Source organism: Citrus sinensis, chromosome 5, assembly GCF_022201045.2.
Source record: "Citrus sinensis cultivar Valencia sweet orange chromosome 5, DVS_A1.0, whole genome shotgun sequence".
Taxonomy (NCBI): Eukaryota; Viridiplantae; Streptophyta; class Magnoliopsida; order Sapindales; family Rutaceae; genus Citrus; species Citrus sinensis.
The window spans coordinates 6988240-7050878 of record NC_068560.1 but is presented as its reverse complement, the minus strand read 5'-3'; the positions used below and the strand labels follow the sequence as shown (position 1 = coordinate 7050878).

The 62639-nt window shown below is 31.4% G+C and overlaps 2 protein-coding genes across 33 annotated transcripts; both read left to right on the top strand.

Annotated features, from left to right (window-relative positions):
* The first annotated feature begins 17422 nt into the window (after nucleotides 1–17422).
* On the top strand, nucleotides 17423–18824 carry LOC127902591 (ubiquitin C-terminal hydrolase 12-like). The gene is made up of 3 exons (XM_052442120.1): nucleotides 17423–17586; nucleotides 17694–17823; nucleotides 18106–18824. The coding sequence occupies exons 1-3, from the start codon at nucleotides 17571–17573 to the stop codon at nucleotides 18596–18598; spliced, it is 639 nt and encodes a 212-aa protein (XP_052298080.1). The 5' UTR covers nucleotides 17423–17570; the 3' UTR covers nucleotides 18599–18824.
* A 4340-nt stretch (nucleotides 18825–23164) lies between these two features.
* On the top strand, nucleotides 23165–35470 carry LOC107174909 (uncharacterized). Of its 32 annotated transcripts, none has more exons than XM_052442786.1 (21): nucleotides 23168–23379; nucleotides 23516–23636; nucleotides 23829–23898; nucleotides 24759–24811; nucleotides 25003–25072; nucleotides 25591–25658; nucleotides 25793–25864; nucleotides 25945–26043; nucleotides 26176–26308; nucleotides 26711–26751; nucleotides 27151–27220; nucleotides 27682–27749; nucleotides 27874–27960; nucleotides 28067–28135; nucleotides 28886–28951; nucleotides 30388–30471; nucleotides 30573–30632; nucleotides 32560–32622; nucleotides 32767–32814; nucleotides 33993–34435; nucleotides 34918–35470. In XM_052442786.1, exons 2-21 carry the CDS (start codon nucleotides 23568–23570, stop codon nucleotides 35318–35320), a joined length of 2136 nt encoding a protein of 711 aa, XP_052298746.1. In that variant the 5' UTR covers nucleotides 23168–23379; nucleotides 23516–23567; the 3' UTR covers nucleotides 35321–35470. The 32 variants fall into 32 exon arrangements, with proteins under 32 accessions (XP_052298767.1, XP_052298766.1, XP_052298765.1 ...); XM_052442783.1 differs by having other exon boundaries at nucleotides 23172–23379; nucleotides 23516–23630; nucleotides 26711–26778; XM_052442793.1 differs by having other exon boundaries at nucleotides 23172–23379; nucleotides 26260–26308.
* Nucleotides 35471–62639: the final 27169 nt, after the last annotated feature.

The following is a 62639-nucleotide window of genomic DNA, read 5'->3' as shown; positions in this document are numbered from 1 at the left end:
TCCACGATGATGTATACTTTTCTTGATGGTGGATGATAGCATCGGTATCCCTTTTGACGTAAGGCATACCCTACAAACACACAACGTAGTGCTCGAGGAGATAATTTGTCTTGTTGTGGCAAATGAACGGAGGTAACACAACCAAACACATGTGGGGGTAGATTTGGAACATTTGGTGACATAATTGCATCATTCAGAACTTGGAAAGGAGTCTGGAATACAAGGGAGCTTGAAGGTGTTCGATTGATCAAGTATGTTGCGGATGTCAGTGCTTCTCCCCAATAAGATAGTGGCATGTGGGCTTGGATTAGTGATGCTCGAACAACTTCCAGTAAATGTCTATTTTTTCGTTCCACAACGCCATTTTGTTGGGGTGTCCCCACACAAGTGGTTTGATGGACAGATCCTTGTGATTTCAGAAACTGTTGAATTGTTGTGCTCATATACTCGTCTCCATTATCAGTATGTAGAACTCAAATTTGTGTATGACATTGAGTCGTCACCATCTTATGAAATCTTTGAAATAAAGAGTTTACCTCGTCTTTTGATTTCATCAGAAAAATCTATGTCATTCTGCTACAATCATCAATAAATGTAACAAACCAACGAGCACCTTCAATTGTAGAAACTTTAGATGGCCCCCATACATCAGAATGTACTACCATGAAAGGAACTGGATTTTTATTTAAGGACAATGGAAAAGTAGTTCGATGGCTTTTTGAAAGTTCACAAACATCACATTTAAAGTTACAAACATCAAATTTCAGAAACAAACTTGGAAATAATTTTTTTAAGTAACCAAATGACACATGTCCTAAACGTCTATGCCATAACCAAATTTCTGATTTCCCTTTTTTTATGGAACTATCTACGACTAGTGCGGGGCTTAGCTTTCCAGTGTTTGTTCATGACATCTCCAAGTAGTACAAGTTGCCTTGTCTAATACCATAACCAATCGTTTGCTTCATTTGGATATCCTTAAACACACAATGATCATGCCAAAAAATTACAACACATGATAAGTAAGTGGTTAATTGAGACGTAGATAAAAGATTATAATCTAAAGATGGAACAATTAACACAGAGTCTAAGTTTAATTCATTTGTGAGTCGTAAAGATCCTTCCCCAATAACTGAGGTTGTGGTTCCATTTGCAGTGGAAATATGTTTTTGTGAAGATGGTTTCAATTGAGATACTTGTCGAGAATCAAAAGTCATATGATCAGTTGCCCCAGAATCAATTATCCATGTACTATTAATAACAGGTGTAAGAGTTTTAAGGGTTTTACCTGGACTGACAGAGGTTGTGATTTGCACTGAAGATTCTTTTTTAAGATCTGTAGTGGATATGGATTCAGCTACTCCAGTTTTTTATCCATGATTGGTGTTCTTCTTTCGAGTATCCCACCAGTCAGGATATCCAATGATTTCAAAACATTGTTCTTTTGTATGACCATTCTGTCTACAATGAGTGCAATAGAGTGATGACTGGTCAACAAGCTTCCTTTGAGGCTGCTGTCGTGCTATCATAGTAGATGTTTCTAGTCGACCTTCTTGTTTAGTTTGCTTTACCGTACATCTTCTCTTCGGATCAGAGAATAACATTCTTCTAAGTCTGGGATAATATCTTTTCATAGAATTTCTCCACGAACTTGGTCAAATTCTTCATCTAGCCCAGCAAGAAAAATGTGCACTCTCAATCTTTCAACAGATCTTCTGTATATTACAACATCTTCTGGATCCTTCATGACCACTTTATCTCGGTGATCAAGTTCTCGAAATATTTCGATCAATTCTCCGTAGAATTTAGAGAGTGGTTGTCCATTTTGCTTGGTAGAGAATACCTTCTGGTTTAGAGTGAAAACTTGTAATTCATCGCTTCCATCATAGAAGGCTTTTGATAATGCATCCTAAATCTCGTAGGCTATAGGAATTCGTAAATATCGTTTCATGATCTCCGGACACATGGATATGAGTAACCATATTTTTACTTTTTGGTTCTCACTATACCGTTTCTCATATTCCTTTGAAGATTCCTCAGATGGTTTTGTGCTGCTACGAATATATTAGAGTTTTTCTCTTTCTGCAAGATGCATCTCCATTATTTGAGACCAAACATCGTAGTTTGTCTCAGTGAGGATAATTCCAGCATTAAATACTCCATCAGATTGAACAGATTGAATGACAGCAGGAGAAGATTCAGTTGAAGTTTTCTCCATTTTTTTTGTTTTTTTGTTTTTTTCTCTTTTTTTGTTTTTTGTTTTTTTTTCCGTCTAGATTGAAAGAAGAAAAAAAATAACCTCTTTAAATCACAAAATGACAAGTCATTTGGCCTCTGCTTAACGAAACGATATGTCGGTTCTGATGGAATATGAACGACATGTCGTTTTAAGCCTTCTGCACTTCTGGAGACTAAACGTCACGTCGTTTTATCTCTAATTTACAAACTGCATGTTGGTTGTAATGTAAAAAAAAAAATGACACGTCGTTTTAATACTGCTGCACTCTGGAGATAAAAACGACATGTCAGTTGACGTCTTCTTCAACCTCTGGAGCAAGTGAGAGCGCGTGAATGATGACAAAGGCGCGTGGTTGACTGGCCGTGGCTTCGGGTGATAAAAACGACATGTCAGTTGACGTCTTCTTCAACCTCTGGAGCAAGTGAGAGCATGTGAATGATGACAAAGGCGCGTGGTTGACTGGCCGTGGCTTCGGGTGGCGGGTGTGAGCGCGTGTAGATGTGTTTAAATTCGAAATTTTTACAGTTTCCTCACTGGAAACTGAGAAATTTGATGGTATTCTTGGTTTTTGAGGAACACACTCTTGGAAAATTGATGGGATTGTTGATAAATTTGTAAACTCAAGTTTTTTAACATATAGGTGGCTTGTTTCTTAATCGGCATGGATATCTGTAATGGTAGGAATGGGTTTAAGCAAGAAAATGGTGGGAAAAATGATTGTGGGAGGAATTTGGTTTCCTCTGTTTTTGTTACAAACAGAGCAGCGAAACTTGAAGAAACTTGAGCGTATTCATGGCTCTGATACCATGAAGAAACGTGTTTTCATTTCTAGAATAAAACATTATACACTGAGAGTTATTTATAGATTCAGAGGCTACATTTCTTCAAAGATTACATATGTGAATACGGAAGGAAATGTGTCAATCCGTTCGGCGCAGATCTTGTCTTTGACAAGTGCAGATTATCCCTTTGACAAGTTCGGATTATGTCTTTGAAAACTTCATTCAATGCCGTTTTATTTGATTCTCAACATCAAAAACATAAAATTAATTAAAATATTTAGAAATTAATTTGACAAAAATAATCTATGTAGTTTAGGTTAGACCTTCAGGCATCATCAAGAGAAAAGAAAGAAAATTTATGCTTTAAATACATCCCTTAAAATAAGGAAAATTTGTCCATTTCCCATATTAAAATTAATATATACTATTTACTCCATACTATTTTCATAATACCCAATAGCCCTCCTAGAACCATAATTTTATATTGTTATCCTTAGTTTCATATATACTTTTGTTCATATTTATTATAATTAAATAAATTATGTAAATTTAAATTAAAATAAAAAATTTGATTACTAAAAACAAGAAATATAAATTTCAGTGTAAATACTTTTTATTATTTTTAAATATTTTTTCTTTATATTTTACAATCCCAAGATTGAATATCAAGCAAATGACTCATTCATCCCCTTTTTTTGAATTTTTGTGCCAGGGGATTATTGGATTTTGTAGTAGGAGTAAGTAGTATATATTAATTTCAGTAGAACGAAAACTGACAATTTTCCCTTAAAACAAATGTGTAAACTGTGTAAATGTATAAATATATAATCTGGTTTTTTCTCCCACAAGAGAATAAACTTGAATAATTGTAAAAAGGAGGATGATACTTTCTTCCTATAATCCGTTATTTTTACCATGTATAATTAGGTTTTGATAACTTTTAATACCTTACGTAATCTCTAATGTTAAAATAATAACAGAAAAAAAAGCATTAGTAACCTTTTAACAAATAAAAGTAGAATAAAAGTAGAAAATCTTACTATAGTCAATAAGCATAAATTTCTTAAAAATAGTCTATCTGACAAATTCTAAAAATTAACGGATCTTCTTGATATTTTCCCAAATAATAGGTATCTGATTGTCCTTTCCTTGATTTTATTTATTTTCTTTTGGTGGGGGATAATCCCACTTCCAACTTTTTATAAAATAACACCCTATTTATAAATGCACCCCATTAAAACTTTAATTTTTCTTTTTTTGATAAATGTACCCCAATCAAATATCAAACATGACCCTATCCTTGTAATATATGCAGTATTTTATTTTTTCTATTAATCTCTATCTATTTGGAACATGAATAAAAATTCCCTTCTAATTTTAATTTTTGATCTATCACTAATTTATAGTATATATATGATTTTTAAAAATAACATCAACGGAATGAGGGGAACTTTATTAAAGTATAAAAATGAAGTACAACTAATTAGGGAGACATTGTGACTATTACCCGTCCTCAAAATCATAAAGGTATAAGATGCAGGGGAAAACCGTGGTGCAACTGTAGTACTGTGCCACAGTTGCACCTAGCCATTGGATCTCAATAAATCCCACCCATCCAAGTGAATCCAACGGCTGGATCCAACTGTGGCACGGTACCACAGTTGCACCGTAACCGGACCCTAAGATGCAATCATGGCATATACTAGCAAAAGCGAAAGTTTAGAAAACCATTTGCATCCCCAAGAAAGAAAAGCGTTGATCTCTGAAGGAGAGGCATTCCACGAAGTGAAATGATTATACTGAAGAGTGAAGACCCAAGTTTGCTAAAACATTAGCAACCGCATTATTTCCCCTAAAAGTATGAATGACCCGAAAGTTCATTTGCGAAAGCAGTGACTGTTCAACACCTATTTACAGTACATACTAAGTATTATAATCAACAATCAACACAGATTATCTTTGAAAGAAATATTATTATCATTTTCATAATAATGACAATACATTAGGAAATTTTTTAAAATATCGTAGACCAAAAGATAATAATTTAAACATTAGAAAGATGTCCCACATTTTTGTAAATGTTTTTAAAAAAATTAATTTAATTTTTTCAGTCAAATGTAAAATACTGTAGATTAAAATATGTTGATAGATTATAAATTATAAATTAGATATATTTATCTAGTTTATGAATTATTTATTGAACAATTAAATTTAATGATAAAATTGTAATTTTGAAAAAATCAACTAAATGGCGGCGATATTTATGATAGGGTAACAGAACAATATATAAATAGCCGCTCCACATAGTCCTCATATTCAGATTCTAGTAAACTCATAACCAGCAAGAAATTTGAGCTTTAAAGTTAGAAAATATATGAGACGATATATATATATAGTAGTTATTTACTTATTATGTATTTATGAATTTTGATTGCCAGCTGGTTGATTAACACAGTTTATTAATTGAAGGTTTCTTTTTTTTAATTAGATTAACATAGATTAAATCCTTTGGACAGCCATTGCGTTTACGGAGATTCTATTCTGAGAGAGAATCGAGAAGGAGAAAGGAAAGAGGACTGCTGTTTGAAATAATTTCTTATGCTATCCCAAATAGTAAATTTCTTTATTATTTTTCTAATAATAAAATTTGAATTAAAATTGGGTGCAAATTATAAGTTGAGGTAGCCATTAGATCTAATTTAATTTGTCCACACTCGTGGAATGGAACGCAATTTGCACAATTCTGGCCTGGACATTAATTTCTCGGAAATTGTTCCCATTGATTTAATCGTACTAGCATGTTTCACGAAATTAAAAGTAAAATTTAGACTATGTATTGGAAAATGACTGCGATTAGATTTGAAATAATTTTTTATCTTATCATTAACAGTAAATTTATTTGGTATTACTTTCGTAATAAAATTTGAATCATAATTGTGTGCAAATTATGAGTTGGGTGAGCCATTAGTTATAATTTATTTTGTCCATACTCGTGGATGTAACGCAACTTGCACAATTCTGCGCCGCACATTAATTTCTCGGAAATTGTTCCCATTGATTTCTTGACTTTACCCGTATTTGTAGGGGGATGAATATTTTACAAAATTTTAGTTTCTTTTCTCTTTCCATTTTTTTTTTTTTTTCTTAAAGATAGGAAAGTCGCATTCGTTCATTCATTCGTTCATTGAAAGTAACATTTGGAGCACCTTCCTAAATGATACCCTATAAATAATGGGATTAAGGTGGACCAAGACAAGACGCAAGACTAGATAGGTGTGAATTTGAGAATTCACGTCTGTTTAATTGCACTGTCATTTTCTTTCTTTTCGCAAGAAAAGAAAATCACATTTATTGAAAGTGAAGCCCTAATTAATGGTAGGCGTAAATTTGAGGTTGTTTAATTGCGCTGGCATGTTTCACGAAATTATAAATAACATTTAGATTTTGTACCTGAAAATGATGGCCATTGGATCCAATCTCAGCTTGTTCTCATTAATCAGTCGTTTGGACGATCTAGAATGGATTCACGAAATGTTCACTAGTCCAGCCTGGACGTTTGTCGAAAACTCGTTCTCATTGATCTCTTGACATTATCCATCGTTGAAAGGACATGGATATATTTTAAAATTGAGAGGTTGAATTTTCTTTCTTCCTTTTTTCTTTTTAGAAAAAAAGAAGTCAAATTCATTGAAAGTGAATTTAGTAAGTGAAGCCCTAATTAGTTTGGTTTTAAGTTCTTAGTGCGTGTGAATTTGAGAAAAAAATACACCTGTTTTTTAATTGTACGAGCATGTTTCACGAAACTGAAAGTGACATCTAAATTATGTACTGGAAAATGATTGCCATTAGATTTAGGGTAAAAGTTCGTTTAGTATTTATATTTTGAAGTTAGTGTCCGTTTAGTCTTTATATTTTTAAAAATACCTCAAACCATCTCTACCATTAAATTATTGACACTTTTGCCATTATTTTTTATTCCTTTTAACTTATTTTTATAACATTGCCCTATTATAATAATTTTTTTAGACATTATTAAAAAGAAAAAAATAAATTACCAGTTTAACACCAAAAAATAAAATAAAATAAAATATATATTAATTTTTGTGGAACACACTCTTGAGTTAAAATATTAATTTTTCTAAAAAAATTGATAATGTAATTTTTTACGATATTAATTTTTTAGACATACGTGAGCTTCCACAAAAATTAATATATACCTTTTTTGTTTTTATTTTATTTTTGAGTTTAATTTGATAATTTAATTTTTTATTAATATCCAAAAAAGAAACATTATTGTAAAAGTGTAATATTGTAAAAGCAAGTTAAAAATAATAAAAAATAATGGTATGAGTGTCAATATTTAGTAGCAGGGACGTTTTGAGGTGTTTTTAAAAATACAGGGACTAAATGGACACTAACCTCATAATATAGGGACTAAATAAGCTTTTACACTTAGATTTATGATTTAATTTCAATATGTCCATTCTAAGTAGTCGTTTGGACGATCTAGAATGGATTTTCAATGCAGTTTGGAGTACTTCGACCAGAGCGTTCCTCTGAAGAATTGTTCCTATTTGACTTTACTCCTGCGGTAAATACTTGAGAAATGCATGTTTGAAAAATTAATAATCTTGATTAAATTATAAAATTTCTGATCTTGACTTAAACCAATGTGCTAAATTAATAATCTTGCTAAATGGAATTCATTAGGGCCCAATGAAAAAATAAATTAGTAATTACCCAAATTATATAAAACTACGTATAAATTCAAAATATTAAGGATTCTTTTTCTTGACAACCTCAATTCTCTGAATACAAACAATTTTCTTTTCTTAATTGAACTCATTGTGCGTTTACTAACCATTTTGCTCCTGCAAAAATTGAAAATGCCCATTTTATCCTTAGTTAAAAAATTATTTTCAATGATTATTATAATTAATTAATATAATTATTCTAATCAATTAATATATTTTGAAATATTGTCATTATTAATGATAAAATAAAAATAATTATTTAATGTAATAATGTTAATTATTATTATTATTTATAAAAAAAATTTATAGAATATTAATATATTGTCAACAATAATTACGAATAATAATAATTTTTAAATAAATAATCACAATAATTAAAATACAAAATAATAATTACGACAACAATTCATTAAATACGTTCTAGTAACTTGATACAATCTAACTCATTTTGATTCCGATTCCAAGACAAAGTAAACTCATTAATGGCAATCCAACTTATTCTGATTTTGATTACTACAGTTCAAATAATCAACTTATTTTTATTTCAATTCTTCATTCCCATTTCAAGCCATTCTCATTTTTATTCATTCCGATTGCAGCACATTCCGATTTCAATTTAGCAAATGCACCATCAATTTCATCCTTAATTTTTTACAAGAGTTGGACTATTGACACACCTCTAACATTCTTTTTAAACCCTTTTTGTCTACATACTTTTCTTAATTCCTAAAATAACCCTCATTTTTTTGTACTTTCTTAATAAACCCCTGCATCGATACTTTAAAAAAAAAAATTTCTAGGCGCTCTCTTTCGCCCTTCTCTCATTCCAAACCACTTTCAATCTCTTCTTGATTTTAGACATTCATGAATTTAAGATTTTTATCTCTATCTGTCATTATTTTTCCTAGTAGATAATAAGCTTGGTATATACATAAAGACATATGTGCGAATCTTTTTTTCTGAAAAAAATTGGCCTAAGTAAACAAACTTCACAAAATTATCTTTCCTACAAAATCTTTGTTTATATTTAGTTCAAATTCTTATTCTATTACAATTCATTGTTTTTTCAAATTTTATAGATTTAATGGGTTTATAATGAAGAAAAAATAAGAAAACATAGGTGGGTTGAATTAGATAAGTTTTATTTTTATATAATTTAAATATAAAGAGTAAATTTACAAATAAAGAACAAGAGGGATTTCATGAGAGATATAGAGGGGTGCTAATAGCGTCACTCTTTTGACAAAACGCATCAAATTTGGTATTTGTTTTCTTTTTCGTAGAAAGTAATTATTTAAGATTATCATGTACAATGTGCTTGCCTTAATTTTTTGACTTCTGCATCCATGTACGTAACACTATTTATATATTTCTTTTTTGAAATTCATACGTGAATTTAGGTAAAAAATATTACGTGTACCAGATCATGCAATTAATTAAAATATAATACTCTTTTTAAATTATTAAGTATTAGCTTACTGATAAATGAATAGTTTATTCATCTCGATGCATAAATAATATCACAAAAATAATTTTTTTTCTTAGTCGTAATAGTATAATTTTATAGCGGTTTTTCTTGTATTTGAAAGAAGATGGATATTTTAAAAAATCCAAGCTTGAATTTTATTTTTTCTTTTTCTTTTCTGAAAGAAAGGAAAGTAACATTCATTGAAAGTAACACAACACATTCATTGAATGTAGCATACCGCATCTGCCCCAATTAATGATATTAAGTCCCAAGTGTGAAATTGAGGGGGGGGGGGGGGGGGAATACTTCCGTTATTTAATCGTACTAGCATGTTTCACGAAATTGAAAGTACAATTTAGACTATATATTGGAAAATGATTGCCATTAGGTTTGCTAATTAACTTTTTTATATTATCCTTAAGAGTAAACTTCTTTATTATTATTTTAGCAATAGAATTTGAATTAAAATTGAGTGCAAATTATGAGTTGGGTGAACATATTAGATCTAATTTAATTTGTCCACACTCGTGGAATCGAACGCAATTTGCACAATTCTGGCCTGGACATTAATTTCTCTGAAATTGTTCCCATTGATTTAATCGTACTAGCATGTTTTACGAAATTGAAAGAAAAATTTAGACTATGTATTGGAAAATGACTGCGATTAGATTTGAGATAATTTTTTTATCTTCTCATTAACAGTAAATTTATTTGGTATTACTTTCGTAATAAAATTTGAATCATAATTGTGAGCAAATTATGAGTTGGGTGAGCCAATAGTTATAATTTATTTTGTCCATACTCGTGGATGTAACGCAATTTGCACAATTCTGCCCCGCACATTAATTTCTCGGAAATTGTTCCCATTGATTTCTTGACTTTACCCGTATTTGTAAGGGTATGAATATTTTCTAAAATTTTAGATTTTTTTCTCTTTTTTTTTTTTTTTTCAAGATAGGAAATTCGCATTCGTTCATTCATTCGTTCATTGAAAGTAACATTTGGAGCACCTTCATAAATGAGACCCTATAATTAATGGGATTAAGGTGGACCAAGACAAGACGCAAGACTAGATAGGTGTGAATTTGAGAATTCACGTCTGTTTAATTGCACTGTCATTTTCTTTCTTTTCACTGTCATTTTCTTTCTTTTCGAAAGAATAGAAAATCACATTTATTGAAAGTGAAGCCCTAATTAATGGTAAGTGTAAATTTGAGGTTGTTTAATTGCGCTGGCATGTTTCACGAAATTATAAATAACATTTAGATTTTGTACCTGAAAATGATGGCCATTAGATCCAATCTCAGCTTGTTCTCATTAATCAGTCGTTTGGACGATCTAGAATGGATTCACGAAATGTTCACTAGTCCAGCCTGGACGTTTGTCGAAAACTTGTTCTCATTGATCTCTTGACATTATCCATCGTTGAAAGGACATGGATATATTTTAAAATTGAGAGGTTGAATTTTCTTTCTTCCTTTTTTCTTTTTAGAAAAAAAGAAGTCAAATTCATTGAAAGTGAATTTAGTAAGTGAAGCCCTAATTAATTTGGGGACCTGCCTATGGTACAGATTCTGTACCTAACATCTCGCGTCATCCCACCGTTCCATTTTTTATTGTTTAATTTCTCACTCCACATCCAACCACATCCAACGGCTGATGCTGCAGTCTGTAGCTTACAGATTCTGTAAGCTAGTCGAGTCCATTAATTTGGTATTAAGTTCTTAGTGCGAGTGAATTTGATAAAAGAAATACCTGTTTTTTAATTGCACGAGCATGTTTCACGAAATTGAAAGCGACATCTAGATTATGTACTGGAAAATGATTGCCATTACATTTATGATTTAATTTCAATATGTCCATTCTAATTAGTCGTTTGGACGATCTAGAATGGATTTTCAGTGCAGTTTGGAGTCCTTCGACCAGAGCGTTTCTCTGAAGAATTGTTCCTATTTGACTTTACTCCTGCGGTAAATACTTGAGAAATGCATGTTTGAAAAATTAATAATCTTGATTCAATGATAAAATTTCTGGTCTTGACTTAAACCAATGTGCTAAATTAATAATCTTGCTAAATGGATAAGATAATAATTTTTAAATAATTCATTAGGGCCCAATGAAAAAATAAATTAGTAATTACCCAAATTATAAAAAACTACATATAAATTCAAAATATTAAGGACTCTTTTTCTTGACAACCTCAATTCTCTGAATACAAACAATTTTCTTTTCTTAATTGAACTCATTGTGTGTTTACTAACCATTTTGCTCCTGCAAAAATTGAAAATGCCCATTTTATCCTCAGTTAAAAAATTATTTTCATTGATTATTATAATTAATTAATATAATTATTCTAATCGATTAATATATTTTGAAATATTGTTATTATTAATGATAAAAATAATAATAATTAATTAATGTAATAATGTTAATTTTTATTATTATTATTATTTATAAAAAATTTTATAGAATATTCATATATTGTCAACAATAATTACGAGTAATGATAATTTTTAAATAAATAATCACAATAATAAAAAGACAAAATAATAATTATGACAATAGTTCATTAAATACTTTCTAATAACTTGATACCATCTAACTCATTCTGATTTCGATTCCAAGACAAAGCAAACCCATTAATGGCAATCCAACTTATTCTGATTTTGATTACTACATTTCAAATAATCAACTTATTTTGATTTCAATTCTTTATTCTCATTTCAACACATTCTCATTTTTATTCATTCCGATTTCAATTTAGCAAATGTACCATCAATTTCATCCCTAATCTTTTACAAGAGTTGGAGTATTGGCACACCTCTAACATTCTTTTTAAACCCCTTTTGTCTACATACTTTTCTTAACTCCTAAAATAACCCTCATTTGTTGTACTTTCTTAATAAACCCCTGCATCGATACTTTAAAAAAAAAAAATTCTAGGCGCTCTCTTTCGCCCTTCTCTCATTCCAAACCACTTTCAATCTCTTCTTGATTTTAGACATTCATGAATTTAAGATTTTTATCTCTATCTGTCATTATTTTTCCTAGTAGATAATAAGCTTGGTATATACATAAAGACATATGTGCGAATCTTTTTTTTTGAAAAAAATTGGCCTAAGTAAACAAACTTCACAAAATTATCTTTCCTACAAAATCTTTGTTTATATTTAGTTCAAACTCTTATTCTATTACAATTCATTGTTTTTTCAAATTTTATAGATTTAATGGGTTTATAATGAAGAAAAAATAAGAAAACATAGGTGGGTTGAATTAGATAAGTTTTATTTTTATATAATTTAAATATAAAGAGTAAATTTATAAATAAAGAACAAGAGGGATTTCATGAGAGATATAGAGGGGTGCTAATAGCGTCACTCTTTTGACAAAATGCATCAAATTTGGTATTTGTTTTCTTTTTCGTAGAAAGTAGTTATTTAAGATTATCATGTACAATGTGCTTGCATTAATTTTTTGACTTCTGCATCCATGTACGTAACACTATTTATATATTTCTTTTTTGAAATTCATACGTGAATTTAGGTAAAAAATATTACATGTACCAGATCATGCAATTAATTAAAATATAAAACTCTTTTTATATTATTAAATATTAGCTTGCTGATAAATGAATAGTTTATTCATCTCGATGAATAAATAATATCACAAAAATAATTTTTTTCTTAGTCGTAATAGTATTATTTTATAGAGGTTTTTCTTGTATTTGAAAGAAGATGGATATTTTAAAAAATCCAAGCTTGAATTTTCTTTTTTCTCTTTCTTTTCTGAAAGAAAAGAAAGTAACATTCATTGAAAGTAACACAACACATTCATTGAATGTAGCATACCGCATCTGCCCTAATTAATGATATTAAGTCCCAAGTGTGAAATTGAGGGGAAAAAAAATACAGCCGTTATTTAATCGTACTAGCATGTTTAACGAAATTGAAAGTAAAATTTAGACTATATATTGGAAAATGATTGCCATTAGGCTTGCTAATTAACTTTTTTACATTATCCTTAAGAGTAAATTTCATTATTATTATTTTAGCAATAGAATTTGAATTAAAATTGAGTGCAAATTATGAGTTGGGTGAACATATTAGATCTAATTTAATTTGTCCACAATCGTGGAATCGAACGCAATTTGCACAATTCTGGCCTGGACATTAATTTCTCTAAAATTGTTCCCATTGATTTAATCGTACTAGCATGTTTCACGAAATTGAAAGTAAAATTTAGACTATGTATTGGAAAATGACTGCGATTAGATTTGAAATAATTTTTTATCTTATCATTAACAGTAAATTTATTTGGTATTACTTTCGTAATAAAATTTGAATCATAATTGTGTGCAAATTATGAGTTGGGTGAGCCATTAGTTATAATTTATTTTCTCCATACTCGTAGATGTAAAGCAATTTGCACAATTCTGCCCCGCACATTAATTTCTATGAAATTGTTCCCATTGATTTCTTGACTTTACCCGTATTTGTAAGGGGATGAATATTTTCTAAAATTTTAGTTTTTTTTTTCTCTTTCCTTTTTTTTTTTTCAAGATAGGAAAGTCGCATTCGTTCATTCATTCATTCATTGAAACTACCATTTGGAGCACCTTCATAAATGAGACCCTATAATTAATGGGATTAAGGTGGACCAAGACAAGATGCAAGACTAGATAGGTGTGAATTTGAGAATTCACGTCTGTTTAATTGCACTGTCATTTTCTTTCTTTTCACTGTCATTTTCTTTCTTTTCGGAAGAAAAGAAAATCACATTTATTGAAAGTGAAGCCCCAATTAATGGTAAGTGTAAATTTGAGGTTATTTAATTGCGCTGGCATGTTTCACGAAATTATATATAACATTTAGATTTTGTACCTGAAAATGATGGCCATTAGATCCAATCTCAGCTTGTTCTCATTAATCAGTCGTTTGGACGATCTAGAATGAATTCACGAAGTGTTCACTAGTCAAGCCTGGACGTTTGTGGAAAACTTGTTCTCATTGATCTCTTGACATTATCCATCGTTGAAAGAACATGGATATATTTTAAAATTCAGAGGTTGAATTTTCTTTCTTCCTTTTTTCTTTTTAGAAAAAAAGAAGTCAAATTCATTGAAAGTGAATTTAGTAAGTGAAGCCCTAATTAATTGGGTATTAAGCTCTTAGTGGGTGTGAATTTGAGAAAAAAATACACCTGTTTTTTAATTGCACGAGCATGTTTCACGAAATTGAAAGCGACATCTAGATTATGTACTGGAAAATGATTGCCATTAGATGTATGATTTAATTTCAATATGTCCATTCTAATTAGTCGTTTGGACGATCTAGAATGGATTTTCAATGCAGTTTGGAGTACTTCGACCAGAGCGTTTCTCTGAAGAATTGTTCCTATTTGACTTTACTCCTGCGGTAAATACTTGAGAAATGCATGTTTGACAAACTAATAATCTTGATTAAATAATAAATTTTATGATCTTGACTTAAACCAATGTACTAAATTAATAATCTTGCTAAATGGATAAGATAATAATTTTTTAAAAATTCATTAGGGCCCATTGAAAAAATAAATTAGTAATTACCCAAATTATAAAAAAATATGTATAAATTCAAAATATTAAGGACTCTTTTTCTTGACAACCTCAATTCTCTGAATAAAAACAATTTTCTTTTCTTAGTTGAACTCCTTGTGCGTTTACTTCCCAGATTAGAAAATTGTACTCTAGAATCGAAATCATTGACGGGTTTACTTTGCAAAACGATGACAGAAATCAGGATTGAAATTGTGGGACCCACCTAAATTTGGAAATGGGAATCCTGAGGGAGGTGGTGGAATCAATCTCCATTCCTGAGATTAACCATTTTGCTCCTGCAAAAATTAAAAATGCCCATTTTATCCTTAGTTAAAAATTTATTTTCATTGATTATAATAATTAATTAATATAATTATTCTAATCGATTAATATATTTTGAAATATTGTCGTTATTAATGATAAAAATAAAAATAATTAATTAATTTAATAATGTTAATTTTTTATTATTATTATTTATAAAAATTCTTTATAAAATATTAATATATTGTCAACAATAATTACGAATAACAAGAATTTTTAAATAAATAATCACAAGAATTAAAATAAAAAATAATAATTATCACAACAGTTCATTAAATACTTTTTAGTAACTTGATACAATCTAACTCTTTTTGATTTCGATTCCAAGACAAAGCAAACCCATTAATGGCAATCCAACTTATTCATTCTGATTACTACAGTTCAAATAATAAACTTATTTTGATTTTAATTCTTCATTCCCATTTCAACCCATTCTCATTTTTATTCATTTCGATTCCAACTCATTCCGATTCCAATCTAGCAAATGCACCACCAATTTCATCCTTAATTTTTTTACAAGAGTTGGACTATTAGCACACCTCTAACATTATTTTTAAACCCCTTTTGTCTACATACTTTTCTTAATTCCTAAAATAACCCTCATTTGTTGTACTTTCTTAATAAACCCCTGCATCGATACTTAAAAAAAAAAAATTGTTAGGCGCTCTCTCTCGCCCTTCTCCCATTCCAAACTACTTTCAATCTCTTCTTGATTGTAGACATTCATGAATTTAAGATTTTTATCTCCATCTGTCTTTATTTTTCCTAATAGGTAATAAGCTTGGTATATACATAAAGACATATGTGCAAATCTTTTTTTAAAAAAAAAAAATTGCCCAAGTAAACAAGCTTCACAAAATTATCTTTCCTACAAAATCTTTGTTTATATTTAGATTAATGATATTAAGTCCCAAGTGTGAAATTGAGGGGGAAAAAAAATACATTTGTTATTTAATCGTACTAGCATGTTTCACGAAATTGAAAGTAAAATTTAGACTACATATTGGAAAATGATTGCCATTAGGTTTGCTAATTAACTTTTTTACATTATCCTTAAGAGTAAATTCTTTATTATTATTTTAGCAATAATTTTTTTTTTAAAATTAAGTGCAAATTATCAGTTGGGTGAACATATTAGATCTAATTTAATTTGTCCATACTCGTGGATGTAACGCAATTAGCACAATTCTAGCCCGGACATTAATTTCTCTGAAATTGTTCCCATTGATTTAATCGTACTAGCATGTTTCACGAAATTGAAAGTAAAATTTAGACTCTGTATTGGAAAATGATTGCGATTAGATTTGAATTAATTTTTATCTTATCATTAACTGTAAATTTATTTGCTATTATTTTCGTAATAAAATTTGAATCATAATTGTGTGCAAATTATGAGTTGGGTGAGCCATTAGTTATAATTTATTTTGTCCATACTCGTGGATGTAACGCAATTTGCACAATTCTGGCCTGCACATTAATTTCTCTGAAATTGTTCCCATTGATTTCTTGACTTTACCCGTATTTGTAAGGGGATGAATATTTTCTTAAATTTTAGTTTCTTTTCTCTTTCCTTTTTTTTTCTTTTTTCAGATCGGAAAGTCGCATTCGTTCATTCATTCATTCATTCATTCATTGAAAGTAATATTTGGAGCACCTTCGTAAATGAGACCCTATAATTAATGGGATTAAGGTGGACCAAGACAAGACGCAAGACTAGATAGGTGCGAATTTGAGAATTCACGTCTGTTTAGTTGCACTGTCATTTTCTTTCTTTTCGCAAGAAAAGAAAATCACATTTGTTGAAAGTGAAGCCCTAATTAATGGTAAGCGTAAATTTGAGGTTATTTAATTGCGCTGGCATGTTTCACGAAATTATAAATAACATTTAGATTTTTTACCTGAAAATGATGGCCATTAGATCCAATCTCAGCTTGTTCTCATTAATCAGTCGTTTGGACGATCTAGAATGGATTCACGAAATGTTCACTAGTCCAGCCTGGACGTTTGTCGAAAACTTGTTCTCATTGATCTCTTGACATTATCCATATTTGAAAATTCAGAGGTTGAATTTTCCTTTTTTCTTTTTAGAAGAAAAGAAAGTTAAATTCATTGAAAGTGAATTTAATAAGTGAAGCCCTAATTAATTTAGTATTAAGTTCTTCGTGCGTGTGAATTTGTGAAAAAAGTACACCTGTAATTGCACGAGCATGTTTCACGAAATTGAAAGTGACATCTGGATTATGTACTGGAAAATGATTGCCATTAGATTTATGATTTAATTTCAATATGTCCATTCTAATAAGTCGTTTGGACGGTCTAGAATGGATTTTTAATGCAGTTTGGAGTACTTCGACCAGAGCGTTTCTCTGAAGAATTGTTCCTATTTGACTTTAATCCTGCGGTAAATGCTTGAGAATTCGGGAATTTGACAATGGCTAACGATAACGGTACGTTTATTAATCCTCCTACTTCTCTAAAAATTAATGTTAAGCTCTTGTCTATATATCTTTTTCCCTACAAAATTTGTATTAATACAGTGTATTCTCAATTTCAGAAATTTTGAGAGGAAAAAGGAGTCTTCCTCCAGCTGACTACATATTTAAAATAAAATCATTCAATCTACTAGCAGACTCAACAGTGAATAGATTTGAATCTGGTGTTTTCGAATCCGGAGGCTACTATTGGTGCGTCTGCACGTTTATACATGCTTGCTTTCTTTATCAGATTTGAATTCAGTGCTGAGTTGTTTTTTTTTTTTTTGGTTGTTATGATTATGATTAGTAGTAGATATTCGATTGAAGATAAATGATAGAAGATTATAAAATAAACTGGATCAAAATTCTTCTTTATCGTATGATATGAATTCCACTGAGAGTACCCGGACCCAAAGACTCTCTCTTTGTGTCTGAAGATCAAATATGTAATTGTTTGGCGACTAATATAATTTTTCTTGAATTTAATGGCAGGAGATTGGTTTTTTACCCAAAGGGAAACGAGAGCAGCGATCATCTTTCTCTTTACGTGAAAATAGATGAAAGCAATTCTTATTCTAATGCTGCTTGGAGTGTTAATGTCTACTACAGATTGTTTGTGTATGATCAGATTAGGAAGGATTACTTGGCAGTCCAAGATGCTAAATCTCCAGTGAGGACCTTTGATCAGCATACAAGTGAATGGGGCTTCGGCAAATTTCTTACCCTAGCAGAATTTAATCAACATTTAAAAGGGTACCTTCTTAATAATACATGTACATTTGGTGCTGAGGTTCATGTTATTAAACCTACCGACACTGACGGAACTCTTTCCAAGGAGGACTCCCTTGCTGTTATTAGAGAAAGAGGAATTGATTGTGGTTGCAACCAATTCGTTGGTTGCTTATTCACTGCTTTCATCAAATCAATTAAAACTCTTATTATCGATCGTGTACCCTGTTTAGGTATCCTCCTGAATTTGGAATAAAGTCTTAAGTCTTTGTTTCATCGCTGGTTCCTCTTAGTATCTGTATTTTCTTTTTTATTAGTGAATGAAGGTTTAGCTTCAGAATTCAAGACGTTGTCGCTCTTTCTGTTTTTGGCTTAATGCACTTTGTTATTACGAGGGGTAAGGCTGGTAAAAAGTTTAAGATTGAGTGTAATTGCCTCCTTGTAATAAATAAATAAAATTTTCCCTTATTTCGGCGGTTCAACTAATGTGGTTGACCAAGAAAATTTATTTTGTAGCTCCCAAACGTGACACCTATACTAAGCTAACATTTTTTATTTTAAAAAGACCAGTGATATTTTCACCTTACTTATTGCGTAAACTCACCCATTTCTTGGAAATGTATACACTTTGTACTCATTATTTTTAATAAATACAAATTAGCAAAAAAATTAGTGCATTTAATTAATTAACCCTTCTTGTAATCTTTCCTTATGTTTTCTTTGACCAAATTTTATCATTAATGTTGCTTTAACATAACTTTTATTTGACTGTTTTATCATTACGACATAAAAGCTTATTATCAGCCATTCATCTTAAGTTTACATTTTGTTAAAAAATATTGTAAAAGTTAGAATTTGTTCAATCATCCATCCTAAGTTTGTAATTTCTATCAACTATTCGAGAAAAAAAATTACCTTATAAAATGACCACCATTGTCATTTGTGTTTGTTTTTGTTTTATAATTTTGTAACGATAATTTTATCTCTTTGTTTCTGTTTTATCAATTTTTTTTATTTTATTATGTTGATACAATTTGTAAACTTAGGGTGAAATTAAATTGAAACAAATTAAAACTTTTTTAGTATTTTTGAACACAAAATAAACTTAAGATGGATCATTGATAATTTTCTTGACATAAAATGACCAAATTAATTGACTTGAGAATATTTATTAATTCTCGTATAGAATAATTTTGGTATTTAATCTTGTGATCTATAATCTAAGGTTTTTATATGAAATACAATAGTTTTCAGTATTGTAGATGTAAATGACATGAATTTGATATCATGATAATTTACATTAGTATTGTACCTTAAAGACGTTATGTTTGTTAATTAAAAATTAATAATTATACCAATAATTTAGTATTGACACATCATTTAGAAATAATAAATATTGTATAAATTTAAAAAGATTGAAGTTAATTACCTTATAAATGTAAAATGATAAATTTAAACTTAGGGTAAAGCAACTTTAGTAATTAAATATAATAAAATATCTAGGTTGGAAAAATACAAATTAAGATAAATTTAATTAATTAGTTCTAAAAAATTCTTTTTTATTTGAAAGTTTTTAAAAATAATCTGAATTTTTTGTAATTACTTTCTAGAAGCAGGTAGATTTACAAAAATTGGGGGGGGGGGTGAAAAGATTATCGACCTTTTAAGAGGAAGTACAGGAATATTTTTTAAAAGAAACTTACAAAATAAGTCACCATACTCTTTTAAAGTTCCTAGTATAACCTTATTATTTCAATAAAATAATTATATCATGTTTTTCTATAAACAATAATATAAAAATCATAAATCTACCATATTACCACAACCAAAAATATTTCAATTTAGAATTAAAGTCCGGTAATAAAATCTGGGATGGATTTACAACATCGTAAACGGACTTTTACAATGTTGTAAACTTATTTCAACACCATTTAATTTCGGATCTAAAGCGAACACTTAACACAACTTCATATTACTTAATATGTGTGTGTGTGTGTGTGTGAATTTTATTATTTTTTATAACCATTATTAATTTCCTTATATTTTAAGTAATTGAATTTTTTTCAATTCAAGTAAATTTGCGTACTTTAAAAAAATGTTTCTGAAAATTTATTAAATTTTCTCTAGAAAAAAAATTAAATTCGGTCCATTTTAGTCATTATACAATAAAACAAACACTTTAGTAATAAAATTTATCAAATGCAAATATTTTGCATTTGAAATTCATAGTAATCATAACAACACAGTTCATTAAACACTCGATTGCATTTTTGTTCAGTGGCTTATTTCATACGCACAATAGAAGTAACTTATTTCGTTAGTTACAATAATATTAAATTGGCCCAAAATCTTTTTATAAGTTACCAGTTACAATAATCCTAAATTGACCCGAAATCACTCTATCAACAAAAAAATTTTCGTGAAAAATTTTAAGTAATTTTTATATTAATGTTAAGAGGCCTTATGAAAAAAGAAAAATTGGCTAAGGCCTCAAATGCCCTTTAGCTGGCCAGGAAATACTTTGACTAAGTAATTTTAAGTAATTTTTATATTAATGTTCTTTCCTCCTTAATTTCTTTATTGATCCCACTGCAGGATACATTGACTTTGTAATATGCTCATATAATGGGATCGTCATCGGATGTGCTCCAGGCTAAAGTATGCTATCTTTAAAATGTTTTATGGACCACCTAAATTATAGTCTTCTTTTATTTTAAAGTCAAATTCATTTATAATCTTTGTTTATTCGTTTTATTGACAGTTGGATTTTTTAATTGAATATTGTATAAGTTACGTGTTCATGCCATGAAAAATTATTCAAGAAAAAAAAATTTAGAAGTTTGTAGAGAGAAGCGCGGTCACGCCTATATGTGTGTATATTTTTATATATGTACATACATTTTTGCCTTTCAGTAAAGTCTTTCTTTAATCATATGTTCCTCTATGATCAATAATTATTTGTATTTTCCCTTTCAGTTTCAAACATAATGGGGTCCTCAAGATGTTGTCAAGTTGTGTTTTTGGCATTACGCCTACAGTCACTTGGGGTAAGGCGGGTTACGACCCCTTCATTGAGTGAAATTTCCTTTTTTCAATTAATAAAAAGACTAAATAAATTATTAATATATATGTCGGCAAAATAAAATGCGAATTTGGTATTTTACGATATCATTAATCATTTTATAATGTTGAAAATCATTTTGTTGGATTGTAAACTATTGATTTGAAAAAATTCTATGAAGAATATAATACTTGTTATGTTTATTAATGAAATTTACAGAGTTATTTATACAAATAAATGCTAACTAGCCGTTAAAAGACTTAATAACATTAAAGAAGAATACTTGTAAAAAAAAATTAAAGGATAATAAGTGAATACTTCCTAAACTATTGCACAATATCTTTGTAAAACAGAATGAAATATTCCTACATAATTTTGGCATTCAAGTTTAAAATTGTGCTGGAGTTATTCCTTGACAAATAGTTTTGACTTGAGCAAGTTGTGTGAAGTGATAAACCCCTTGTTGATTTGGCTATTGATGACTTTCCTTTTGGTAATTTTGATCAGCTTACTTAACATTTCGCACTTTGTTTCATGCAAACATCCTTGTGTTAGAATTTTCATATATATACATATATGTGTGTGTGTGTGGGTGCTAACCTGGTTTAGAATCTTGAACTTTATTAAAATTGAGGAAAGTTATTAGACCATATAATTTAATAATATAATGTCATTACACTATTAAAGCATATGGGCTAATAGCTTTTTCAGACTTCAACAAATCTAGGATCCGATACCTAAATGTGAATTACATATGATTTGCCATTAGACCATATAGTGTAATAATGAACCTATATGAAATTCTCATTTGGGCATCTAGACCGAAAAAACTATATATATAGTCCTTCTTTCATGCCGGTGTCTCTTTTTTTTTTCATGCACACTCATTATCAAACCATATAGTTTAATAGAGTCACTGTAGGCAAGCTATTAAATCATATGGCTTTATAGTGAATTGAACAATAAATCTATTAAACTATATAGCTTAATGCGTGTTAGCATTAAAAGAATGAGGATGCCTGTACCTAGGAATATATATATGTATGTATGTAAGTATGTATATATATCTATAAATGTTGCAATTCAGAATCTTGGATTTGTTAAAGTCCGACAAAGTTATTAAGCTATATAATTTAGTAGTGTAATGGAACCTGGCGCACACCATTGCACGCCATAATTGGATTTTCCTTGATTTGTTTGTTTTGAAGATTTCCTTCATTTCTTAAATGACCCATAGCTTTCCCTTATGTGTTGCTTTGGCAAAGATTTTAAGATTTTTTGAAGGAACAGATTTGTGCTTTGTGCTTTGTGGAGATACTGAATAAAGTTTAACTTGATTTGATTCTACCAACCTTTTTATGTTTCTGTTTGAAAAAAAAAATGTTGAAATGTTTTCAATTTCAAGCTGTTTGTGAGTTGGTAAGTACAGGATGTCCCTATTTTTTTTTGTTTAATTATTTGTTGATAAAAATATGATTTTGTTTGTTTTAATTTCATATGTTATAAATTAAATTATACTTTTACCCTTATGATGATGGTAGAATATTTGTAAAACATTTAAATTCAAAAGCTAACATCATGATAAGTGGTATAATAATAAGGATATTTATGCTTACTTTAAAATATTAAAAAAAATTGGCTTGGTTTTACCCGAAAGCAGGGCCTAATCCTCATTTTCCTATCTTCCAATCATCTTGACTTTTTGGTAGGCATGCGACTATTCAACCTGATTTTTCGGTCAACAACCTTCTCTTTCTTTTAAAAAAATTGAAAAATGAAAATTCCCCACAATAAATTTATTTTATCGCTCCATCCAGCAGACCATTTTCATTATCAAGGTCCAACGACAACTCAAAATAAAAATAAAAAGCATTAATTCTCACAAGCTTCCTTCATAATGCATGTCCTTCAATATTGTCAAAGAGTGTGTTTCTAATTGAAGCAGAAGCCACTGCAGATACAACAACGAGAACAAGGTCAGTGTAAATTCCATTCCATTACGGCAATATAAAAAAGAAAAAAGAAAAGGTTGATACTTTCTTTAGATTAGAAGTTAACAAAACAATTTACTTCCTACGATTTTTAATTCTATATTATTTAATTTCATTGAAGGTTGATGAAGCGGATGAGGAAGTAAAGAACAGAGAAATTAAGCAAATTAAACATGAATCAAATACGAGAAAAAATGAACGAAATTGGAGGATATTTCCAACAATTATTACCTCCGGTACTGGTAGAATTCAATTCCTTCTCTTTTATTAGATGCTTTTTTTACATCGTTTGATGACTATATCCACTATGATGATTAAAAATTTTTAGGATTAACGCTCACTTAGTCCTTACAATTTGAGTTAATTACTCACTCATGAGCCAATATCCCCGCATTCATATATGGTTTTTTTTTTTTTTTTCATTTTTTCCTTAGACAAGCTCTTACAACCAGAAAACAAAGCCAGGACGACAAAGGCTTCAACGAACCAGAAAAGGTTGGCCAGGTCAAATTGCAATTCGTTTTTTCCTTCTTTTTTGTTTTCTTTTTTGTATACAGTCTTTTTTCTTCTCTCTTTCTTTTATTTCATTAAGGTAAAATTTTCAATTTACTTTGTGTGTGTGTGTGCGCGGGTGTGTCTATATATATATATATACATATATTTATCTGGACGGTGTAGGCCCTACGGTCCTGCCAATGAGTTCTTGACATGCGTCTTGTCAAGTAGTATAACGTGTGTGTGTGTGTATGTATGTATGTATGTGTGTGTGTGTGTGTATGTATGTGTGTGTGTGTGTATGTGTATGTATGCCTGTATGTATGTCGTCTTTATCTAGTGCGGGTGCCCTCATTTTTTTTTTATGCCCACACTTTAAAACTGCGGAATTTAAGAGAGTTGATTTTTAACTCTTTTAAACGGCACGGTTTAATAGTGTGTTCGCATTAAGAAAAATGCGGATGTGTGCACCTGAGAATGATTATATATGTATGTATGTATGTAAATGTTGTTCATCTAGAATAATACTTGTGTGGGTCAGTGTCACCACCTCCACATGAGCGGTCGATCACATAGTGGAACGCATCCTCTTTAATATTAAAGAACAGTTGTTTAAAAGTATAAAATGATGGATCCCACGTGTTTCTTACTTGGTCGTTCTCACTATCTTAGTATGCCAAGTGAAGATAGATGGTAGCATCTTCAAATAACGATAAAAAAAATCATCAATTCTTGTGTATTTGTTTTTAGTTACAAGTGATTTTGGAGGAGTTGATAAATTCTCGTGTATTCGTCTTCGTCCTTCTATTTTTTTTATTTCTATAATTTCTGTTTAATTCGTCTTTCACACTCTCCATTTTGTTTTCTAGGTTATGAGGTGATTGGTTACGATGTTTATGGTTCTGTTCATGTGGATACTGAGGTATTTAGGGAATTGAGCTCTTTTTTACCGATATTATATATATGGACACGTGTCATTTTTAATTGATATACTATTTTTTATTTTTTATTAGACGCAAAAATACATTATTTTGGAAGTTAATTAGAATTGGAAAAGGAACAAATGGTAAATCCAAAATCTATCATTTTGTTTTTCTATTTTCTTCTTATCAGACAAATTCATACAACCAGAAAACAAGGCAAGGACGACAAAGGCTTCAGCGAAAAGAAAAAAAATGGCCAGGTCAACATTTTCTTTTCTTTTCTATTTAATTTTTTTATTTTTTGTTCTATTAATAAGTTCATGTAGCCATTTTCAAACTCATATATGTACATATATAGTCATTTTATTGATCTATTAATCTTGCAAAATCTAATGATAACAATTCATCCCAGATTGGATTAGTCTAACGGCCACCAAATCTCATCCCCACTCACATGAGTAGGGTTCAAATCTCACACCTGTTGTTTTCCACTTAAGAAATTTTACCATCTGAATTAGCATGCACACAAAAGTAATAAAAAATAAATAAAAAGAATCACATACTCTTACATATAATCATTAATTGTAAGCAATGCTATTTTGACTGGGAAAAAAAAAAAAGAAAGTGACTGAGATTTTGAAAGTCTTTAATTCTCTAACTGTGTATTATTCGAGAGTTTCCTGAAGACTGTAATAAAACATATATTTATCTTGGTTTTTCTATTTTTTCTTTCAATTATGTTTAATCCGCTCTTCTCATTCTCCTTTTTTGTTTCTAGGTTCTGAGGTGATTGGTGACAATGTTCAATGTTCAATTCTTGCGAATAAAGAGAAAAAATTCAAAGATGTAGGAATTTTTAGCTTTTTTAAATTAAAAAAAAATTTACTCCCTCAAGAGCCTCAACCCTGGAAGATTCAAACCTTCTATTTTACCAATGGAATTTTTGCTTGATATATTTGTATCTTAATAATTTATTTCAGATTCCGGGTAACATTCCAAACCCAGGATCCAGCAGTAAGGTTAAAGCAAAGGAAAATCTTGACGACAAAAAGGTCAGTATAAAATTAAAGAAAAATTCACAAGTGCTACATGATTCCATTAACTGTTATATATGGATATTTTACTATTGTAGGAAACACTACTAGGTTCAATGATATCAAATGTTTCAATCAGTGAAGGCTCTGAAGTGATTGGTGATAATTTTCATGTTGCTGAGATCAAATCAAAAGATGTACGCAGTTAATTGGATATAAAATATCATGTATTAACAGTTTCATTCAAGAATTTGCAGCATTAGGATTTAATTTATATTTTATCTTTTATTTTTCTTTTCATGGACCGCTGAAAAACATAATTTTATCAGTTAATTAAAACTGCCAAAGGAACAAATGCTTTTAACTACACAATCAATCATTTTTTTTCCCTGGTTTGTTCTTACAACCAGAAGACTAGACCAGGAAGACGGAGGCTTCACCGAAACGGAAAGGCTTGGCCAGGTCAATTTCTATTTAATATTCTCTTTCCTCGTTCTTTTATTTGATTAAAGCATTTTTTTTCAATTAATTAACTTTAAATGTATACATACATATATATATACAGAAATTCTCAGATGCTACTTTTTAATAATGACGACAAATTACAAACTCTTATGTATCTCTATTTAATTATCAGTAATGCTACTTTGACGGAAAAGAAGTGACTCAAAATTCTGAAACTTCTAATTTTAATCATTAACAATTATCAAATCCTGAGGGAGTTATGAACTAAAAATCTGAATTAGCTGTTTATGATTCGAAACTTGCATAGAGACTATAATTAACCAAAATCTGTCTTGGTCTTTCTATTTTTGCTTTCCTTTTTTTTAACCTGCTTTTCTCATTTTCTTTTTTGGTTTCTAGGTGATGAGTTGACTGGTGACAATGTCTATGTTTCGATTCATGTGGGTACTGAGGTCAAACTCAATGATGTATGGATTTGAACCTTTTTCCATCTGATATCATGTAGAGCAGTGATATTTGGATAGAAAAATGGGACAGAACTCTGACAAAAATAATTATAAAATAGATCTATTTAACAGTGTATTTTGAAAAATATTAATTAACACATTAAAGCAGACATATTTAAAATTGATTTTTTCGGCATTCTGCCAACCTTAATTTTCTATTACGTTTTATATATGGACGTGTCTTTTCTTACTTTTTGGCAACTGACACTAGGCTTTAGTTATTTTTCATTTTTTAAAAAAAAAATTTTGGCCGTTAAATAAATTGGAAAAGAAACAAATTTTAACTCTAAAATGCATCTTCACTCCCCGGGGGGGAAATTTTCTTCTTCTCAGACAAGCTCTTACAACCAGAACACTAGGCCAGGACGACAAAGGCTTCATCGAAAAGAAAAACTTTTGGCAGGTCAATATATCTATTCTTTTCTAATTAATCTTATAATTAGCTATTTCTATTATTGATATATAGAGTTGTTCTCTAGCCATTAAGTGTGCTGTATGAAAGAAAGCTTTAGGAATCTTACCTTGAATTTTACAGCTTTCTCGATAACTTCAAAATATTACGATTTTCGAGGAAAGCTGCAATCAAGTATCTAGTAAAGAAGAAAAGATTAAAAATTCTTATTTATATCGATTTAGTTACGAGTAATGCTAAACTGACCAAAAAAAAAGTGACTGAGATTTTGGAGTAGTTTATAAATTGACGAACATACAAATATTAATTCAATTGTAAAACTTTCAGCTAAAGCCATTTCCAATTAAATGCTGCACAGTTTATGATTTGAGACTGGCATAAATACTGCAATAAAACAAAAATTTCTAATTTTTCTTTCTTTTTGGTCTTTCTCATTCTCGTTTTGGTTCTAGGTTCTAAGGTGGTTGGTGACAGTGTTCGTGGTTCGGTTCTCACTGCTAAAGAGAAAAAACGAAAAAATGTAGGGATTTGAGCTCTTTCAATTTTGTGACACATGTCCTTCAATTACTACGTACTCTTAACACAAGATTAAATCAATTTCTCTTCATTAATTTTTTGTGTGAATGTATATTTCTTTATTGTAGGAAACTTTTGATGCAAAAACATCAGTTGTTTCGAGTGAAGAATCTGATGAGATGATTGGTAACGCTGTTCCTGGACCGGTCCTCATGGTTAGTTAGATCAAACTCAGAGATACAGAGACTTGAGCTCCTTCTATCTGAAATTGTGACTCACATCATTTAAGAATATATTTTATTCTTTTATATGATATACAAGATTCAGGATGACATGCTGAAACCAGAGACGAGTGAGGATAAAGCAAAAGAAATTGTGGAAGACAATAAGGTAAGTGTAAACTTGTGTGCCAACATCATTCTGAAATGGACTACATACATAAGGACATACATGATTCAGTTGTTGTCTATAAATACTAGAGCATAACTTCTACTCAAATATTAGCTCATGAGGATAGCACAAGGCTTTTTTTTTTTTTTTTTTTTTTTTGAGAAGGGATTGCCGAAACAACAGGGAGATAATCCTCATTTTCCCTTTGATTTTCTAAATAGACCAAAAATAAATCATTTTAGTATCTTGGCCAGGTGATTTTAGACAGCATTTTTAAGGTTGGCCACTTGGACTCAAAACTTGAGAAGTAAGGAGAAAAAAATCAATTTGGGGTTTGTCAAACCTTACGTTTTTTTTTCTTTAAAAAAATCATTTTGGCAATTAATTAGAATTGCAAGTGGAACAAATGTAGTAAGATGAACGGTTCTTTTGTATTTTAGCAGAAGCCGGCAGGTTTAGTACAATAATCACATTGTCATCGGCTGTATTTAAATTACAAAGTACAGCATTTTATTAGTTAGCACTTATGTTATAATGATTATCAGTAAATTTGTTATATGATGTGTCAGATACAAAGTCGACTTTTAGTTTAACATTTTTTGTAATTAAAGAATTTTGTAATGGCATTATTTTTGTTTGACAATTTATGTCTTTCTTGTTCTATCGTAAATCATGTTCTTTATATTTGTAGTCACATAGATTGGCTTACAACTTCTGTTTGATATATTTTAAACAATTTACATGATTCAGGATGACATTCGAATCACAGAATCCAGGAGTGAGGATAAAGTAAAAGAAACTGTAGGTGGCAGAAAGGTCAGTAAAAAAAAATTACTCAAAAACATAACCTAGAATATAGAGCCATAACCTTTTGATTAAACTCAAACTGATATGGCATATACAACTGTAATGATTGAATGAAAAAATCTCACACCCCACATTATTTATTTTCATTATTTTACGTTTTCATCTAACCAATATATTTACCAAAGCATTAAGCATTTATATGCTGCACCAATTTGTACAAATGAGTTCATAGAAAATTTTGCTGCACCTTTGACGTTGTTCTTTTTCGTTACCTTAAAGATTTTGCAATTTGGTTCTTTGTTTAACAATTTTGTATCTTTCCTGTTCGTTTTTTAAATCAGGTTCCACATATATAGTTATATTCACTGAGATTGGCTTTTTGCATAATGTATTTTCAAATGATTTACAAGATTCAAGATAACATTGGAGTAAATAAAAATCAAAGTAATAATTAAAGTTGTCCCAAACTTTGAATTAATCACAAACTTGTCCAAAAATTTGCATGGATAGGGGTGCATATAATTTTTCTTTAATGTTAGTCCAACGTAATGTGTTTGTCGAAAAGGAGTTTTTTATATATAAAAAAATCACACAATATAGTTTGAACATTAAAATTTTGACTGAAATGAAACTATGGGTATCAATAAGGTTAGTATAAACAGCACAGGAGTTGAAAGTTGGCCTAAAACTTATATACTTCAACTAAAATTCATTAATCACCATCTCGTCGAAGCAAATGCTTTTTTTTTCTTTTTACTAGTAATTGTCACATGGAAGGATAATTTGAGGGTGCTTATCTAAAATTAAATATACAAGATATATATGATTCCATTAGTTAGTATCTGGAAGCCCGGGAACTTAATTCATACTCAAATTAGAATACGAGAGCCTTACATATTAAACCTAAAATTCATTCCTATCTAATGTGGGACATTTCCTTATTACACAATCACCTGCAAAACCTTTTTTTTTTTTAACTAATCATTGACACATGGAAAAGTAGTGTGCCCCACTGGTGTATGTGAATCTAATATCATACAAAAGTCCACCTAACTCATACTCAAGAGTTTACTGAAAGATATCCAAGTCTTATATGCTTAACCTAAGATTCATTCTCAGTCGATAGTCTTGATTTTTTCTATATTTGTATTTGAAATCGTTTTGGTTATTGTGATATATGCATTAAATAACAATGCTCCTCATTCTTGTAATTTTTGTATTTCGCGGTGACCTTGTTCTCTGAAATTTATCATGATCTTCATTCTTATCATTTTTGTACGTCACGAAGGTCCTGATACTTACCGTATGTCCATCACACAACTTTTGATTCCCCGGCCAATATGTACATGTACAATGAAATCATTATGTGATTCTTATGAGTGACTTTACAATTAAGACAATTCGATCTTGCACTGGGCTTTTGTATGTATATTTCTTTATTGTAGGAAACATTAGATGTGAAATCACCAATTATTTCATGTGAAGAATCTAAAGTCGCTAGTGACGGTGTTCACGGTTCGGTTCTTATGGTTAGTGAGATCAAACTCGGATATATTGACACTTGAGCTCTTTTTATCACACTATGACCCACATCATATAAGACAATTTATTCTTTTATATGACATACAAGATTCAGGATGACATTCCGAAAGTAAGGATAAAGCAAAAAGAATTTGTGGACGACAATAAGGTTAGTGTAAACTTACGTGCCAACATCATTCTAAAACAAAATACATGCATAAGAGATACATGTTTCCATTGTTGCTTTAAATAATAAGTTTGTGAGCCTAACTTATACTCAAATATTAGCTCAAGAATTTATGGTTGTCCAAGCCTTTAATTTATTTATTTATTTTTGGAGAATGGATTGCCCTAACCTTAATTAAATACTCTAAGATTCATTCTCAACCAATGTGAAAAATTTTTCTAGCACCCCTGTTACGTGCAATTCCTTCTTTTAACTAATCATTGTCACATATAAAGGTAATGTAGGGCCACTAGTCTGTTTGACTCTGCTCCGTATAAAAGCTCATGGGCGTAAAACTCATTCTCAAAAACTTACTCAAGAATTGAAGGGTTCCCAAGCGTTATAGATATAACTCAAGATTCATTATAAGCCGATCCCCTTGATTTTTACTCTATTTGTATATGGTAATGGTTTTGATTATTGCCATATATGCATTACATAATTGTCTTTATAATTATTATTTGTGTATGTCATGATGATGATCCTTGTCATATCTGCATGATATAGTGGTCTTTCTCCTTACCATATGTTTCATTAAATAATGGCAGTGGTTCTTATAATATAGTGCATGTGAGAATGAAAATTTCAAGTGATTCGTATTAGTGACATTGCAACTAAGACAATTCCACACAAGCAATATTGCGTTGAATTTGAATGATTAAACACTCAAAAACACTCTTTGTTTCTTATGAACTTAATACAAGTCCTCAATTACAACTCTTTTAGTACCACGAACCTTTACTACTTCTTGTTGCTTAAACCAACTAAAAGAGAAGGTATTTATACTTGTTACAACTTAATCACAACCATACATTAACCTAACTACCACACAAATTATAACCACACATCTAACCTAACAACCATACTCAACGCCATAAATTCTACATATCACATTACCACATTTAACACCACAAATCTTAACTACCCAAAGAAGCTTCCATGTGCTAGATCAAAGATCTTTTATGGCTTCAAAGATGGAAACATAATAATCAATCAAATGATTAATTATATCAATCTTAATTATTTATTAAGAAAAATTGGTTATCAATCATCACAAAGACTAAATTCAAAAACCTCAATTGGTTCAAGTGAAGGTTATAAGGTGATTGGTAGTTCTGTTCATGGCTCTATTCATATGATACTGAGGTCAAACACAAACACGTAAGGGCCTGAGCTCTTTTTATCTGATATTATGACTCATGTCTGTTGCCAAATTTTAGCAGTAGGATTCGATTTATTTTTCAGTTCTTTATTTTTTTCTGAGTATGTAGATACTAAAATACTTCACTGCTAAGATAGACGGTTCCTTAATTATAGAGCAAAATCGATAAGTGTAGTACGATCATATCATTATCTTGTAGCCCACCTCGTGCATGAACCTTCCTCAATCATTGTTTTCTTGTTATTACTAGAATTAAGTTGATACACTTCAGGATGCACCCTTCTTTTCGAGGTAAAAATACTCATTTAATCCTTACAGAAACCAAATACCTAGGCAGTCTTTGCATTTTTTTAAAATTACTAAGATTAAACACCTTTGTTAATCTTTTTAGCTGTTGAATCTAATTTGTCAAGAATAAAATATTACTTCTATTTGTAGCTTTTGAATCAAATGATTGATAGTCTTCATCAAATATTCGATTAATAAGTAGAAAACTAATGATGACTAAATATATTTTAACAAAAACATAAATGACAAGGATCTATTGGGTAATTTTTAAAAATATAGGAACAAACTAGGTAATTAACTCAAACTTTTAAGGACTAAAAGAGTATTTTTCCATTTTAAATCAAATCTGTATAGTTATATTTATGGAGATTGGTTGATAGTTTTTTTTTTTAAAAGTTTTAAATTATTTACAACATCCAGGATGACATTCCAAACCCAGGATCCAATATTGAGGATAAGGCAAAAACAGTGGATGACAAAAAGGTTAGTATAAAATTACTCGCTCCCATCATTTTGAAACGAAATAAACAAGAGGTACTGCATGATTTGATCTGACTTAGAAAAAAAAAAAAACAATTAGTTCTCGCTAACATTGTTGTCTTACATAGAGATATTTCTATGTTGTAGGAAATAATACATCCCATAACATCAAATTTTTCAAGTGAAGGTTATAAGGTAAAGAATGACGGAGTTCATGATTCGGTTCTTATGGTTAGCGAGGTCAAACTCATAGATGGTTCAGCTATTTTTATCAGATATTATGACTCACGTATGACATTTAGGACTTTTTTTTTTTTTGGGGCACTGGAAATGCATTTGTCTCTCATCTTTTGATTTCTGATTAGACACTAAAATAAATCCTTTTAGAAGCTTGGCCGAGTAGTTTCAAACCGTTTTGCTTTGCTGGCCACCTAAGTTCAAATATTAGAAAATAGGAAGTAAAAGGATTGACTTTGGGGTTTGCCCGACCTTACATATTTCTTCCTTTAAAAAAAAATTAAAAAAAAGTCATTTTGGGGTTTGCCCAACCTTACATATTTCTTCCTTTAAAAAAATAAAAATAAAAAAGTCATTTTGGCAATTAATTATAATTGCAAATAGAACAAATGTAGTAAGAGGAAAGGTGCTTTTACTATTTAGCATAAGTCGGCTGGTATAGTATAACCATAAAATAATCACATGGCCATCGGTGGTACTTAAATTTATTAAGTATACCATTTTATTAGTTGGAGCTTACGTTATTATACTTATCAGTAAAGTTGTTGTATGATATGCTAAATACAAAATCGACTTTCAAGTTTAACAGAACTTGTTGTAATTAAAGATTTTGTAGTGGCATTCTCTTTGTTTGATAATCACATGTTCTTTTTTGAAGTTCTTCGCATTTGTAGTCACATAGATTGTCTTATGGCTTTTGCTTGAAAATTTTGAACAATTTGCATTATTCGAATCCTGAATATGTAGAGCCATAAACTCTTGATTAAACTCAGCATTATTCGAATCCTGAATACGTAGAGTCATTAACTCTTGATTAAACTCAAACAGATATGCAATATATAGCTCTATTTGTTGAATTAAAAACCCTTCACACCCTACATTATTTACTTTTATTATTTGTGTTCTAATCTAACTAATACATATACTTAAGCATTTATGCTGAATCAATTTGTGAACAATAAGTTTGTAGAAAAGTTTTCAACTGTGACATTGCACATTTTTTGTTATTATAAAATTTTTGTAATTTGGTTCTCTGTTTTACACACTGTATCTTTCTTGTTCGCTTTTAAATTAGTTTCTACATATATTCACTGAGATTGGCTTTTTGCTTCATGTATTTTCTAATAATTTTCAAGATTCAGGATAACATTGAAAAGGAGCTGTCATCAGAAAGACGTAAAATGGACATCACATTTGTTCTGCCTGCACGGTGCATTTCATACATCATTTCTCTTACAACTCCCCGCGATGCAAGCAGATTATCATTGGCTTGTCCTGCCTTCAAATCCGCTGCGGATTCGGATTCCGTTTGGGAGAAGTTTCTGCCGTCCGATTACAAGGAGATCATTTCCAACTCGTCATCAATCTCTGCTTCGTCTTTGATGATCACTTCGTTGTCTAAGAAGGACCTTTACTTTTATCTTTGTCATAACCCCATCCTCATCAACAATCATACGACGAGCTTTTCGCTAGTGCAAGAGACTGGAAAGAAATGTTACATGGTTGGTGCAAGGGGACTTTCCATAGCATGGGGAGATTCACCCCAATATTGGAACTGGCTTTCTCTACAAGAGTCTAGGTTTGTTTTATTCTCCTCCAACTTGGCATTTGTTTCAAGAGTCATACAAAGGCCCAGACATTTAAATTTTTTAAATCTTAATTTAAACTAGGATCAGAGTTGTACAACACGCTAGAGTTATTATATAGCATTGTACAACTCTGATAATAGTTCAAATTTGGATTGCGTAAAATTCGGACATCCAGACTTAACCATTGTTCGTAACATTTCAGATTGCTTAAGAATGATGTGAATGATGAGCTTATAAGGAAAGACCATCCTTGGACTAGTAAGAGGCTTTTGGGTGGTCTTGGACATACAAAGATAAAAACCATGAGCGTAAAAGAAACTTATTTTAAGCCCAAATTGGACAGTATCTTGCTAGTTGGATCCGTCGTTCCATTAATTTTTGTTTTAATATCGGTTGCTCATTAGAACAAATTAAAGGGAGTTAATTGCTTCTCTTGCTACAATCCATAGATGATGTGCCATTACATTTGCAGGTTTCCCGAAGTGGCTAAACTCAGGGAGGTGTGGTGGTTCGAAATCATAGCAAGAATTGAGACAAGAATTTTATCATCCAAAACGAACTATGGAGCTTACCTTGTGTTCAAGTTTGTCAAAAGTAGACAAGGATTTGATGCTAGACCTATAGAGTTTGACGTCTATTTTGAGGGAAGCAATAATCACAAAAGGCGTAGCGCGTTGTTAGATCCTCCGACAAATGTGTCTCCTCAACTATCTCAAGACAGAGGAGACGGGTGGACGGAAATTGAGATGGGTGAGTTCTTTAATGAAAATGGAGATGATGGGACAGTGGTCTGTAAGCTGTGTGAATCAGGATCTGTGCAAAAGCGTGGCATCATTATCCAAGGAATTGAGCTTAGGCCTAAATATGGCAAATAACCAAATGAAACACTTCAAAATACTGATGATCTTTAGATGAGCATATATACCTAAACGAATGACTTATAATGCTAGAGTTATTGTTGTGAATGATATTGCTGTAAGTCTTTATTTTTTCCTGGAAAAAATAAAAAGACATTTCAAACCAAAGATCGATTCGTGGCTGCTAGCTGAGCTTTAATTAGTACACACGCACTCACCCCATCATACTTAATTTGAATGGCAAGATTAAGTCCTAACGATCATAATTTACACTTCCTCACAATTAGTTTCCTTTTATAACAATGATTCTTCCTTTTTCTTATTTTACTTTAGTCTTTGACGTTAATTAAGTTTAGGATTTTATTTTCTAAATTATTTAGGATTTCCTTTTCTGATATTTCTACAATATCTCAAAAATCGTTATTCCTTATTTTGCATATTTCTTTATCGCAATTATTATCTCTTAAAAACAATGCCTTCCCATTTAATATCTTTTAATGTTGAGTAATGAACTAATGATGGAGATTAGAAAGCCCACTTCAAACCCCACCTCAAGCCTACACAAAAATAAATAAAAATCAAAGTAATAATTAACATTGCCCCAAATAATAAAGTTAATAAAATATAATAATAGTAATAATAATAAATGTTAATAATGATAATAATTAACATTTATTATTATTACTATTATTATATTTTATTAAATTTATTATTTTAGTTACTATTAATTATTGTTAATATTATTTTTATTAATAGTAACTAAAATAATAAAGTTAATATAATAATAATAATAATAATAATAATAATAATAATAATAATAAATCTTAATAATGATAATATTAATAAAAATAATATTAACAGTAATTAATAATAACTAAAATAATAAAGTTAATAAAATTTAATAATAATAATAATAATAATAAATGTTAATAATGGTAATATTAATAAAAATAATATTAACAATAATTAATAGTAACTAAAATAATAAAGTTAATAAAATATAGTAATAATAATAATAATAAATGTTAATAATGATAATATTAATAAAAATAATAATAACAATAATTAATAATAACTAAAATAATAAAATTAATAAAATTTAATGATAATAATTATAATAATAAATGTTAATAATGATAATATTAATAAAAATAGTATTAACAATAATTAATAATAATAAAAATAATAAAGTTAATAAAATTTAATAATAATAATAATGATAATATTAATAAAAATAATATTAACAACAATTAATAATAACTAAAATAATAAAGTTAATAAAATTTCCTACTGGTATCAGAGCTACGAGGAGGATAGTGTAATATAGGTTAGAGACTTTGTGTTTAAAGACTTGTGTTATAGTTGAACATTGTTTGTGTGGTGAGTGTTTACCTCTGGGTGCCTAGGTAGCATTTGGTCGTAAGTCCCGATTTGGTTGAAGGGCAGTAAAACCAATTCTTAGCCTTGGATTGTAGCCATACCGACAAGACTAAAACTAGAATATAGGTTTTTACTCATGGATTCTCTGCTCTGTAGAGCATCGTCCTTTTCTAGCTCTTCTTCCGGGAAGACTAGCGATTCAAAGAATGTTGTAAATTCAGAAGAATTTGTTATTGAAGACTTTAATAAAGCAATTGATAATTGGGAATTACCAAAGATCTCTAAAAAAATTATCTATAAAACAAAAAAAACTTGATTTTTTAAAGAATGATTATGTTATAAAAACTGAAGAACGTGACATAACCCTTTCAAATCCATTTGAGACAATTCACTTATTCTCAGAAAACTCTTTAAAGAAACTAAAAGAAAAGAACTTTAATTATGTCCACATTGGTTTAATTCAAGTTGGTATAAAACCCTTAACAAAAGAAGGTCTAAATACTTCTATTCTTGCTGTCTTAAGAGATGGGCGATTCATCTCTTTCGATGATTCTTTACTAAGTAGTATAGAATCAAGTCTTTGTAAAGGTCCTATCTCATTTAACTGTTACCCGAATATAATGATTTCTCTAAAGGACAAAAACATTTTAAAAAGCATGATTTTGTAAATCAAGACCCATAATTATCACATGATTGAGGAATCTGTCCCAGTTGCATTAATCTATAAAATTTCTTACAAAGCCATGATCTCTGCGTTTAGCACGCAACATAAATTTCAGTCAAAAAGAGATGAGACTCTTCTCTTGCAGACTGACTTGTCTAAAGCTAATACCGTTATTCCAAAGCCAATCCAATGAAAAAATATCAATCTTCCAGACGAATGGATTCTTGAAGGAGCCACTGCACCAGTGATTCCAAAACAACTTGAGCCCAATACAGAGTTACAAAATGTGACTCAGTATTTTGATGGTAAAGTCAAATTATCCTTTAAGAGATCTACATCATCTAGATTCTCTGATAAAGATTCGTGTTCAAGTATTCCTTCTTTGAAAAGAAAATTTTCAAAAATTCCTTCTGTTATAAATCTTCCTTTCCAATCAGTAAAAGATCAACCTAGGTTTTCCACATCGGATATACCTAGTTCCTCTATTCACTCTGTTGACTATACCACTAGTGTTCCTCACCCAATCTACACTAGTAATCAACATGAGCAAAGACAGGAAGAGAAGGAACCTTCTCCTCCAACTTCTCCTACATTTTCTGCTGTCACTGAAAATGTAATAAATATTCTTGAAAAAGATTTTGAACTAGATAAAACTCTTCTTCATAACGACTTCTATTCTGATTGCAATAAAGAAAAAAAACTTTGGTTTTTCAAAAATTTTCTAAACCAAAGAAAAGAAATTCAAGAAATTTATTATGAGTTTGTAAATTTGCATAAAGTTCATATTATGTTTTTTAATTGGTTTGAAATGTATGCTTCCGATAACAACATTTCATATCCTTTTAAAGAATCAAATCGCATTATTGTTAGAAAGAAAACCACTGAGTGGAACCTCTCTGGTAGTGGTAGAGTCATAGAATCTGAGCATCCACCTCTTAGGAGTCTAATCATTGAACATGGTGAGCCTCCTATTGAGATTAAAGCCTCACCCTATAAAATCCATAAAGATCTAGAATCAAATTTAGATAGAATTATCCAACAGAATAATTTCTGTAATGCCAATCTAAATACTATAGGAAAATAGTTGACTAGGATAGAAAACCAATTCCAGAAGTCAACCATAAGTGTTTCCCCTATTACATCAAAGTCGGATTCTGACAAAAAGCTTAAAGAACCTATTTTCAAACCTTCTCAGGTTTCGAAAACTAGTCAAAAGCTTGTTCAAGAGTCAAAATCAGATTTTGCTAAAGCCATTAAAGAACAAATAGATAGAATATAAGCTTCTTCTTCTTCTTCTAGTAAAATCCAAATAGCCCCTGACAGTGCCCAATCTAGTAAGATTGGTGTACTAGAACAAGACGATGTTTCTATAGCCTCTTCTGATATAAAAGCATTTAAAGAAGAACCTGTTTCTAAAGCCAACAAAATTCATTAGGAATTAGCTCTACCTACTATCAAGTCTCCACCTGACCTTGCCATAGACAACAGGCCTAGTGTATTAAACCAATTACGATTTAATGCATCCTCTGTCTATGAGTAGAACATTGATGGTATGTCTGAATACAACATCCTAGGATTATTGCAACAGATGACCATGGCAGCCAATGCTTATAAAACTCAATCGGGAACTTCTGACAAGGCCATTGCAGAAATTCTCATTGCTGGTTTTACAGGTCAACTTAAAGGTTGGTGGGATCATCTTCTCACTAAACAGCAACATTTAGATATCCTTGATTCTATTCAAACAGATGAGAATGGTGCCCCCATCCTCGATGAGTTCAATAGTCTAATTCAGGATGCCGTTGCTACCCTGATTCTGACTATATCCCTTCATTTCATAGGTGATCCTTCACACCTAAGAGATAAAAATGCTGAGTTACTACATAACCTGAGATGTAGGAAACTTAGTGAATTCCAAAGTTACAAAACCACATTATTTACCAAACTCTTCCTTAGGGATGATGCAAATCATATAACCTGGAAAGAAAAATTCCTTGCAGGTTTACCTACCCTATTAGGAGAAAAGGTTAGGAATTCCATAAAAGCCCTCTATGACAACCGTATTCCTTATGACGAACTCACCTACGGTGAATTAGTCAGTTTTGTTAATAAGGAAGGTTTGAAGCTTTGTCAAGACTTAAAACTTCAGAAACGTCTAAAATGGGAGCTTAGAAAATCTAAGCAAGAATTATGCAGCTTCTGTAAGCAATTCAATTATCATCCCTTTAAAGCCTCCACTTCTAAAGATTGTAATGGTAAGTGTTCTTCAAAACCTTACAGAAAGCATTACAAATATAAAAGCAATAGGAAACCCTTCCATAACTTTAGAGAACCCTTCCATAAGAAACCTTCGAAACCTTATAGGAAACCCCATTTCTCTAAAAAGAAAACCTTTAAAGACACGACAAAAACCCTCTTTAATTATAAAGAAGCCATATGTTATAAATGTGGAAAGAAATGCCCCACTGCAAAATTCTATCGAATGAGCAGGAAGCTCCATGAGCTTGGCCTTGACGAAGAAATCCTTTCTAAAGTAGATCCTTTGCTTCTTGAGTCTTCTGACTCTGAGTCTTCCATGACGGGAGACAGTGAGCCTCTACAGGTTGATAAGTTAATTGACTCAGATACATCTGTATCCAGTAATAGCGATTCTGACTCAGAATCCTATTTAAATTTAGGCCTATTATGAGGAATTTGTTATTGAAGACTTTAATAAAGCAATTGATAATTGGGAATTACCAAAGATCTCTAAAGAAATGATCTATAAAACAAAAAAAACTTGATTTTTTAAAGAATGATTATGTTATAAAAACTGAAGAACGTGACATAACCCTTTCAAATCCATTTGAGACAATTCACTTATTCTCAGAAAACTCTTTAAAGAAACTAAAAGAAAAGAACTTTAATTATGTCCACATCGGTTTTATTCAAGTTGGTATAAAACCCTTAACAAAAGAAGGTCTAAATACTTCTATTCTTGCTATCTTAAGAGATGGGCGATTCATCCCTTTCGATGATTCTTTACTAAGTAGTATAGAATCAAGTCTTTGTAAAGGTCCTATCTCATTTAACTGTTACCCGAATATAATGATTTCTCTAAAGGACAAAAACATTTTAAAAAGCATGATTTTGCAAATCAAGACCCATAATTATCACATGATTGAGGAATCTGTCCCAGTTGCATTAATCTATAAAATTTCTTACAAAGCCATGATCTCTGCGTTTAGCACGCAACATAAATTTCAGTAAAAAAGAGATGAGACTCTTCTCTTGCAGACTGACTTGTCTAAAGCTAATACCGTTATTCCAAAGCCAATCCAATGGAAAGATATCAATCTTCCAGACGAATGGATTCTTGAAGGAGCCACTGCACCAGTGATTCCAAAACAACTTGAGCCCAATACAGAGTTACAAAATATGACTCAGTATTCTGATGGTAAAGTCAAATTATCCTTTAAGAGATCTACATCATCTAGATTCTCTGATAAAGATTCGTGTTCAAGTATTCCTTCTTTGAAAAGAAAATTTTCAAAAATTCCTTCTGTTATAAATCTTCCTTTCCAATCAGTAAAAGATCAACCTAGGTTTTCCACATCGGATATACCTAGTTCCTCTATTCACTCTGTTGACTATACCACTAGTGTTCCTCACCCAATCTACGCTAGTAATCAACATGAGCAAAGACAGGAAGAGAAGGAACCTTCTCTTCCAACTTCTCCTACATTTTCTGCTGTCACTGAAAATGTAATAAATGTTCTTGAAAACGATTTTGAACTAGATAAAACTCTTCTTCATAACAACTTCTATTCTGATTGCAATAAAGAAAAAAGACTTTGGTTTTTCAAAAATTTTCTAAACATTTTGTAATGTGAACGTAAGCTCTAGAGACTTTGTAATGGAATTCATCCATTCTTTTACCTGATCTTCTGAGGTAATGGCTTTAGGTTGGGCTTCTTGTTCTTCAACCATTTCAATCCAAGATTTGATGGGCATGGCAGAAAAAAATAATTTTTCTTTAGAGGGAGTTGATTGGGGTTGTTTGGAGGTTGTTTGTGACTTAGTGTCTTTAAGAACAGCTTTGGCCTTGTCTTTTTTCTTGGGCGGCATTTATCTGTTTTGAAGAAATTCTCTGGTTAGAAAGTCAGGGATAGAATTTGTATCACCTTTAATAAACTCAATATCAAAATCAAAAACACTCAAAATGGCTTGCCATCTTGCAAAAATCTGTTTTGAAGCAATATTTTGAACATCCTTTTCCAAAACATGTTTTACAGCTTTGCAATCAATTCTGAGTAAACATTTTTGATTTAATAAATCGCTTTGAAATTTAGAAATGCATAATACAATAGAAAGAATTTCTTTTTTAATAGTAGAGTAATTTTTTTGACATTCATTCCAATGGGCAGAAACATACTGTACTATTTGTTCTTTATTATTCTCTTTTTGCTTTAGTATTCCTCCATAACCTAAGTCTGAAGCATCTGTTTCAACAATTTTAGATAATGCAGGATTCACAAGGAATAAACAAGGAATGTTTTTAATAGAATTTTTTATTAATTTAACGGCTTTAGTGTGCTCATCGGTCCATGCAACAGGATTCTTCTTTAATCTGTCATGCAATGGTTGAGTCATTCTATTTATGTTTGGGCAAAACTCAAGAACATAGTTTAAACTACCAAGAAATCTTTGTAGTCTTCAATAACAAATTCTTCTAAATTTACAACATTCTTTGAATCGCTAGTCTTCCCAGAAGAAGAGCTAGAAAAGGACGATGCTCTACAGAGCAGAGAATCCATGAGTAAAATCCTATATTCTAGTTTTAGTCTTGTCGGTATGGCTACAATCCAAGGCTAAGAATTGGTTTTACTGCCCTTCAACCAAATCAGGACTTACGACCAAATGCTACCTAGGCACCCAGAGGTAAACACTCACCACACAAACAATGTTCAACTTAACACAAGTCTTTAAACACAAAGTCTCTAACCTATATTACACTATCCTCCTCGTGGCTTTGATACCAGTAGGAAATAGGATCGAATGATGGATGTGAATTCGATAGAAAATGTAAATTAAACTTTAATATTCAATTAATAATTTAGAATTAAATCAGTACGTGGCGTTGTTACCAGATCGATGCAGAACTTAATCTACCTTTGAGGTCAGATCTGACTTAGAACAGATCAATATCTCGCACGTTCTGTTTTCCAGCCGATATACCAATTTAATTTAAAAACGTTTTAACTATATGATTTTAAAGCAGACCTAGCAACATATCTAAAGGCTCATAGATAATACTAGATCTGGGTCCCAGAAATAGTATTCTGATTGGATGGAGGGAGAAGAGAAGATACAACTAAGGACAGAGATCCGGTCTCTTTACCTTAGAGGAACGTAATAGGTTTTATAAATTGAAATTGCAGAAATTTAAACATACATTTGAAACTTTAAATAGATTAAATGAGAGATGCTTACATATATTGCTTGGATCCGAGAGCTTTACAATGGAAAATATTTACAGATTTGTAGAAAGGAAAAATTACAAGACAGGAATGAGTTTCCTTGATGTCTTGATCCTGATTTACCAAAGAAAGAAAGAGAAAGAATCTAAAAATTGTAAACAAAACTCTACTCTTAAATGTTACATAGCTTTGAATTTAAAACAACTGAAGCTTGAACTGTGGTGAGTCTGTAGCTTCAACTGTAGCGAAACTGTAGCTTTATTCGTCCATTGTAGCGAAACTGTAGCTTTATTGGCTTTTGCTGTAGCTTCACATGCGTGGTTGGTTAGTGGAGACAGCATTATTGTGGATGGACTTAGCTTTATTGGCTTTTGTTGTAGCTTCACATGTGTAGATGATGGAGCGGGACCGTCAAGACATGTGGGGGACAACATCTTTCTTCTTTACAACTTTGAAAGAAAACAAAAGATGGGTGAAGAGACATGTGTGCTCTCACTTATGTCCAGAGGACCACCCAAAGAAAATAAAGGAAAATACAACTGGATTGAAAATAATTACAATAATCTGTATAAGTGAAAAAATACATAAAAATGAAGACAATCGTTACTCTTTTTTTTTTTTACTTTAATGCTTTAATGGGGAGAAAAATCCGAAGCAGTCATCTTCATTTTCATCTCCAAGGGAGATGAACAATTCAGCTTCTCCTGAGGAGCTTAATGGAGAACTTGCAGCAGATGTCTCTGATCTTGTGGTAAGAAGTTACTGCATCACTTTGAAATATTCATCCTCGGTTTTGGCACTGGCCAGCAGGGATTAGGCTTTCGCTCTCTGGGCAAGGAAAGTGCTTTGGGCTTTGGTTACGTCTTTACTTGGGGCAAGGAGGCCTCTTGTAGAAAGCCAAGATTGGACCGTGGCTTCAGACAATTTTGATTGTTCGTCAAATTTAGACCACCATTTGACTTTGAAGGTTCTTTGTAAGACTAGTTGGGTGTCTATGGTGTGGTATTAGAAATTCCACATCCAAACCCAGGGAAGGAAAAAGTTTGTACAGAAACAGAGAAAAGGAGGAAACCTCTTCTCAGACTCAGAAGGAACATAGTGGGCTTTAAATAAATTTAAACATTTGATGGCATTTTGGGTTAGAATTTTTGGGCTTGGCCCAAAATAGTTCCACCAAATTTGGAACCAATTTGGAAGGCTTTGAACGGTTATTTTTGAATTGAAGAAAAATAACCAAGAGTGAGACTTTTTTGGATTTTGGATAAAAAAGGTGTTAAACCAGGCCTGCTGATAATCCCAATAGGAGAAAGATAAGCAGTGGTTTAGACGTCTTTGAAAATTGGCGGGAAAGGTTTTTGGTTTGTGGAGTTGGTCACTCCACTGATTTGGACTTAAGACTTTAAGAATAGTAGCCGTGGAATAGGCTGGCTCAGAATGAGCTTCACTAAGGAAAAAATGTTTAAATTTTATTGACTCAGTGAACTCAAGTATGCTTTGGTAGAAAGACTGGGGTTTGGATAAATCTCAGGGTTTAAAAAACCAGCCTTTCGGGAAAATCTTTGAAATTGCCTGAAATGGATCAGAATGATAAAACTCATCCTCCATAGTTAAAACATTTTGTTGATAGGCTTTATTAAACCAATCCGATGATTTTTGTGAAAGCTTTGATTGAGAAACAATAATTTGTGAAGAAAAGCTTTCACATGAAATGATTTCTTTAGAGGAAGAAGGTTTTGAAATTGTTTTAGAAATAAATTTTTCTTTCTCAAGAACTTGAGAAAGGGCTTTAGTTTGAGAAATATTTTGTAAGGCGAGCATAAGCTCTGGAGACTTTGTAATGAAATTCATCCATTCTTTTACCTGATCTTCTGAGGTAATGGCTTTAGATTGGGTTTCTTGTTCTTCAACCATTTCAATCCAAGATTTAATGGGCATGGCAGAATAAAGTAATTTTTCTTTAGAGGGAGTTGATTGGGGTTCTTTGGAGGTTGTTTGTGACTCAGTGTCTTTAAGAACAGCTTTGGCCTTGTCTTTTTTCTTGGGCGGCATTTATCTGTTTTGAAAAAATTCTCTGGTTAGAAAGTCAGGGATAGAATTTGTATCACCTTTAATAAACTCAATATCAAAATCAAAAACACTCAAAATGGCTTGCCATCTTGCCAAACTCTGTTTTGAAGCAATATTTTGAACATCCTTTTCCAAAACATGTTTTGCAGCTTTACAATCAATTCTGAGTAAAAATTTTTTATTTAATAAATCGCTTTGAAATTTAGAAATGCATAATACAATAGAAAGAATTTTTTTTTTAATAGTAGAATAATTTTTTTGACATTCATTCTATTGGGCAGAAACATATTGTATTATTTGTTCTTTATTATTCTCTTTTTGCTTTAGTATTCCTCCATAACCTAAGTCTGAAGCATCTGTTTCAACAATTTTAGGTAATGCAGGATTCGCAAGGAATAAACAAGGAATGTTTTTAACATAATTTTTTATTAATTTAATGGCTTTAGTGTGCTCATCGGTCTATGCAACAGGATTCTTCTTTAATCTGTCATGCAATGGTTTAAACATTCTATTTATGTTTGGGCAAAAATCAAGAACATAGTTTAAACTACCTAGAAATCTTTGTAGTTGTGTTTTATCAAGAATTTTATCAAGAAATTTATCAGCAAATATAAGAGATTGCTCAATAGGAGTAATGGTTCCTTTGGAAATGTAATGACCTAGAAACCTGATTCTTATTTGAAATAAGGAAACTTTAGAACTAGAAATGGCTAAACCAGCCTTTCTAGTGGCAAGGTAAAAGGTCTTTAAATGTTTGAAATGTTGATCAACTATTTGGGAAAAGATCAACACATCATCTATATAAACTATGCAGAAATCAGAGAAAGGATTATAAATATCATTCATAATTCTTTAGAATTCTGAGGGTGCATTTTTTAAACCAAATGGCATAACAATCGATTCGTACTGTCCAAAAGGAACAGTAAAAGCAGTCTTATAATGGTCTTTAGGATGAATTTGAATTTGCCAAAATCCTGCTTTCATGTCGAATTTTGAGAAAATGAAAGCAGTATGTAGCTTTTGAAGTAAATCTTTTTTATTAGGTATGAGATACCTAATCTATTTTAATGCTTTATTCAGGGGTTTGTAATTTATTACAAGTTTAGGTGTTCCTCTTTCTATTTCAGAGTTTTTGTCGACATAGAAAGCGGCACAAGACCATGGGGACCTGGATTTTACAATGAGTACTTTTAATTCTAAATCTTTTATTTCTTCTTTGCAATGTTGTTCCAATTCCATGTTCATCTGGATTAGACAGGCTTTGGTAGGTATTTGTTTTTCATCAAAAGAATTTTCATAAGGCAAATCTACCAAATGTTGTTTTCTATTCCAGAAAGCAGATGGTAGGTCAACACATATTTCTTTTTCAATGAGATCTTTGAAATCAAAGATTTTTCTTTTTATAAAATCATTTTGTAATTGGGTTTCGATTCTCTGTAAACTCAAATCTTTTTTCAAACAAATGAGGTCATTTTGTTTTAATTTGAGGAGTGCATTGATTTGGTTCTGATAAACAGAACAGGCTTTAACTATATTTAAGTTTCTTGTTTTAGGTTTCTCAATAAAAGGGAAAACAAGTTTTTTGGTTTTTGGTTTGAAGGATATACTATCATAGTTGATGTTGTGCAAATTTTAATGTACTCGCAAGCGCACAAATCTATTGTAGTATAGATTAATGGTGACGAGTGTCGATCCCACGAGGAGGTGGATTTTAATTGTGTGTAGAATTAATTTTGTAAATGGGTGGTTGAAATTGTGGTGGAAGTGATTTAAATTATCCTAAAATTGGAATTGAGATTCTAAAATTGGAATTGCAATGGCGAGAATAAATTGAAGCGAAATCTATTGAAATGATGTACTTGGGTATCTGGATCCGTATCAACATGCATCATGGGCTAAATAATCCATATTAATGTCAATTAAATCATGAGGGGGGAATCCACACCTCATGAACCACGCTCTAATCAATATGGTGCCAAGGGCTTATCGTGCTAAATAATAATAACCTTGTACTAGAGGGCCGGTGAAACCAAGGCGGTACTAGACAAGATTAGTATTATTTGTCGACGAGAAATCAAAACATCCACAAAAACTAGAGGGGAAGAGAAAATAAATTTACCAAATTAAGCCCATGACACATGTTGAGACTTCACCTTCAACCCAAGCTTGAAAGAAAATTAGCCACTCATAATTGAACTAGGGGAAAAATGGAAATTTATTAAAATACGAAGAAAATACAAGATGGAAAAGGAATTATAGAAAATGGATCCCAAAAATGGATTCAGAGATATCAAATTAGGGGGGGGAGGCCCCCTTTTTATAGATACATGGAGTAAATCATGGCCATCGGATTAAAAACAGTTTGGACGCTCAGGATTGCGCCACGTCATCAGTCAACAGTACGTCGTTTGACCACGCGGATGAACAGTAACATAGCTTGACTCGGATGAACAGTAACGCGGTTTGACTCAGATGAACAGTAACGTAGTTTGGTTGAAAATAATCCTGTGTGATGCATGTACCGTACGCGAGATTTTTCATCCACTGATATACTGCCACGTCACCATTAACAGTACATACGAATTTTAGCCCAACAGGATCATGACACCTCATCAGTCAATGCCACATTATTGATCAATGCCACATCACCAATCCGTCTATGTGAACAGTATTGTGAACAGTAACGTAGATAGTACCGTACACGTGAATAATACCGTACATATGAATAGTGCCATTTTTCCTTTTATGCTCCTCCTAAGGTTTTCGACTGTCCTGAGTTTAAAAGTGATGTCCGTTTTGCCGTCTGATCTCTCATTTATTGTGAAATGACTATAATGCCCCTAAAATACATAAAATACTTAATTAAAATAAAACACATGTAATTAAATCACAAGAAGGTTAAATACATAAAAGTAAGGGTTGTTAGTAAGACTTGAAATGTAAAATGATGGTTTTCTCCTTTATAAATATGCATTTTCTAACACTCAACACACCCCCCAACCAGCTTATTGCTAGTCCCTAGCAAATAAAGCGAAAACAAAATTCAAATTCAAAATAATTTTTTTTTTAATAGAAACACTCGTATTTATTCCATCAGATTAATGATAGCAATCAAATAAAAGTATAAGCATTATCTCCAGTCTAAAGCAACATCACACCCACATCAACCATCCACATGAATCAGCCCAGTAGACTTTGTCATAGCTACTTTCAAGAATGACATGTCAAACCCCAAAATCTCACTGGAAGTAGTGACACTCTCACAAAGAAATTAAAACCAATAAAAATAGTCACTCCAATGAATGGTAATTGAGAGAGAAAATAATAAAGAAGTGATATCACATGCTCTCACCAAGATGAAATAAATATGCCCTCAGCTTAGAAATAATACGAACTCAAGTCAAACAAAAATGCTTAGTCAACCCACTTTATTTATCTTTTTTTTTTATTATGCATCACTACATCTTTTTAGCCCATATAACTAGCTTCTACTTCAAACTATAGTTCCCTAAAATCAAGAAGGACTTTTATTAGGACGTAACGTAGGCTAGGGACATGGCTAACAAAGAAGGGAAATAAGGAAAACAAAGTGTATGTTTAAGAAAAATGCAGAGAATTTTTTTTTTTTTTGGAAGTTGCAAGGTGGATTTCACCTATTATTTTTATTTTTATTCTTTTGAAACAACAACTTTTGTTTTTTTTTTTTGGCATAACTTCACTGAACAAAATAATTATTTACATTTTTCTCAAACATAAATAGGTGATGGAACTTATAAGACAACGGGTAATACTCCAAATCGGAGTGGGTCAAGATGATAAGTTGACAAAGAAAAGGTTTTTTTTTTTTTAAAGGCTCAAGAGGGTTAACTATGGATATTTAATAAAAGGGATGGCTAGAAAGACTCAAACGGATCAAAGATGGCATTTCCATCATCTTTTAGGGCTCTAAATAATCATCTATATCTACTAGTTAGATGGGCCTCCCAATGTAACAACACACATTTTTTCCTTTTTTTTTATTTTACAATTTTTTTAAGGGTTAACTCAAAAGCAATTTAGAGATCGTGTGTAAAATAATAAACTGCTAAGCTGTATAAAGAGTGGGCAAAAGGGTTATTCTCCAAGAAAAATAATAGGCTCAAAAACTCACTTGGTACTTATTATGACATGTTCATTCCTTCAAGCAACTCACATTTGTCTCCGACATCAACATGTAAAGTAGCAAACATAGTGTAACATCACTTAAGACCAAAGATAATACAAATACTAAAATTTGAAATTAATCATGTCATCCAATGTTAAAACAAATCACACAATTTTTTTTTAAGAAGAACATTCTACCCCCCAACGTATTCTAAACATGAAAGGAAAATATGCATGCAGAAATGTGAAAATGATGCATAAAAACTAATTAGAAAAGTTACACGTAAAATGATAGAAAACGAAAATGATTTTTTTTTTTAAGAAGATGCGTTTCTAGAGGCACTACACTCCATATTCAGCCATCTTCGACTCAAAAGTTGGAAAATAGATATTTATAGAGGAGAAATTAAAAAGAAGAAGAAAAATGAACATCAAAACTTAATAAAGAAAAAGAAAATTTTGTTTTTATTATTTTTTTTTTGTTTTTTTTAATTTTTAAAAATTTTTTTTTAAACGATGAAGATGCGTTTCTAGAGTCACTACCCTCCATATTCAGCCATCTTCAACACAAAAAGTTAGCAACAGTTAGTTTCTACAATAAAAAATTAGTAAAAACTTAACCAAAATTCCACAATTGTCGACTATTCCCTCCCCCCAACCAGAACGAAACATTGTCCTCAATGTTTGAAATGAAAGAAGTAGAGTTTAGAAGACATCACCTGGGTGGTGCAACACAGAAGAAAATATTTACAAGCAGAGAGTTAAATCTAATTTGTACTTCTTACTGCGGCTACCGTTACCATCATTATTTGGATGCTCCAACACAAAGGTCCAAGGGTCTGGCTCCGGTCTATAAGCTTGTAACAAATCAAGTAGCTCATTAGCAGTGTGAGCACAAATAAAGAGTTTTTTCGCATTAGAGGGAATGAAATAGTTTTTTATTGCATGGTTAAGAAATGCGATAAAGCCATCATAAAAGTTATTGACATTTAACAAACCAATGGGTTTCTGGTGGATATGCAGATGGGCCCAAAATGCTAGTGTGATAAGTGCCTCTAGTGTTGCAAGATCTCCTGGAAGGAAAATAAAAGCATCAGCATGATTGAGCATTTCAGTTATTCTTTCTTGCATACCTGAGACGACTAACTCTTCTCCAGTTGATGAGTCAGACGAACTGCCCAAAGGTTTTAGGGCTCTTGGGATGATGCCTAACACTTGGCTGCCTCTGATAAAAGCTGCTTCTGAGACCATTTTTGATAACCCTCGATTACCTCCTCCATACACCAAGTGTAATTTTCTCGCTGCTATGCTACGACCAAGATCGATGGCTGCCTCAACGAACTCTTTATGTTTGCTATAGGTAAATCCAGAAAGCACACAAATGTTCTTGAATTGTCTATTTGGAGTAGCTGCCATTGTGATACTTCTCAAAAAATAATTTGTGAGTGCTTGACAAAAAAAAATCACATTTAAGAGTCTTGGTGACAGTGGGGCACAGTCGTGTATGAGGTAACATGTCAGTGTTAAATAACGCGTAAAGCACGTGGCTCGCGAGTCAAAAAGGAAACAGTAAAAAGGAAAAAGAAGATAGTAATAAAATTATTAAAGACAATAATGCACACAATAAAACAATAGTGAAATAAAATAACAGTAAAGTAAAAGGATATTTACAGGTAGTTGCGACTGTGGCTCACATCTTCCTCTGGTTGTACGTCCAGAAACGGCTTGAACGCCCTCTATGGGTCGAAGATAGGCTTCCTATCCATTTTTCTTATAAACTGGCAAACAAGGTCGTGTATAGTCAGATTCCCGAGACTATATCGTGCATGCTCTTTCTGGAATAATGGCCATAACTGGAGAATCGCTCCTTGCACATATCCACTGGGATGCGTTTCAAGAGACAAAAGGATATCATCCAATGACTCCTTATTCAAGCCATCCCTAATGAATTGAATCTTATCTTCCCTGTTATCAGACACCATTCCTAAAGAACATGGGTTTTTATTGCAACTCATTCTGGCACACTTATGACAAGTAACAGAAATTCGTCGAGCTCGTCGTTTTCTTGCATAATTTCCTTTACCACAACCAGGCATGTATGCAATAAATTTTGGAGGTAACTCACCTGCCGATCGTACTTTAGCCTCGATTAACCAACGGATGTCAGCAGGTATGTTATTTCTCATGAGCAATCGCATGCGTTCGGACCAAGCTTTATAGATCGTAAGAAGGGCATTCTGAGGAAGTGAAGGAAATCGCTTGTGAAGCTTCGCTAGAGTCTCGTTTCTGTCCATAACTTCGCTTCAGAATATCAGTTATTATGGGAAACCGAAGTAACCGACTTGATTGTCACGGAGTACCGTTATCCGCCACTTCACCGGGGTAACAAACTAAAGCACACAAACAAAAAAATAAATTAAAACACACAAAGAAAATTAAAATCGTCCTCTTATTGAATTTACCTCAAACTCCAACTGGATGTCGTAAACACTTCTCTCAATGTCTCGGAGTTGGCGTTCTAAACCCTCAACATAGGCTACTAACTCTGGTGCTTGTAGAGCCCAAATGCAATGTGTTTTACAAAATTGAATCTGCCTTTTGAGATGAGTTTTGACACGTTGAAGTGGTTTAAGAATGTTCAGGAGGAACGGTCTAAGTAATGTACTCATGATTAAAAATGATAAAAGAAAACTTAATAGTTAAACAAACACACTTATGCAAAAATAATTTCAATTAGCAAAAGAATAATATAAAGAAAGAAAAAAAAAATCAAATCACCGAAAAGAAAAAAAAAATCAATTCAAATCTGGTGGGTCACTCAAATTTATTTCAATGTCTTCTTCATGTAGTTTGTACTCTAGATATGGCTTTAATCTTTGACCATTAACTTTAAACGTGACACCGTTCTTTGGGTCCTTAATTTCAATTGCCCCATGTGGAAAAACAGTATGAACAATAAAGGGACCAGACCATCGAGAGCGTAACTTACCTGGGAATAGGTGCAAGCGAGAATTGAATAAAAGCATTTTCTGACCTGGAGTGAACAATTTTCTCATAATTTGCTTATCATGGAAGACTTTCATCCGTTGCTTGTAAATCTTGGCATTTTCATATGCCTCATTGCGAATTTCTTCAAGTTCTGCCAGTTGTAATCTTTTTTCTGAGCTGGCTTGCTGCATGTTAAAGTTGAATTTCTTGATGGCCCAATACACACGATGCTCGAGTTCCACAGGTAGGTGGCAAGCTTTTCCATACACTAGCCTGTAGGGTGACATCCCAATCGGGGTCTTGAAAGCCGTTCTATATGCCCATAATGCATCATGAAGTCTTAATAACCAATCTTTTCTGTCCGGCTTCACCGTCTTTTCTAATATGTGCTTTATTTCTCGATTGGAGATCTCAACTTGGCCACTGGTTTGCGGATGATATGGGGTCGCCACTTTGTGAGTGATGGAATACTTTGTCAAAAGAGCTTTGAATGTTTTGTTACAAAAGTGGGCACCACCATCACTGATTATCGCTCGAGGGAATCCAAAGCGTGAAACAATGTTGCTTTTCAAAAATGCTATCACCACCTTGTGATCATTGGTCCTACATGGAATTGCTTCTACTCATTTCGATACGTAGTCAACAGCAACCAATATGTATTGATGGCCAAAAGACGAGGGAAAGGGTCCCATGAAGTCGATACCCCATACATCAAAAATCTCAACTACTAAAATTAGATTTAGTGGCATCATATTCCTTCGCATAATGCTCCCCATTCGTTGACACCTATCACATGAAGAACAGAAAGTGTAAGCGTCTCGAAATATAGTTGGCCAATAGAAACCACATTGTAAAACTTTAGTTGCTGTTTTCTTAGCACTGAAATGGCCTCCACAAGCTTGTTCATGGAAGAATGAAAGAATATTCTGAATTTCATTTTCTGGGACACATCGTCTAACAATTTGATCAGCACAATACTTGAACAAATACGGGTCATCCCAAAAGAAATTCTTTATCTCTGCAAAGAATTTAGCCTTGCCTTGCTTGGTCAAATGCTCTGGAAGTTTACCTGTAACAAGATAATTAACTATATCAGCATACCAAGGTAATACTTCCACACTCATTAATTGTTCATCTGGAAATGACTAATTCAATATTAATGGCTGTGTAATTGTGTTAAAATGGAGACGAGAGAGGTGGTCCGCCACAACATTTTCTGTCCCTTTCTTATCTTTGAATTCCAAGTCAAATTCCTGCAAAAGTAACACCCAACGAATTAGTCTAGCTTTTGCATCTTTCTTTGTGAGAAGATATTTAAGAGCAGCACGATATGTGAATATAATTATTTTACAACCAATGAGATAAGATCGAAATTTTTCCAATGCAAACACTACTGCTAGCATTTCTTTTTCAGTAGTTGAATAGTTCAACTGTGCATCATTCAATGTCATACTAGCATAGTAAATAACGTGGGGAATTCGATCAACTCTTTGTCCTAATATTGCTCCTACTGCATAATCAGATGCATTACACATGAGCTCAAATGGTAAGCTCCAGTTTGGGGCTTGAATGATGAGTGATGATGTCAACAACTGCTTCAATTTTTCAAAAGCCACAAGACATGAATCATTAAAGATAAATTGTACATCCTTAGCAAGTAAATTGCATAAGGGTCTAAAACCTTTGCTAAAATCTTTAATGAAACGTCTATAGAAACCAGTATGCCCAAGGAAAGATCTTACTTCTCTGACTGTTTTGGGTGAAGGAAGATTAGAAATGAGATCCACCTTGGCTTTGTCAACTTCAATACCTTTGCTCGAAATGATGTGACCGAGAACAATACCTTGTTTTACCATAAAATGACATTTCTCCCAATTTAAGATCAAGTTCTTCTCGATACATCTCTGCAGAACTAGTGTTAGATGATGTAAACATTGATCAAACGAGTCACCAAAGACAGAAAATTCATCCATAAAGACTTCAAGGAATCATTCAACCATATCAGAAAAAATGCTTAAGATGCATCGTTGAAATGTAGCAGGTGCATTACATAATCCAAATGGCATTCTCCTATATGCAAAAGTGCCAAAAAGGCAAGTGAAAGTGGTCTTCTCTTGATCTTTTGGTGCTATGGGAATTTGATTATATCCTGAGTAGCCATCTAGAAAGTAATAAAATTCATGACCTGCTAATCTATCAAGCATTTGATTGATAAATGGTAAAGGAAAATGGTCTTTACGTGTGACAGAATTCAACTTTCTATAATCAATGCATACACGTCATCCTGTAGTTACTCTAGTTGGTATCAATTCATTATCAGCATTGGTAACCACTGTGACTCCTGACTTTTTGGGGACAACTTGTACAGGACTGACCCATGAACTATCAGAAATTGGATAAATGATACCTGCATCTAATAGCTTAAGGACTTCAGTTCTAACAACTTCTTTCATGTTAGGATTTAACCGACGTTGTATTTCCCTAGTAGATTTAGCATTTTCATCAAAGTGAATGTAATGCATGCAGTCTACTGGGTTTATACCTTTTATGTCTGCTATGGTCCATCCTAATGCTCCTCTGTGCTCTTTTAAAACATCCAAAAACTTACCTTTTTGTTCATCATTGAGGGATGATGAGATGATTACCGGCAGAGTACTTTCTTCTCCCAAAAATGCATATTCCAAAGTGTTGGGCAATGGTTTGAGCTCGAGTTTCGGTGGTGATTCTGATGATAGGATGAGTTTCTTCTCTGATGATGCTACTTGTTCAACTCTTGACTTCCATTTATTAGTGTCCATGGATGGTGCTGAGTCAAGTAGGGCGTTGACCTCATCGACCGATCTGTCAATATCAAAATCCAAACCAAAGTAAGTTAAACATGTTTGTAAAGGATCATCACTAAGGTTTGAAACAAAAGTATTATCAACTAATGTTTCAATTAAATCCACATCAACAATTCCATCATCTGCACTGTGAGGTTGTTTGGCAATGTTGAAAATGTTTAGCTCCATAGTCATGTTGCCGAAGGACAACTGCATATTTCCAGTCCTGCATTGAATGTGGGCATCCGTAGTTGCCAAGAAAGGTCGGCCTAGAATAATGGGGATGTGTTTCCTTGAATCCTGTATTGGTTGAGTGTCAATTACAAATAAATCAACAGGAAAATAAAACGTGTCTACCTGGATAAGCACGTCCTCCACAATACCACGAGGAATTTTCGTGGACCGATCTGCAAGCTGTAACACCACTAGAGTTGGGTGTAATTCTCCTAGTCCAAGTTTCACAAATACTGAATAAGGCAACAAATTTACACTAGCTCCTAAATCCAACAAAGCATTCTCAATTGTGTGGTTCCCTATGCTACATGAGATAGTGGGGGAGCCTGGGTCTTTGCATTTTAAAGGAATTTTATGTTGGAGTATAGAACTAACGTTTTCTGTTAAAAATGCCTTCTTTTGAACATGCATATTTCTCTTTTTAGTACAAAGGTCTTTAAGAAACTTGGCATAAGATAGAACTTGTTTAATAGCATTAAGTAGAGGGATGTTAACACTTACCTGTTTGAAGATTTCAAGAATCTTACCTGTGGTTTTTCCCTTTTTGCCTTTAGCTAACCTCTGAGGAAATGGAGCTTTCGGAACGTATTCTCGTGGGTTGGTTTCTTCTTTCTCCTCCGGTGATGATTCCTCAACATTCACAGGTACAATTTGATTTTCTTTTGTCACCAGCATCTCCACTTTGTTGTCGACTTCTTTTTCTTTTCGCAAGGTCATTACTGCTTTGACCTCTCCATGCTGCTATGGTGAACTGGTACTTGCTTCATGTACTCCTTTAGGATTAGGCACTGGTTGACTTGGAAATTTACCTTTCTCAACAGTCATTGCCAAGGTCTGGACTGAAGAAGCAAGCTGTCCCATCATCTTCTCGAGGCTTGAAACTGATTGGGCTTGTGATGACCTTGCGAAAAGGTGGATGATTAATGATTAGACTCCTTTCTCAACAGTCATCATGTTCAATGATTAGACTCCTAAGAGGTGGATGCTCAGATTCTATGACTCTACCACTACCAGAGAGGTTCCACTCAGTGGTTTTCTTTCTAACAATAATGGGATTTGATTCTTTAAAAGGATATGAAATGTTGTTATCGGAAGCATACATTTCAAACCAATCAAAAAACAGAATATGAACTTTATGCAAATTTACAAACTCATAATAAATTTCTTGAATTTCTTTTCTTTGGTTTAGAAAATTTTTGAAAAACCAAAGTCTTTTTTCTTTATTGCAATCAGAATAGAAGTCGTTATGAAGAAGAGTTTTATCTAGTTCAAAATCTTTTTCAAGAATATTTATTACATTTTCAATGACAACAGAAAATGTAGGAGAAGTTGGAGGAGAAGGTTCCTTCTCTTCCTGTCTTTGCTCATGTTGATTACTAGTGTAGATTGGGTGAGGAACACTAGTGGTATAGTCAACAGAGTGAATACAGGAACTAGGTATATCCGATGTGGAAAACCTAGGTTGATCTTTTACTGATTGGAAAGGAAGATTTATAACAGAAGGAATTTTTGAAAATTTTCTTTCCAAAGAAGGAATACTTGAACACGAATCTTTATCAGAGAATCTAGATGATGTAGATCTCTTAAAAGATAATTTGACTTTACCATCAGAATACTGAGTCACATTTTGTAACTCTGTATTGGGCTCAAGTTGTTTTGGAATCACTGGTGCAGTGGCTCCTTCAAGAATCCATTCGTCTGGAAGATTGATATCTTTCCATTGGATTGGCTTTGGAATAATGGTATTAGCTTTAGACAAGTCAGTCTGCAAGAGAAGAGTCTCATCTCTTTTTGACTAAAATTTATGTTGCGTGCTAAACGCAGAGATCATGGCTTTGTAAGAAATTTTATAGATTAATGCAACTGGGACAGATCCCTCAATCATGTGATAATTATGGGTCTTGATTTGCAAAATCATGCTTTTTAAAATGTTTTTGTCTTTTCGAGAAATCGTTATATTCGGGTAACAGTTAAATGAGATAGGACCTTTACAAAGACTTGATTCTATACTACTTAGTAAAGAATCATCGAAAGAGATGAATCGCCCATCTCTTAAGACAGCAAGAATGGAAGTATTTAGACCTTCTTTTGTTAAGGGTTTTATACCAACTTGAATTAAAGCGATGTGGACATAATTAAAGTTCTTTTCTTTTAGTTTCTTTAAAGAGTTTTCTGAGAATAAGTGAATTGTCTCAAATGGCTTTGAAAGGGTTATGTCACGTTCTTCAGTTTTTATAACATAATCATTCTTTAAAAAATCAAGCTTTTTTGTTTTATAGATCATTTCTTTAGAAATCTTTGGTAATTCCCAATTATCAATTGCTTTATTAAAGTCTTCAATAACAAATTCTTCTGAATTTACATCATTCTTTGAATCGCTAGTCTTCCCGGAAGAAGAGCTAGAAAAGAACGATGCTCTACAAAGCAGAGAATCCATGAGTAAAAACCTATATTCTAGTTTTAGTCTTGTCGGTATGGCTACAATCCAAGGCTAAGAATTGGTTTTACTGCCCTTCAACCAAATCGGGACTTACGACCAAATGCTACCTAGGCACCCAGAGGTAAACACTCACCACACAAACAATGTTCAACTATAACACAAGTCTTTAAACACAAAGTCTCTAACCTATATTACACTATCCTCCTCGTAGCTCTGATACCAGTAGGAAATTTTATTAACTTTATTATTTTAGTTATTATTAATTGTTGTTAATATTATTTTTATTAATATTATCATTATTATTATTATTAAATTTTATTAACTTTATTATTTTTATTATTATTAATTATTGTTAATACTATTTTTATTAATATTATCATTATTAACATTTATTATTATCATTATTATCATTAAATTTTATTAAATTTATTATTTTAGTTATTATTAATTATTGTTATTATTATTTTGATTAATATTATCATTATTAACATTTATTATTATTATTATTACTATATTTTATTAACTTTATTATTTTAGTTACTATTAATTATTGTTAATATTATTTTTATTAATATTACCATTATTAACATTTATTATTATTATTATTATTATTATTATTATATTAACTTTATTATTTTAGTTACTATTAATAAAAATAACATTAACAATAATTAATAGTAACTAAAATAATAAAGTTAATAAAATATAATAATAGTAATAATAATAAATGTTAATTATTATCATTATTAACATTTATTATTATTACTATTATTATATTTTATTAACTTTATTATTTTAGTTACTATTAATTATTGTTAATATTATTTTTATTAATATTATCATTATTAACATTTATTAAATTTTATTAACTTTATTATTTTATTTATTATTAATTACTGTTAATATTATTTTTATTAATATTATCATTACTAACATTTATTTTTATTATTATTAAATTTTATTAACTTTATTATTTTAGTTACTATTAATTACTGTTATTATTATTTTTATTAATATTATCATTATTAACATTTATTATTATTAGTATTATTAATTTTATTTTTTAATTAATATCATTTTTATAATAATATTTATATATGTATCTATATAATAAAAATTACATTATTTAATACTATAGGTATTTTGATAAATTGATTCTCATTCTCATTCTTCATTTCTATTTATTTTGTCAAGTAAACGCACCATTAATGTTAGTTTATGTGTTTGTAAAAAAGAAGGGATTTTTTTATACAACAATAAAGTTCGAACGTTAAAATTATAGCCTAATTAGCGGTAAATATGAGATAAATCAAGGACCTTTGCTAAAGCATTATGGAAATGGCTTGCTGATATGTTTAACACTCATCTCCTGATGCCTCTATGTTTAAAATTTTGGGATGTGCTGGAAAGTAGGAAACTGGAAAGTAGGATTTTCCATATCAAATCTGGAGCATGTGGTTGGTGGCTCGCAGCAGCATTGTTAATGTGATTCGTAAAGCTCGTATCCTAATTCGATTTCAAGATGTATCTCTCTCAGTTCATAATGCTATCAAACTTGTTTGCACTATCTAGGATTTATTACTTTTTAATTTTTCGGAACAGACTATAAAGTTAATCATAACGGTAGCTTAAAAATAGTGGTGGACATTATTCTGGATCGAAACAATTGCATGATTCCAGTTTGAGATAGTAAAAAGTTTGGGCCTCCTCGACATGGGATCAGCCCAATACAAAAAGTCCGGGCTTGGACTTCAAATATCTAGATCTGGCATCTGACTCAAGCCTGCCCATTACTCTTATATTTTTATTGGGCATTATCATTTTTTTTCGTAATATATATTGATACTTTTAAAAAAATGTGTTGTCAATATATAAAATGACAATATTAATCTTATGACATTAAAAGAAATTAACGGATGTTAGCATTTAAGTAGAAGGAAAAATGAAACTTCCACACAATTGATAATTTCCCTTTATTTTCTTTTTAACTATTAAATATTCAAAAATTAAATTTTTTTTAAAAAAAATCTAAGTTTAGAAAAAAATATGGAATGAGCAAGCAAGGATTGAGCTTGAAACTATCTAAGACTGTGGCCAAACCCAAACCGCTCCATTTGCCATGCCTAATTATTCCATTATTGTCTGGATATTATGCAAAAATAAATAAATAACATTGATGGCTCACCTATGAATATTTCTTTACCGTAAGAATCATAGATTCAATAAATGTTTCATAGGCATGCTGCCCAGGCTAGGATGGCAAAAGGCGAGCTTGAGCTAGGCTTTTTAAAGCTCAGGCCCAAGCCCCTTTAAAGTTAAGCATGAGGGCTTGGGTCGGGCAAGACCCATTGCAGGCCTAGGCCGGGCTCGAGCGAGACTTGGACTTTATTTATTTATTTTTAAATTATTGTAAATTTAAAATAAATTAATGATCAACAAATTATTATAATCATAGATAAATAAAGAAAATTAATATTTTAAAGTAAAATAATAAATAAACAAGTAAAAGCTTATAAATTTAATTTTTTTTAATACTAGATTCTCTAATTCAAATATTCTTTTAATTAATTAACACATAAGAGAGAGTTTAGTATCAAAATTTTAGCTTTTTTGAATCATCAGAGTTTAGTATCAAAATTTTAGTTTTTTTGAATCATCATTGATTTATAAATTAAGAATTTAAGTTTTTTATTTATTTTTAAGTTATTTTTCAATTTTAATTATGTTATTCAAATTTATAAATTTTTTTAAAAAAAAAATAGTGGGTGGCAATTTGACCCGACCTTGTTTTTGGCCCGATTAACTCGACCCTAATTTTTAAGGCTTTGACCCGAATTTTCGGGTCTTAGGTCAGGGTCGGACTAAAATTTTTAGGCCCAAACAAATTTCGGGTCAGGGTCGGGCTTAAGCTGACCTACCCGACCCGACCCTATTTGAATTACATTGTGTGCTTTTAATTTAATTGCATTGTGTGTTTTTCATGTTGGATTTTGGAATTAATTTGTGTGTGGGGTTAAAATGGTTGTAGAGTTGAATTGTGTTTTTTTTTTAATTTAATTGCATTGTGTGTTTTTAAAGTTTGATTATGGAATTGAATTTAAAAAATTATTCCTATTAATTGGTTATTTTGTAAATTATTTTGTGATTAATTGTATTGTATAATTTGCCTTTGTCTTATTAATTAAGATGTATAGAAGCAAACATTAAAATAACATGAATATAAAACAAAACATTAAAAATAGTTTAACATTAAAACAATATGAAAATTATTTCGGTAGGGTCGGGTTGGGCCTGATCCGATGTTGGCTCGATTCGGGTCGAGCCCGACCCAAGCCTAACTATAAAATGTTTAGGTCTATTTAGGGTCGGGTTTCAAATTTTTTTGATCGAGTCGGGCTCAAACTTGGCCAAACCCGAGCCTGACTTGAACATTTGCCATTCCTAGCCTGGCTCGGGCTTTTTTTCTTGAGCCCTTGTGAAACAACCCGCCCCGAACCTCAAGGCGAATCTATCTAAACTTGTCTAACTAAATCGATAATATATCTAATATCTAAGGATTCTACCAAAAATTCTACAGTCTCCTATATAATTACGATATCCCCAAACCTGCAATTTATACAATTAACACTCCCAAAAATGATACAATATTCAATCAACTTCCACAACCAACTTCCTCAATCAAATATCAATATCCTTCAAATATATAATGTCAAGAATACAATAATTTATCCTTGATAACAAATAAGTAATAAATTATACAATTCAAAATGTCCCAACAAAACATCTATGATTCCTAACACCTGAAATTCTAGGTATGCAATCCAAGAAGGGGGGTGAATTGGAATTCTAAAAAATATTCAATTCTAAAACAAAATAGCATGCAAATCTAAAACGAATTTAAAGGAATAACAATTAAATCAATCACAATATAAAAAGATAAGGGAAGAGAGATTCAAACACGAAAAGTTTTACGTGGTTCGACCAACCTCGCCTACGTCCACACCTCTAAGCTTTCTGGGCTTGAGGATTTTACTAAGCAAGCCTCTAAGGCTTCAAATGCTTACACTTGACTTCCAAGATGTCAATGAACCTTTACAAAAAGAGATTATCCACAATCTATTAACCCAAGTATATCTCAACACTTACAATCACTCAAAGTAAAAGATTACAATTTGTTTTTCTCTCACACAATATTTAAGATTACAAATCAATGCCCAATGTGTGAATAGATGAAGCAAGAATGTGTTTAAAGCTCTATGAGGATTGTATTCTCGAATATAAGCTCAATGGTAGTGTTGTGATCAACTTTTATTTGAATTTGAATGAGCTTATTTATAGTTGTAACTGAAAAACTAGCCGTTACAGACTGTCTGCCGAAAATGATTCGCCGTTAACAATTAACGGCTAACGGTTTAGGCTGGTCAAAGTTACCGTTGGGTCAAATTTCAAATAAATGGTTTGCTGTTTAGGCTTATCCTTTCACCGTTAAATTCCAGAGACCTGCAAGATAAACTTTAGCTATCCGTTTACACTAAACGGTTAAAGATTTGCACGAGATGACTTTTCTGGAATTTATCGGTTAGCCGTTTGTCATTAACGGTTCGCCGTTTGTTTCTAGTAACCTATAAAACAAATTAGCCTTATCCGTTTCTGTTAAACGGTGCCAGATGAGTACAATCTTCCATTCTGAATTTTATCGGTTAAGCGTTTCAATAAACGATTCGCCGTTAAATTCCAGTAGCCTTCCCAGCATTTTGTATTTTCTGTTTTTCTTAACCGGTTAGAGCTTAAGCAATTTGTTACTTTATGGATTTAATCAGTTAACCGTTTCAAAGTAAACAGTGAACTGTTTACCTCTAGAATCACAGTTTTAGCCAAAAATTACAGGAAGTCATTTTTCAATTGAAGTTTGACAGATATCCATCTTTTATTAATCATAATAAGAAAGATTATAAGGTTTTCTTTTATTAATGTAATAGCTCCAACATTTAATAAAAAATCATTTAAAATTTGTTATCATCAAAATCAATATTATGAACATATACATGTTAACATTCTCCCCTTTTTTGATGATGACAAACTTCATTTAATATTTTGCTCCCCCTTAATATATGCTCCCCCTAAATGTATAGCCAATTTA

Excerpts from the sequence above, each read along its gene's own strand:
- LOC127902591 (XM_052442120.1), top strand. Across the intron at positions 17,824-18,105 it reads GAATCCGGAGGCTACTATTG|GAGATTGGTTTTTTACCCAA; the intron begins GTGCGTCTGCAC and ends ATTTAATGGCAG.
- LOC107174909 (XM_052442781.1), top strand. The coding sequence starts at position 23,568 with ATGAATCAAATACGAGAAAAAATGAACGAAATTGGAGGATATTTCCAA. Across the intron at positions 27,961-28,066 it reads TTCCTGGACCGGTCCTCATG|ATTCAGGATGACATGCTGAA; the intron begins GTTAGTTAGATC and ends ATGATATACAAG. Across the intron at positions 34,436-34,917 it reads CTTTCTCTACAAGAGTCTAG|GTTTCCCGAAGTGGCTAAAC; the intron begins GTTTGTTTTATT and ends TTACATTTGCAG.